The following is a 72,089-nucleotide window of genomic DNA, read 5'->3' on the forward strand; positions in this document are numbered from 1 at the left end:
GCATCTTAGTTAAAAACAAACTTAAGAAACATTTGCTCCAAGTCAATGTGGGGAAACATATATGTTTTCATGAATTTCAAATTAAACTTCAAAAATTTCTTGAGTTCCCTCAAGCAGCCACTTCCTTGCATTCAGTGATTCGTATTTTTCTATTACCAAATCTGAGTGAGGTTCTTGTAGCTCAGGAGTATTTCACACTCCATAACTTCTCTCTGAGCCAGACAATGCAGCTGTATAAAACACTTCCTCTTTGACTTTTGAAAAAACTTCTTCTAATCGAAGGAATTCTAGAGAAACTGACTGGGTTAAAATCTCACTTAGTAAATATGGTTCCATGTCAAACACTGAGGAACATATTTTTTGTTTTTGAGACAGAGTCTGATATGGTGGTTTAAATTTAAGCCCCCCGCCCAGGCTCATATGTTTGAATGTATGATCCCTAGTTGGTAGAACATTTGGTAAGAATTAGGAGGTGTGGCCTTCTTGGAGGAGGTACTTCATTGGGATTGAGCTCAAAGGTTTCGAAACCCCAAGCCATTTCCAGTTAGCTCTTTCTGTCTCCTGCTTGTGGATCAGGACAGAAGCTCTCAACTACTGCTCCAGCACTATGCCTTCCTGCCTGCCTGCCTGCTACCATGCTACCTGCCACGATTGCCATGGACTTACCCTCTGAACTGTAAGCCCCCATTAAACTGTTTTCTATAAGTTACCTGGTCATGGTGTGTCATCACAGTGATAGAAAAGTGACTAGTACAGAGTGTCGTGGTGAGAATGAAAATGGCCCCCACTGGTTCATAGGCAGTGGCACTAATAAGAGGTGTGGTCTTGTTGGAGGAAGTCTGTCACTAGGAATGGGCTTTAAGCTGTCAAGTACTTAAGCCAAGCCCAGGGACTCTCTCTTCCTGATGCCTGCAGATCTGGATGTAGAACTCTCAGCGCCTTCTCAAGCACCATGTCTGCCTGTGTGCCACCATGCTTCCTGCCATGCTAACAATGGACTAGAACTTTGAACTGTAAGTCAGTCTTAGTTAAATGATTTCCTTTATAAGAGTTGCCATGATCATGGTGTTTCTTCAAAGTAACAGAAACCTTAATTAAAACACAGGGTCGCTGTAGTCCTGGACGGCCCAGAATTTACTGTATAGACCCAGGTGGCCTAGAACTCACAGAGATCCACTAACCTCTGATTCTTGAGTTTTGCCTTTAAAGGCATGTACCACTATGCATGGCTATGAGGAACACTTTTTATTTTCTGTAATAATTTTATTTATTTATTTTAATTGTCTTTATTTTTTTAAATAAAACATAATTTTAACAGATATAGAGTTCAGAGTCCCTTACAATGCATCATTATATTTTGCACTAATGGCACACTTGTGTCCAGCTAGAAAGCCAGAACTGTCTGGTGTGTAGAGCAGAAGTCAAGAAGCTCATGCTAACATCCTTTTCAAGAATATTTTGCTCTTTAAAAACAAAACAAAGGCTATTTCTCAATAAATGTGAGAGCCAAAATAGGCAAGGCCACAGCAGAAGAAAGCATCCATCATGCCTTAGATAACGTCTAAAAATTCAATATGAAGCCTTAAAGACAGGACATGGGCCTAGGGTACAGTGTTTATGATAATCACACCTATTTATAAGGTTTTTGACAAAAGACAGCATAAAATAGATAAGACATCAAATGCAGTAGAAGATGCAAGAACCACATCATGCTACAAACAGTTTAACAGAGTTAATCTAGCTGAGATCGGGGGTGTCCTACAAAAGCTAAACTTGATGGTAAGGGAGTGTGTAGTCCTACAGGTACATAGAGGACAGTTTTACCTTTGACCATGAGCCAAATAAAACCCCAGTACTACATTCAATGTCACACCTTCATTTTCAATGAAGTGAATGGTGATTTATTCCATAGTAAAAGCTGTGATGATACTAAATTTGTATCAGTTTCAAATATGCAAATTGTACTAAAATGATGTCAGATACTTTTTTATACATGTAAAACTATACACCTATTTACTTGTATATTGCTAGGAATACATCTATAATTGTATCTTATGTATTGCTCTTGTAAGCTAGGTAAAAAGGAACATGCAACAAAATATATTTGCTTTTTATTTATCTGTGTAGCAATGTTTATCACTGTTCATTAATTTTGTATGTCTCTAAGTTATTGCATATCACTTTTTTATTTCAGCCTGCAATATTATATTTAGGATTTTAATTTTTAAATTTTAAAAATATATTTTATTATTTTTTTCAGGATTTCACATAATATATTCTAACGCTATTTATACCCTATCTACTACCCATGGAAATCCCCAAACCTGTTGGGGTTGTCAGGACTATATGTTACTCTCTACAAACTGATGACAAGACCCCCATGCTGAAGACAACACATAACTCATTAATCATGGAGAAGTTGAGCTGATGCCTACATAGAGCCTTCATCCCTGGGTTATAGGGATATAACCTAGGTTATATAGATATAGGCATCTTTGTTATAGAAAGGTACTTTGCAAAGTATCAAAAGAGAAACATAAACACCAAAACAGTTACAAACCCTTGATCTACAATGGTGTCCTACTTGCAAGATGTACTAAGGCAAAGGTAGTAAAACTTGTGGGAGTAACCAACCAATATCAGGTTTAACTCAAGGCCCACTTCAGGAGATGGAACCCATACTCGACATTGCTTTGATGACAAAGAACCTGAGACTAGATAACCCAGGGACCTAGGGTAAAGGAAAATACTATTGTTTTAAAAATTGTAGCAATAAAATTTTCCTAAAGACATTCTGCTGTACTCATAGATCAATGTCTTGCTCAGTCATCATCAAAAAATCATCCTCCTACAGCAGATAGAAACAAATACTGTGACCTACAGACAGACATGTAGAGAGTGAGAGATCTTGAAACACTCAGCCATAAATGAACCATCTGGATCACATTCCTCCACTTGGGGATTAAGGAACCCTGCTGAAGAGGTGGCAGAAAGAGTATAAGAGCCAGAAGGGATGGAGGACATCAAGAAAACAAGGCCCTCTAACTCAACATGATCAAAGCACATATGAATTCAGAATGACTGAGGCAGCATGCACAGGACCTGGCGGATCTTCACCAGGTCCTTTGGGTATATATTATGGCTTCCAGTTTAGAGTTTTTATGGAATTGCTGGGTATGCAAACAAGTGGGTATCTGTTTCTTGTGCCTTCTCTTGGGTTCTTTCCTTTGATTGGTTTGTATTGTCTAACTCTAACCTGTTAGTTTTTGCCTTATCTTATTATGTTTTATTTTATCACTATCCTTTAGAAGACTGGTTGTTTCCTAATGAGAGACAGAAAGGAAGTGGATCCAGATGAGAGGGGTGGAAGGAGGAATTAGGAGTAGAGGACAGGGAAACTGTGATCAAGATATATTGTGTGAGAAAAAAATTATTTTCAATAAAAGAAAAAATGGAGCAAAAGCAAGAGAATGCAGCATGGTGGATTTCTACAGGCTTTCAGCTACCTTTCTCCTAAGTTCTGTGCAGTACAAATGTTAGGTGCTCTTTAGCTACTCTAGACTAGTCACCTGGCATAATGATAATAATAGGCTCTCCTTACTGTGGGCCTCTGACTGAAGGCACAGGCTCTTCCTGGGACAGTGTTTTAACCTGCGCCCACTCACAGTTTTAGTTTATTATTCTTTGCATGATATGATGGGTGTTGTGAAACAAAAAAGAGCACAGGAAATTCACCAGTCTATCATTCCTACCTCAAAGGTTTCTTATCATTTCTAGCCCTCCTTTCTTCCTCTGAAGTCTTCTTGTTTGTTTGTTTGTTTGTTTGTTTTTAGTTTTGTTGTTGCTTTTGTTGTTGTTTGGGGAATAGTTCCAGTTTTTTCAGACAATGTATTTTGATCATGCTTTTACCCTCCCCCATTTCAGATTCTTTCCTTCTCCCTACCCACCCAACCTTATACTTCCCCTCTTTCCCTTTCAAACTAACTAACTAACTAAATAAATAAATATCCTATAACAACAAAAATCAAAGCAAACAAACACAACCAAATGAGACAAAAAACAAACAAATATGGAGTTCATTTTTTGTTGGCCAACTACTGTTGGGTATAAGACAATGGCGTGTGGTTCATATACTCAATGAGAACCCCACTGAATAAAAAAAAAAAAACAGGTTTTCCTTTTCCCAGCAGGTATCATTTCAAATAGCATCTCAGTTATGGGTAGGACCCCATCTCTACTTCCCTCTCTTCCCTCTCAGCATTGGGACCCTGTCTGGTTTAAACCTATGCAGGTCTTCTGCCTGGGGCCACAGTCTCTACGAGTTCACGTGAGTATCAGTCCTATTTTGTCAGAAAGACACTATTTGCTTGGAGTCAACCACCACTTCTGACTGTTAGAATCTTTCCACCTCCTCTTCCACACAGACTCTTGAGTATTTAGGAGAGGGGAATGATGAAGACAACACATTTAGGACTGAGTACTCCAAATATCTCACTCTCTGCTCATTGTCCAGTTGTGATTGTTTGTGTTAGTGCTCATCTACTGAAAGAAGAAGATTCTTTGATATGGTTGAGCATGGTAATGCACTCATCTATGGGTATATAAATGTGTCATTAGTAGTCATTTTATTGCTATGTCCCCTTGGACAGATTAGTAGTATTAGGTTTTCCCCTAGGCCAGTGACCTATCCCGTCTCAGGTTCTTGTCCACTTCAGCAGTGATGGACACAGGTTGGAGCTGAAATCCACTTTATAAAAAGTGTTTGATTTCTCTCATAGCATCTGTGCCGCCATTACTCCAATGCATCTCGCAGGGGTTATTGTGATAGAATTTGTAGCGTGTGGTAATGATGATTACCTTTCTTTTCTAGTACCATGCAGTGTACCTTCCAGCACTGTGAATACTAGTCAGTAGGGATGAAATTTCTAGTTGAACACTAACTCACCTTCTCTGTGTTTAGTGTCATGAGTAGTAAGGCAATAGGAATAAGTAGTAAGCAAAGGACCTTACTGTTAGGTTGTGGAGAGAAATCAATAGCCTTGGAAATAGGTTACACTCTCTGCTGGTAGGAGTGCAGACTAGTACAGCCATATGGAAACCAGTGTGGAGGTTCCTCAAAAAGCTAAAAATAGATCCGATACACCATTCTTGGGCTTATACCCCAAAGTATTTCATATCTTACTAAAGAGATACATGCTCATCCATGTTCATTTATTCTCTGGGAATAATAGCCAAAAACTGTAAACTGCCTAGATGTCCATGATGAATGGGTAATGAGAATGTGGGAAATTTATACAGTGAAATATTATTCAGTTGTAAAAAAAAAAAAGAAAAAAAAGAAAGAAAAGTGTAGGCAAGTGGATGGAACTAGAAGAAAAAATCATCCTGACTGAGAAAACTGAGACTCAAAAGGACAAATACTGCAGGTTTTCACTTGTGAATGGATGTTAGCTTTTAAGCTTTTGATATGCATGCTATAAAATGAATGATCACCTAGGTTACATATTTAGTAAGGGACTCAGAGAGAAGAGAGAATCTTGATGGAAAGGGGAAATAGAATACAGAGTTATGAAGAGATAAAGGTAAATTAGAATAGGCGGGGTGGGAGAGAAGGGTAAAGAAAGACTAGAGAGGGGCAACTAACACTAAAGCCATTTGAAAAACCACATGGAACCCTGCTACGGTGGAAGCTACCTAAAAATACACATATAGGAAAGAATCAAAATGGAGTCATCATGGGATGGGGAGAGAAAGTCCCAACTACATGTCGTATGTCACCAAGTAAAACCTCCAGTTCCAGGAAGGGGAAACATCTTGTTGAGTCATTGGCCAAAGAGTTCCCATGCCCCCCCCCACACACACACACACACACACACACACACACACACACACACACACACACACACCATTACAGGCTCTGAAGTTTCATTAAAATTTGGTTTTTCCTGTCCTCCAGGCTTGGAAACTTTACTAAACAGAAGGAATGGGAAGAGAGCTCTACAGCTTTCTGAACGCACAAAACACACTGGTTCTTTCCTTTTTCTAGCCATAGCTCAGTCAGCACTGTGCATCCTCCTGCTGTCAGCTTCACCAGAGAGTTGTTGAACTGGCCTCTACGTCCAGCATGGTGACACAGCCCTTAATTCCAGAGCCTCAGGGGCTGATCCAAGAGGATCCCAAATTTAAGCCAGCCTGAACTGACTGAGTTTTGTCTACATGCCAAGACCTTGTCTCCAAAATCCTCCATTACCACACCAACAAGAATAATAATAAACTTAATTGTAGTTAATCCATCTGGATTCTCTTACTGGAAGATATGGTTTTAGATCAGGACAATAACTGCTTGTTAGTTCACTATCCCATTAGACACTGCAGAGTGGTCCAAGAGGGTCTAATGGCAAACACAATGAATCTCTGCAAATCTCATAAAACTATCCTTACCCTTGTTCTCTTTTTCCTTATTGTTGTAGTTAAGTTTCTATTATTGTGAAGAGGCATCATGACCAAAGGAACTTAGAGAAGAAAGAGTTTATTTGGAGCTTACACTTCAGAGAGTGAGTCTAGGATCACCAAGGCAAGAGCAACGGCAACAGGTAGGCAGACATGTCAATGGAGCAGAGCTGGGAGCTTACATTTTTGATAAACAAGCATGAAGCAGAAAGAGAAAGCTAACTAGAATGGCATAAATCTCTTTAAACTTCAAAACCTGCCTCCGGTGACCTCCTTCAATAAGCACAAACCTCCTAACCCTTCCCAAATAATTCTACCAACTGGTAGCCAAGCATTCAAATATATAAGCCTATGGGAGATGCTCTCATTCAAACTGCCTCACTTACGGAACAACGTTCATGTATAACTAAGAGATTATGAAGAAAAGAAAACAAAAAAAGGAAGGGAGGAAGGAAGGGAGGGAGGGAGGGAAGGAGAGAGAGAGAGAGAGAGAGAGAGAGAGAGAGAGAGAGAGAGAGAGAGAGAGAGAGAACTAAAGAAAGAAAGAGAAATAAAAATGTAAAAAGAAGGAAAGGAAGAAAAGAAAAAAGGAAAGAGGAATTTTATGATTTTATGCTAGAAGAAAAAAAAAGTTATCAATTGGCATGGGATGTTCCTTGTCCCTTTGGGTGTGGAAGGGTGTGCAATTAATGCTCTTTTTTTCTTAATCAACTATTATAGCTCAGAAAAATAAAAATAGTCAGCTCTTTGTGAATCTCTTGTGCACTACATGTTTTATTGGATTTGTCAATAACATGACTACCCTACCTGTACCATTTCCCTGAGTTATGACATAAGGATGCAAACTAAAAGGTTAAGGTAGTATCTTAGAGTTACTATTACTGTGATGAACACTATGACCAAAAGCAATTAGGAAAGGAAAGGGTTTATTTGGCTTCCCCTTCAACACTGTAGTCCATCGTTGAAGGACGTCAGGACAAGAATTCAAACAGAGTAGGAACCAGGAGGCAGGAGCTGATGCAGAGATCATGAAGGGGTGTAGATGAATTTCTAAATGATCTTATTAAATAAAAAACACAGAGCCAAATATAGAGGTGAAAGACTTAGAGAGATCAGGGAAATAGGGAGAGGTACAGCTAACCTTACCTCACCAACTTAGCAGCTTCCATATGTGAGATCCTTCCTGTCTACCCATGCCTTAATATGCCTTGCTTTTCTGCCCTCTCATTGGCTATCTTAGCCCAGCTACCTTACTTCCTTGTTACTCTGTCTGTACAGACCTCCAGGCCTCTATGGTTGGTACTGGGATTAAAGGCGTGTGTCACCATGCTTGGCTCTGTTCCCTAGTATGATCTTGAACACACAGAAACACTTCCTACTAAGTGATCAGATTAAGGGTGTGTGTTGCCTGACTTTGTTTACTTAAAATGGCTGGCCTTTCCCCCTTGATCTCCAGGCAAGCTTTATTTATCAAAGCACAAATAAAATATCACCACATTTCAGCACAAATAAAATATCACCACAAAGGGGTGCTGCTTTCTGGTTTGTTCATCATGACTTTCTCAGCCTGTTTTCCCATAGAATCCAAAACTATGTGCCCAGGGATGTCAGCACCCATAATTGGACTGCCCCACCCAGTGAATCACTAATTAAGAGAGTGCCTTACAGCCAGAACTTATGGAGGCACTTTCTCTACTGCGGTTCCTTCCTTTCAGATAACTCTAGCTATTGTCAAGTTGACATAAAACCAGCCAGTACAGATAGTATGTCCCTCTGAGACAGTAGAAAACTCACTACTTCTATTGAAGCAGGAGAATCACCAAGATCAGAATTCTATTCAACTGTAAAGAAAATGAAATCATAAAATTTGCAGGTAAATGGACAGAAATCAAAACTATTGTACTGAGTGAGGTAACCCTGACCCAGAGAGAAAAACACTACGTGTTCTGTCGTATTTGTGGTTCCCAGCCTGAATCTTCAGATGGGAGTACACAGCCTGTGGTAACTACAGAAACTATGAAACTAAAAACATGCCATTGGTAGAAATGGAAGAAGGAGTCCTAGAAAGTGGACAGTAGGATACAGGTGCTACAAAGGGGAAAATTTGAAAGGCAAAGATAGTATTTAACTTGGGAGAGAGAAAGAATGAACTACAGAAGGTGCTAAGGATGTCTGAAAAAGCCATAGGAGAGCATGTAATTCAATCTTTATTTAAAAATACACGCTGTGTGTGTGCATGTGTACATAGTTGATAGATGGTAGATACACAGATTGATGATAGATGGATAGACAGAGAGAGAGAGAGAGAGAGAGAGAGAGAGAGAGAGAGAGAGAGAGAGAGAGAGAGAGAGAGGCAGATAGTAGATGATAGGTGATAGTTTGAATGAACGTGCTCCACTTGGAGGGATAATGCTCTTCCCAAGAAGCACAAACTATCTAACAAAGCCCTAGTGCTAAGCATCGGAAACTTTCCTTGAGATGTTGGTCAGAGAAGTCAAAGAGACTCTCAAAATAGCATGCTTTGTTGCCATTGTCACTGATTTCCTCCCAGAACCTGAAGGTAAGAGCCTATTGTTTAAGACAGGACACACTTGAGATTCAAGATTTGAGAGAATCAAGTTGGCCCCATCCTTGAAATCTCTTCTCTAAGAATTAGCTCTCACAATATCCAAAGGAGCTGTTCATGCTTCTGAAGGAGAAAAGTAATCAAGAGTCTTACTTATGTATACTGTGTATGAGCCACAAAAAAATGACTAGCTTTATACAATGTATATCTTGGTAGCTGCCAACATCTGTCTAGCTGGACTTAAAGCCCATTCAATAGAAAGAAATCCATGCCGGTATTGTAAATCTAGCTCATGTACCCATGGCCCATGAGGCCATGATCCCTAGAAGAGAGCATACTAATGTCACTTCCCTAAACCAGTATAATTTCTTACAAAATTCTAAATATTGATCATTATACACACAGATAAGCTCTCACCCCTCATCAAAGGAGCATCATTTTGCAGCAAACAAAAGAGACTATTACAGATGTCCAAAATTGGTGAAAGTGCAGACCACAACTGATCATGTAGTGTCCAACCTCGACTGATATGTCTACAATCAAACCCCTACACTCAAGGCTCAAGGAACATTGAGGAAGGAGAAGATGAAAGACTGAAAGAGCCAGAGGACCAGGACATCTGCTGTGAGACTGTGTCTTCTGTATATGACAGGGAAGCTGCACCCAAGAAATATCAAAAAAAATGTGATCAACTAAACAAGACCTGTAAAATGACAGTGCCAACTGACATGTCAGCATAGATATGGGAAATCTCATAAGGTCCCACTCCTGGATGAAGAGATGCAGACAATTAATGACTGCTGAGATGGGGAGAATCAGCTTTCTCCAGGAGTAAGACTTCTGATAGGTTATCCAATTCCAAGAGGTCACCCTAAACATATATACATAGGAGCAACACTAAATGGACTCAACAAGATTTGTGAGTGTGTGTGTGTGTGTGTGTGTGTGTGTGTGTGTGTGTGTGTGTGTGTGTGTAACAGTAATTAAAGAGGAGAACATGAGTTTGAGAAGGAGTAAGGAAAATATGAGGGGAGTTAGAAGGGAAGAGAGTGAAGTAGAAATTATGTAAGTATGATAAACCTTTATGAAATTCTCAAAAATGTTTAAATTAGAAATGATTACTCTTTGTAAAAGGTTAACATATGAAAGAAGGAAAACTGGATGACTTTCCTTACCTGGACTTCATCTAAGGAACTTTGATTTTGCAAAAATGCTCAGGCAAAATGCATGATAGAGTTGGGGACTCCAAGGGTCTTATAACCACAGTGTGGTCAGATGTTTTTGGGACTCTCTCCTCAGCTCATTAGCACACATCTATTCTTAAGAATGTTTTTCTTTCTTAATAAGCTATTTCTTTTTCAATTTTTAAGCATGTATTCCTGGTACAATCCTTTTCTGTGGGACACAAGAGTGAGGTACTGACTGCCCTCTACATACGGATCCATGGCTCAGCACTCCTGAGCATATTTCCTTGACATTCTAAGCTTTCTCACTGTTTCTCTGACCTCTGTGGTGAACTGAAAAGGCTAACATTTTCTCCATCTCCTCACCTCATGGCGGCTGCCATGATATTCTACTTTGCTATACTGTTGTTTTTCTCTCAAAATCTATTAAAATTGTCCTCAAGCTTTCTTTTCAGGCTGTTTTAAAATTGTCTTTCTAGTGAGACTAATCAGCCAAAAAGGGAAATTCAGTTCCCTAGTACAGTGTTAAAAAGACTGTTCTGGCCGGGCGGTGGTGGCGCACGCCTTTAATCCCAGCACTCGGGAGGCAGAGGCCGGCGGATCTCTGTGAGTTCGAGGCCAGCCTGGGCTACAGAGTGAGTTCCAGGAAAGGCGCAAAGCTACACTGAGAAACCCTGTCTCGAAAAACCAAAAAAAAAAAAAAAAAAAAAAGACTGTTCTGTCACCTCTGCCTCCTTGAAGCCTCCAGGAGCAGGTTTTCGTACTGGCTGCAAGTATCTATGGAGCATGGTGCTCCCACCACACAGATGTAGGAGGCCGTGTCCTCGAGCTGGGAGGCTGTGATGTGCAGAGTGCTGTGCTTAGCATCTGCATCCAGAGATGCTGAATATCTTCCATTTGACTTTTTGTTCACTGTGTAAGTCATGACTGCCAGGGACACAAGACCTCTGCCTGTGTCTTGTCGGTACCACCTTAAATTGTTCATGGGGCTCACAGTGTAATTGCATTGGAGGACACAGTTCTCTCCCTGCTGGACAGTCAGGGACTGGGGAGTCTGCTCCACTTGGGTCTTGCCAGCAACCCCTATTCAGAAAACAGTGTGAAATTCCAGAAATCAATCATCCACACTCAGTACTTGTAGTTCATTACCTTCTTTACTCTCTGCGTGAATCTCAGGTGATCTAGGAATAGCCTTATTTTCCTCCCTCCATCTATCCCAAGGTATTACATCTTTTCCCCAAATCCTAAGAAAATGTTTTTTGACTTCCTGTGCCCCCCTAAAGCCTCCTGTAACTTACACTGGAAATACAGCCATAAAACCACCCAGCAGGCACTCAGGTGCTTCTCCATGGTTGTTCTGCAGAAGTCTGCCCCCAAAGCTGTTATACCAGCGGTTTCTGATGAAATAGAAACAGTAACATAAAGGAAGGCTCAGGAAGTACAGCCAGCCAATCAGAGACCTGATACACACCTCAGCTCCTGGAGACAGGACCAATGCAAACACTGCCATCTTGAGGTGAGAGCTAGACTTGCTCAAGACCTTTGGGTAAACTTTTTGCAGTTCCTTTTCACTGTTGGCAATGTGATTTATGGTGTAAATTCTTACATATCCATGGAAACACAGTGGAGTGTCAGATTGTATTTCAGGGCCTCAGTTTAACTCTAGCTCTACATAGGACATTAGACAGGACAGATAATGTTTACTTTCTTCATCTGAAAGCAGATGCCTAATGATTTTTTAAGGTTTGAATAGAAATGATTCATGGCAGGGGCTAGTGGTAATGACTAGCCTGAACTTAGTCTGAACCTAAAATGTAAATTCCTTTAGAATGTGACATTTCCCCTGGTCTATTTGCTACTATGTTACCAGTTTAAAAAAAATGAGATTTGTCAAGAAACATGTACATTAAAATTCTGTTCAAAAAATAAATATTTAGCTGGGCGGTAGTGGTGCACACGTTTAATCCCAGCACTCGGGAGGCAGAGCCAGGCGAATCTCTGTGAGTTCAAGGCCAGCCTGGGCTACCAAGGGAGTTCTAGGAATGGCGCAAAGCTACACAGAGAAACCCTGTCTCAAAAAACCAAAATAAATAAGTAAATAAATAAATAATATTTTTATTGATTTTTTGACAATTTCAAGTCTGCATACAATGTACTTTTGAGTGAATGTTAAATTCTGCTCCCATAGTAACGGTAGGACTTTTAATCAGGCATTATTAGTTCAACAATCCTTTTCCAAACCTACTGTTGTGGTCATAGATGCTAAGGACTGGCGGTGCTCTGTGCTCCTGAATTACACACTGACAGAGGAAAAGTCGAGGATCCCGCACAGGTACTGACATGTGGTAAGTGTTGAAGGTCTTGAAAACTCCTTTCTTAATGCTTCTCATTTCTCAGTGAATTTGAAGCAATGAAAATGTGAAAGTTGATTAGATAAGTGAAGGTTTACTGTACATCTGAGATCTGATGCATAGAGATGGAGAAAGCAAAGGAATGGAAACATAGCTTGCCTGAGAAATCAAAAGGAAACCAGAATAGTCCATACATACAGGACAAAACATGTTCCTAGTAGAGAATGATGAGAGGTAAAGACAGTGTGATCACTGGTTTTGTGACAGTGTGGCCATCCAACAGTACCCAGCCCTAACACTAATCTAAATCTCACTGTGAAATAGGTGGATCTCATGGGATCATTTGAAGGGTTTAAGAGGAAAGTAATAGTCAGGTATACTGACTCTCGTCTATGTCAACACTTGGGAGGCAGAGGCAGGGGTTTCTCTGTGCATTTGAGGCCACCTTGGTCTACAAAGAGTTCCAGGAAAGTCAGAGCTACATAGAGAGACTCCATTTAAAAAAAGAAAGAAAGAAAGAAAGAAAGAAAGAAAGAAAGAAAGAAAGAAAGAAAGAAAGAAAGAAAGAAGTAAGGGAGGAAGGAAGGAACAAAAGAAGGAAGAAAGGAAGGAAGGGAAGAAAGAAAGAAATATAGATAGATAGATAGATAGATAGATAGATAGATAGATAGATAGATAGATAGACAGACAGACAGACAGACAGACAGACAGACAGGTAGGTAGGTAGGTAGGTAGGTAGGTAGGTAGGTAGGTAGAAAGGAAGGAAGAATGAGGTTCCCCTAAAATAGAAGAAATCCTGTCTGATTTACCCTGAAAGTGACCTGTCTCCTGCTCAATGAGTGTCCCTCCCTTCAGCTCTTCATGTTGCTGTTTGCACCTGAGTTCCGGCTCTTCCTCCTTCTCCTTAAGAATTCTGCAGGGCTTTGAAGGGAAGGATTGCAGCTTTCTGTCACCTTTCCTACCAGACTCTGTTAGGTCACATTTTGTAAATGTCTCTTTATCTAGCACATTTGATTATCTAAAGATAGACAAGGTTTAAAATGTGGCTCAGTGGCAGACTACTTGCTTGGACAAGGCTCTGGGTTAATCCCCAGCACTGCAGGACAATATCTTAAGATCTGGCCCCAGAGACCACTTCATTATTCTAATGGTTTGTGAAGTTATGTGGCCTGGCATGAGAACATTTATGAGATTTTCAACAACAGAGAAGTGTAAGGCCCCACAGCACAGGGTATGGTAAAGCCAGAGGGATTTCAGAGGCAGGTGCTCAGCAGCCAGACTGCCTGTTGCCTCTCAGTTTGTGTTCAGCTCCCCCTGCAGTTTCCACCACTGTGTCACTCAGAGCACAGTAGTACACAGCCGAGTCTGACTCTTGGACCGAGGCTTTCTGCAAGTGGAAGGAAGTGGATCCTTTATCATGTGTAGCTTCAAAACCTCTGCTGCTTCCCTTCACGCCAGCTGTAAGGACTTTCATGAGGAGCTGTAGACTTTCTCCAGGATATTGAACATACCAGAAAAGAGCCAGAGATGCTATGGTTGTGACTGAATACGTGCAATTTATTGTCAGGAACCTGCCTTCTGAGATGGTCACTTGGCCACCTGTTTGAGTCACAGAGTTTCCATGGGTCCTTCCTAGAGTGCAAGGAGAGGAGAGAGTGAGAATGAGTTCTGTGTCACCCCGAAGATAATGCTCTTAGATAACTTACAACTAAAGACTTTGCTGTTTACATCCCTTTACTTACCGAGTATGAAGAGTATCGCAGTCACGAAGCCTGGAGAAGAGTTCATCTTTAGTGTCATCTAGAAAATGGTCTTGATGCTTAGCATGAAGAAATGTAAACTCCGAGAAAGGATGAGGCTGCTCACATACAAATCACACAGGAAATGAACCTCTGTTAGGAAACTGCACCCCCTGGTGGACAGAAACTGAACTGAGGATGGATGTTACCCTGTGCCTCCTCCCTGATCTTAATAATAAGGCATATGTCAGTCTCTAGGCCCTTGGACATGTGAAAACAGATATCATCTTACCCATGTCAGATGGCCAAGATCAATAAAATTGATGACAGAACTTGTTGATGAGGATGTGGGAAAAGGGAAACACTTATTCATTATTGATGGTAGTGCAAACTTGTACAAGCATCATGGAAATCAGTGTAATGACTCCTTGGGAATCTGGGAACAGTTCTACATTATGATCCTCCTATAGTACTTTTGGGCATATACCCAAAGGACTTTACCACCTTACTTGCTCATCTATGTTCTTCACTGCCCTATTCACAGTAGACAGGAATTGGAAACATCCTAGATGTCAATCAGCTGATGAACAGATGATTGACAGTGTAGTACATTTACACAGTGGAATGTTAAAAAACTAAAATGATGAAATTTGAAGGTAATTGGATTGAGCTAGAACAAATAAACATGAGTGAGGTAACTTAAAACCCAAAGACAAATATTGCCTGTTTTCTCTCTTTTTTTTTTTTTTTTTTTTTTTTTTGGTTTTTCGAGACAGGGTTTCTCTGTGTAGCTTTGCGCCTTTCCTGGAACTCACTTGGTAGCCCAGGCTGGCCTCACAGAACCGCCTGGCTCTGCCTCTGCATGTTTTCTCTTATATGTGGACTTTTAAGCTTTTGATAGACGTGCTGCAATCCAAATAATCACAAAAGTTAGGCACCAGATAGGGGACTAAGGAGGGAGGAGAATGAAGAAGAAATAGAATATAGTGCAGGAGAATTAAATAGGGAGGGGATGGAAGACAAAGGTAAAGAAGGGAATGTGGGGAGGGACAACTAACACCAAGGCCATTTGAAAAGCCATATGAGAACCTCCTACTGTACAGGTGTCCTAAAATATACATACATATAAAAGGAATCTAATTAGACACTAAATAATAGGACAGACAATACCCCAACTAGGCATCTTACATCACCAAGGAAAACCTCCAGTGCCAGGAATAGGTTACATCTTGATGAGTCATTGGCCAAAGAGGCCCCATGGAAACCCCTGAACATTGCGGGCTATTGCAAAGGCTATTTGTTATTCTCCACAATCTAGTAGTAAGGCCCTGTTGATGAAGACAACACTTACATATGTTATCAAACATAGAGAAGCTGAGCTGGTGCCTAACTAGACACTTGTCCCCTACTGACTAACATTCATGTTACTGGATGGTACTTTCCACACTATCAGAGAAGAAAGGCAATCATCAATATCTCCCAGCTACAAACCTTGAGAACTGTAACAGTGACCTGCCGGCAAGCCATATTAGTGACATGGTGGCACAAAAGTTAAGGGAGTAATCAACCAATTTTTGATTGGACTTAAAGCCTTTCCATAAAATGTAACCCATTCCTGACACCACTAAAGTGGCTAAGAACCTGAAGTGAGGTAGGTCAGGGACTTAGGGGCTAACCTAATACTACTATACTGCTAAAGGAACATAGCAATGAAATGACTCCTAATAACATTCTGCTGTGCACATGGACAAGTGCGTTACTCAAGCATCATCAGAAAAGCTTTTTCTAGCAGTATATAGGATTTCGCATAGATGCCCACAGCTGGTCATTTTGCAAAAAGTGAGAGACAGTGGAGTACTTAGTCCTAAATGGAATTTTTTCACCCAAGTTCTCCCCTTCAAAGCCTCAGGGATCTATGTGGAAGAGGAGGCAAAAAGACTGTAAGATGCTGTGGGATGTTCTGTATGGCAAACGTGTTGCTCTGATTGGTTAGTAAATAAAACACTGATTGGCCAGTAGTCAGGCAGGAGGAAGTATAGGCGGGATAAGGAGCAGAATAAAGCTGGCAAGTGGAAGGCTGAGTCAGAGACACTGCCAGCCGCCAGGATGACAAAGAGCATGTGAAGATGCCGGTAAGCCATGAGCCACGTGGCAAGGTATAGATTTATAGAAATGGATTAATTTAAGATATAAGAACAGTTAGCAAGAAGCCTGCCATGGCAATACAGTTTGTAAGCAATATAAGTCTCTGTGTTTACTTGGTTGGATCTGATCGGCTGTGGGACTGGCGGGTGACAGAGATTTGTCCTGACTGTGGGCCAGGCAGGAAAACTCTAGCTAGCTACAGTAAGACCTATAGGTGATGAATGATTCCAATAGCACACAATAGTTTGTATTTTATTTTTTGTAGGGTATTTTTTTAGTTACTTGAGTTTTTTATTTTCATTTTTTTTTTTTTAGGAGAGAGAAAAGGAACACAAAGTTGAATGGGTTAGGAGATGGGGGAAGATCTGGGAGGAACTGGCAGAGGGGGAAATTATCAAATTATATTGTAGAAAAATATTAAATAAAAAAAGAATTTTCAAAAGCAAAAACACACCAAGCCCAAATCTACCAGACAACAAGAAATAACAAAAAAATCAGAGCAGGAATTAATGAAATAGAAACAAAGACAGCAGTACAATGAATTAATGAATCCAACAATTAGCTCTCTGTGACGATAAATGTAATTAACAGACCCCTGGCCCAGAAACAACCCAAATTAATGGAAACAGAAATGAACAGGGAAACATCACAACACACACCAAAGAAATTCAGAATATTATAAGGGAGTACTCTAAAACCCGTATTCCATTTAGTTAGAAAATATAAGGAGAATGGATAAATGTCTAGATTCATCCAAAGCACAAAACTTAACCCAAAAAGAAACCAAATATTTAAACATAACTGTAACAAATAAAGGGATCGGAGCAGGAATAAAATCCTTTCTGACTAAATAGGTCCAGCCCCAGATATATTAAAAAGTGAATCCTATATTTTTGGTTGTGAGCCTAGCCTTTAACAACTGAGCTATCCCTCTGCCTGGGATACAGAGTAAGTTCCAGGAAAGATCCAAAGTTACACAGAGAAACCCTGTCTTGAAAAACAAAACAAACAAACAAAAAAGTGAATCCTAGCAGACTTTCAAAAAAGATTAATAACTAATACTTTTTAAATTATTTTTAAAAATAGAAGCAGAAGGAGGACTTCCAAATTTCTATGAAGACAGTATCATTGTAATATGAAAACTATTTAAAGACACAACAGAAAAAGAAAACTGGCCAATATCTGGGAGAAACATAGATCCAAAAACCTTCACTCAAATACTTGCAAACCTCATGAAGGATTACATAAAAATGATCATACATAATGCACAGAGAGTTCAATATAGTAGTTTGTATATATTTATTATATACAATAATATATAGTTATTGTATATATTTATGTAGTCATTGTATATAGTTAATAATTGTAGCAAATGATATACATGTACTTAAAGACAAAAGTCACATGATCTCAGTACATGCAGAAAGGACCTTGGAAAAATCCAGCATGCTTTCATGACAAAAGTCCTAGAGCGAGTAGGACTAGAGGGAACGTACATTAATATTTAAATCCTATACGTGAAAACCCACAGCTAACATCATCCTGAACAGAGAAAAACCTCAAGTCAATCTCATTAAAATAAGAAATAAGAAAGGGTTGCCCACCATTCCCATTCCTTCCCAATGTAGAACTTGAAGCACTATCAAGAGACAAAAGGAGGCAATTAAAGGGCTACAAGCAGAAAAAGAAGAAATTAAAGTATTCCTGTTTGTAGAAGATAGGATACTATACATAGGAGATTGCAAATATTCTAGAAATAATTAACAATTCCAGTAAATGGCAATATACAAAATCAGTAGTTTTCTATACACCAACAGCATATGTGCCAAGAAAGAGAATATGGAAACACTCCCATTCACAGTGGCTACCAAATAGGTCTAATAATAAACCTAACCATGGAGGTGAAAGGTCCCTACTCTATAAACAAAACTTACATGAAGTAAGAGATTGAGGAAGACACTAGAATATGACAATACTTATCATGCTCAGGAATTGGTAGAAACAGTATTGTGAAAATGACCATTCCACCAAAAGCAATTCATAGATTCAGTGAAGTCACAATCAAACTTCCTATAACATTCATCACAGAAATACAAAAAACAGTTCTAAAATTTATATGAAACCACAAAAGGGTCAGGATAGCTAAAGCAATCTTCAGCAGAAAGAATAATGCTGGTGATGGAGGCTTACCACTCCAGATTTTATATTGCTAGAAGTTTCTGAATTTCAGGTTTTACATTGAGGTCCTTGATCCATTTTGAGTCACTTGTTTGTGAAGGTGATAGGTGTGGGTCCAATTTCATTCACAGTGATATAAATACAAGATGGTACCATTTCAAAAACAAATATATAGACCAGTGGATCAAAATAGAAGACTGAAACATGGGCACGTGTATCTATAACTGTCTGATAGTCAACAAAGATGCCAAAACACACATTGGAGAAAAGACAGCATCTTCACCAAGTGGTACTGAGAAACCTGGGCGTCCACATATACAAGAAGTAAATTAGACCTATGTCTATCACCCTAGGAAAAACAAACTCCAAGTGGATCAAAGATCTAAATGTGAAACATGAAACAATGAACCTGCTGGAAGAAAACACAGGCAATCCCAGAAGGTGAATGGTTAGGAAAGAACTTTCTACATGGGACCCATTTGCCCAGGAATTAATGTCAACAATTGATAAAAGTGACCTCATAAAAAAAAAAAAGCTTCTGTACAAGCTAAAAATAATCGAGAGAAGAACAAACACCCCATAGAAGGAGAAAGAATCTTTCCAACTATACATCTGATAGAGGAAACTATCAAAATATATAAACAACTTAAAACAAATACACAATTCAAAAATTGGCCATGCACCAAAATAGTTTCCAAAAGAAGAAATAAAAATGGCTAAGAACTGTCTGAAGGATTGTTCAACATCCTTGGCAGTTAGTGAAATACAGTTCAAATATTGTGTAAGTTTACTTATGCAGTTTCAGAATTTTAGGGTTTATATTAAGGTCTTTGATCCATTTTGAGTAAAATTTTTGTGAAAGTGAATAGTACAGGCCCAATTTTATTCTTCTACTATATTGAGATTTCATTCTTCCCCAGCCAGAATAGTCAAAGTCATGAAAATAACTGACATCAAATGTGTTTACAAGGATATGGGAAAGGAGAACACTCATTCACATTGGTAGGATTGGAAACTGATGCAGCCATTATGGACTTGGCATCCTACTCCACAGGTACTTGATCAGCCATGTCAATTGTCACTCTATTCACAATAGCTAAGAACTAGAAACAAAATAAATCTCCTTCAACAGATCAATGGATAATGAAAATATGGTGCTTGTATACATTGGAATTCTATTCAGCTGAAAAGAAAAATAAAATTGTGGAATTTGCAGTAAATGGATAGATCTAAAAAAAAAAATTATAGCGAGTAAAGTAACCATACCCAAAAAGACAAATCCATATATAGTTACTTATTTCTAGGTCTTGTCTCTGAATCTTGAGATGTGAATATATCATCCGGAGCAACTGCAGATACCAGGAGAGTAAAAAGAATTCATGAGGATCAGTTGAACAAGGAAAATAGTAGGATGCAGGAGCTATGAAGGAGAGATAGGCAAGGTGGGGTAATACTCTACCAGATAAAGGGGAAAAAGGAAGCATAGTTGAGGAGAGAGGAGGAGAGATAAACAACACTAAGAATGTTTGAAAAGTCATAGTGAATCATATTATTTTATGTTTACTTAAATTGCATATATAAGTACATGTGTATACGTACGCACATATGTTTTAAAGAAATTATGACATTTGGTGTAACAATGAATCCCACCAAAAGACATAACAAACAAACAAACTAGTGTCAGGCATATCTCTTCTTCAGTTGTTGAACAGGAGAGTCCATGAGCCCCATCACCCACACAACAATACAGTCTATTGCCATTGTCCAGATATTGAAGGGGAGACTTTTAGCTTGTGACAATATTGCATAAAACTAGCCCGCACAAGGCCCACTCAGTGGCTTTAAATTCATGCCTGATACTATAAGCCTAGCCCACTATACATGGCTAATGAAGCCAAAACTCTAGATGAGAAACACTAATGTCATTTCCCTAAAACGGTATAATTTCTAATTGTATTCCAAATACGTAACCTTATACCCACAGATAAGTGTAGCTCCCACCCCTTGTGGTGGCTGGAATGAGAATGGCCCCCATAGGCTCATATGTTTGAATGGTTTATCTCCAGTTGATAGAACTGTTTGGGAAGGATTAGAAGGTGTGCCTTGTTGTAAGAGGGCTGTCACTAAGAGTGGACTTTCAGGTTTCAATCCCATACTACTGTTGCATTCTCTCTCCCTCCCTACTTCCTCTCCACCTCCACCTCATGGCTGTTGTCTCAACATATAAGCTCCCTTCCACTGCTCTAACACCTTGCCTACCTGCTTGCTGTGATACTTCCTGTCATGGATGATCATGGACTCATCTTTGAAACTCTAAGCAAGCCCACAATTAAATTATTTCTTTCTCTAAGTTACCTTGGTCATGGTGGCTCTTCACAGCTATACAAAAGTAACATATGTGTGTATGTACACACACACACACACACACACACACACACACACACACACACACACACACACATTTCCAAAAATTTTGTTAGGCATTTTAAATAAAGATAATATAGTAAACTCTTAACCAACAAACAACAAAGTCTCTCTCTTTGTCCCTATCTCTCTTTGTGTCTCGGTCTCTCTCTGTCTCTCATCACTTTGAGCCTAACTTTCTCATTTATGCTCTAAATATCTGTATGTTAGTTTCCATGGCAAATAAACAATATGACAAGTGCTTTACTACAAGACACAGGATGTGGATGGGGATCCAGCCCCCCTAGCAAGTTTGAGAACAGGCTTCAGGTGCCTGGGAACCAGTGTGTGCTTGCTGCACAGAAGTAGGTGGCAGAGTCTCCAGGCTGTGTGGCTGTGATGTGCAGGGAGAAGTGTTTGGTTTTCTTATCTAATAAAATGGTAAGTCTTTGGTTTTGCTTTCTGTCCACATTTTCAAGAATGTCTATAACAAGGTGAGGGCTCTTCCCAGCTTCTTGCTTGTACCAAGGGAAGTATGAGAAAGCACTGTCTGTGTAAGTGCAGTTGATGATGGCGTTGTCTCCCTCTCCAATACTCAGAGTGGAGGGCTGCTGCTCCACCTGCTCTCCACGGCTCTCCCCTGCACAGAAAGAAAACCAGAAAGGAGGAGGGCAGTCAGGCAGTGCTCTGCTGGATTATCGTTATCCACAATAACTAGAGGAAACTGTATAAAATGGATTTCCCCTGGATACCTAAAAATATACACCAAGTATTTTCCCTTGACCCCAAATCTTCAACTCACAGTCTATCCACAGGCACAAGAATAGGAGCAAAATGTGAATGGATGTCTTCATAGTTCTCCCTTCCTGGGATCAGTGTAGAATTGCAATCTCTTGCCAAGCCAGCTTTTTGTATTTCGAGATTGTCCCCTTTTCTCTGACAGTTAGAGTAGCTTCTTGTGTTATCTACCCAGCCAATAAGAAAACAAATACTTCAGTTCTCACCTCTTCCATCAGAATGCAATGCAAAGACCTTTCCACTTTTCACCAGCTGCAGTCTACTGCCATCTTGTGGCCACATCTCTAACTACTGAGTGCTTTGAATGAATGTTTTCAAGTGACTTTAGACCTTAGACAGAGTTAATATGTAGAGATTTGGGAGTGGTTCTTTATATACTACTGAGTCATTATTAGTAAGCTAGAGAGAGGCACATGTTCTTGGTGCTATTCAAATGTCACTATGATTCATGAACTATGTTCATGACCCCAAATCATAAAGTCACAGTCCATCCACAGCCACAAGAATATGAATAAAGTGTTAATGGATATCTCCAATGTTCTTCCTGCTGGAGATCAATGTAAACTTGTAATCTCTTATTTGCAGTCCCTTATGAACAGAGGGAATAAAAATTTAAATTTTCAGTCAATTCTCATAATTTTTCTGCACAATGGAGGGTTAAGTAGGAAAGGGGATGAGAGGGCATGGCAGAGGGGAAGGATGCATGGAGGAATGACTAACACTAAGGACTTTTGAAAACTCTGTGTGTGTGTGTGTGTGTGTGTGTGTGTGTGTGTGTGTGTGTGTGTGTGTAAATGAAGTTATTCTACACAGAAAATACTTCTCCCAGAATCCATAGATTGCCAAATAAAAATCCCAGTATAGGTACAGGATACATCTCCTAGAGTTATAGGTCAGTGACAGTCATAGACACCCACAGAACAACGTAACCTATTTGCCATTGCACTTGGTCACCCACCAGAACTTGATAACAAGACCACATTACTGAAGACACCACATACTTTGGTCACAGGACTTAGAGCAATCAAGCCAGTACTATCAGGAAGCTTCCTCCTTACTGACTCCATTTTATAGTATCAGAATGTACAACTCACGCTACTAGGGAAAAAAGGCCACAACAGTCTTAACCAGCTATGAACCCTGAGAGATGCAATAATTATGGGCATAGCAAACAATGTGTATGGGCATGAGTGGTATAGAGGTTATGGAAGTGGTGAACTAATTTCTGATTGGATTTCAGGTCTGTTACACAGGAGAAAAGTGCATGCCTGATGTTATAATTCTGGCCAAGAACCTATGCCTGTGGAGTTTATAAGCCCCAAGGGAAAATCTACTACTATTATTTTTGCTAAATTGACATTGTATCAAACTTCCCCCTATTTTCACCATATCCATAGATTAGAGTAGCAGTCAATCCTAATTAGAGAAGTGTTTTTGTGCAGCAGAGAGTCGTTTGTATTAACCACCATTAATATAATATTAGAATTAGAACTGGTCAATGTGCTAAGATTAAGTGTCTATGAAACACACAGCTATAACTACACTTCCCCAGAAGGCTCAGGAAGCATTACTAAGGTTTGTATAGGGTGGTTGTAAGAGCCATAGGTCAGGGATGAAATAGTGTCTTCAGGATATGACAGAACTATTATACTTAGAAGGCCATAGTGGTGTGGTTGCCAGGAACAAGACCTGAATGTGATTAAACCAGTCAATATTGCAACATCAATGGGGGAGCTGCTCACAAGCCCCCAACCCTAGCTGAAGAGCTATTAGTGGTTGATAGCTTCTATGGGAGAGTCAGTTTTTTTCAGTGGTATGATATATGGCAAGGTGACAACGCTTTTGTGGGTGCCCCCACTCCCATTTTTGTGTGGGAAGCACAAATTGAACTTAATGAGTAACTAAAAAAACCTACGTGAAGTTGAGAGGAGGTGTGAAGGGAGGACTAGGGAAGAGCTTTTTGGTTTTGTTTGTTTGTTTATTGGTTGGTTGGTTGGTTGGGTGGTTGGTTGGTTGGTTAGTTGGCTTTTCAAGACAAGGTTTTTCTGTGTAGCCCTGGCTGTCCTGGAACTCACTCTGTAGACCAGAGTGGCCTGGAAATCAGAGAGATCTATTTGCCTCTGCCTACTGAATGCTGGGATTATAGGCATGTGCTACCATCGTGATCTTGATGCCCCTTGCTCAAAGAATCCCTCTTCTCTCTCTGTGACTAGGCTCCTAGAACTCAGCCTGGTGCTTGGCTGTGGATCTCTGCATCTGCTTCCATCAGTTACTGGATAAAGGCTCTATGATGACAGTGTATTCACTAATCTGATTACTGGGGTAAGCCAGCTCAGGTGCCCTCTCCACTATTGCTTGTAGTCTAACCTGGGGTCATCCTTGTGGATTCTTGGGAACTTCTCTAGCACCAGGTTTCTCTCTCTCCCCATGATGTCTCCCTCTATCAAGATATCTCTTTCATTGCTCTCCCACTCTGTCCCTGTTACAGCTTGACCATCCCATTCCCTTAAGTTTTAATCCCCCTTACCCTAACCTCTATTGCCCCCCTCACTCCCAGTTTACTCAGGAGATCTCATCTATTTCCTCTTCCCAAGGCGATCCATTAATCCCTTGTAGGGTCCTCCTTGTTAGCTAGCTTCTCTGGCACTGTGGGTTGTAATCTGGTTATCCTTTGCTTCACATCTAGTATCCATTTATGAGTGAGTACATGATGGGGAAACCTACAGAGACAACCAAAGCAAGCTAGTGGGAACTCATGAACTTTAGACCAACAGCTGTGGAGCCTCCATGGGACTGGACTAGGCCCTCTGCATAAGTAAGACAGTTGTGCAGCTTGGTCTGTGTAAGGGGCCCCTGACAGTAGGATCAGGATCTATCCGTGGTGCATGAGCTGTTTTTTTGGAGCCCACGACCTATGGTGGGAGACCTTGCACAGCCTTGATACAGGGGGAGGGCTTTAGACCTGCCTCAACTGAATGTACCAGGTTTTGCTGACTCCCCATGGGAGGCCTTACCTTTTCAGAGGAGGGAATGGGAAGTGGGTTTGGGGGGAATTCTGGGAGGGAGAAGTGGGAGGAGGGAAGAGAGGGGGGATTTGTGGTTGATATTTAAAATGAATAAAAATTTTCTTAATAAATAAAAAAAAAGGCTTGTGCCACTACCACCTGGCTCAGGTTGGATATATTTAAAGAGACTGAACTTTTAAAATGTTTCTGTGTCAAAGACTGTGGAACTTTTAAAGTTTTACTCTCATTTATATTTTTATATTAACATGAGATCTTGAAGAAAAAATAAAGTATACAGTTTAATAGTGATGCATTTGTGTGTCAAGATGGAAAGAAGTAAACTTTACTGGTTAGTTTTTGTGGATTTGACACAAGCTAGTGTCATCTGGGAAGAGGGAATCTAAGCTGAGGATTTGCTTCTATCAGATTGGCCTGTGGGTGTGGATATGGGACATTTTTTTAAAATAATGATTGATCTGGAAGGGCCCAAGGAATTATGAGTGATACCACTCATGGACAGGTGATCCTGGGTTGTATAATAAAGCAAGCTGAGCGAACCATAAAAAGCCAGCTAATCTGTAGCACTTCTTCATGTCCTCTGTTCAGTCCCCCACCTCCAGACTCCTGTGGTGAGTTCCTGCCTCATTTCCTTTCATGAGGAGGGGTAAGTTGTAAATTGAAATACACCCTTTCCTCCCCAGGTTGTCTTTGGTCCTGGAGTTTGTCACAACAACATGAAACAAATGAGAACAGTATTGTCCCTGCTCCCCCTGTGTGCAGGGGCCACAGCACTCTCCCTCATCGACTACCCCACCACACCACCATCGCAAAGTCTCAAAGGCTCAATAACTGGTGGTGAAGGAGAAATGCAAATTACTCAACTAAAATAGCTCCTGAGAAGTTGAGGTCTGAGAAAAGAGGATAAAAAGGCTAAAATGAAGTAGAATTAATGTTCTGACAGGAAGAGAATTAGGAAATGGGAAAATAAACAAAAATAAAATATTGATAAAAATTTATGATTTAGCAACAAAAAGGTATAAAACTAAAATTAAGAGAATTCCATATATTCATCTACTAATCACAGAGGAAGACATGTTTACATTGAACAAATGCTTTTAATTTTTAACACTGGTCTATTTAGCTACATGGTTTGAATCATGATTTTTGATGAGTTATTTGTGGCTGCATGTTTCTCATTCCTCTAGAAAGGCATTAGGAGAAGGTGGGGAAGCCTCATCATCTGGGGTGCATATGATTGCTCTGTCACCAGAAATCCTAAGGACACTGGGTCATGGAGGAGTCTACATTCTTCATGTATTTAGTATATATTTAATGTTGAGTCTGGTAAACCCTAAATTGTACTCTCTCCAAAATGTTTATGTTGGAGCTAAAACCTAAGAACCTCAAAATGTGACTGTATTCAAAGACAGGGCCTTTAAAATAATAATCAAGGCAAAATAAGGCCAGCTCTAATTAAATGATACTGATGTTCATATAGAAAGTATAGATGAACATCCTCAGAGAAAAAGTATGTGACAATTTGGGGATAAAGGGTCATCTACAAGTGAAGATCAGTAGAAACTAATCCTGTGAACTTCCTGATCTTGGACTAATAGCCTGTAGAACTGTGAAGAAATTAATTTCTGTGGCTGAAGCCTGACAGTCGGTGACAGTTTTCTGTGATAGCCATAGAAAACTACATGTTTTAATATCATATTATATGAGACCAATTACAAAATCAATTTGGCATCATGACCATACATAGAGAAATCTTTAACATTTTCACAATTTATTCCTTAAGCCCATATTGATGCATTTGTTTCCTTGTCTTTGTGCTGTGTCCTCAGGTCTAATTATCCTCATGATCTTACTCAGATTTTGGGAATCTAGGCTGGATGGCTCAGCAGTTAAAAACACCGACTGTTTTTCCAGAGGACCCAGGTTCAGTTCCCAGTATGCACTTGGCATCTCACAACCATCTGTAACTATAGTTCTGGTCATTTTGATGCTCTCTGCTGGCCTCCACAGAAGACACGTTGTACACACTGTGTACAGACATATGTGAATGCAAAACACCCATACACACCCATACACATAAAATAAAAACAAAGATAGAGTACATATTGTTTGTATTAGTTACTTTTCTATTGCTGTGATAAAATGTCACCACCAAGGCAACTTTTAAAAGAGTTTATTTGGGGTTTAGAGCTTCAGAGGGTTAGAGCCCATGATGGTGGAGCAGAGGTGGCAGGCAGCAGGTGGATGAAGCAGCAGCTGAGAGCTTAGATGTTTCTCCACAAGCAGGGGGCAGGAAGAGGGCACACCAGGATTGGCACTAGCAGTATTAAAGCTAAGAAGTTCTGCCAGGTGTTGTAGCACACGCCTTTAATCCCAACACTAGGGAGGCAGAGGCAGGGGGATCTCTTTGAGTTTGAGAACAGCCTGGTCAACATAATAAGTTCCAGGACAGCCAAGACTACATAGAGGAATCCTCTTTCCAAAAAGCAAACAAACAAACAATAAAATTATAGAGAAAATTATAGTTTTTCAGATAAAATAATGACAATATGGTGAAAGCCCTCTGTAAGTCAACACTGAAGCAAGTTCTGCCAAAGCTACAATTTGGTCCTCTTTGCACACTGTCTTCTAGATTACAACTTGGCACACAATAGGCACAAATAACTGCATTGAACAGATGTGTTTAACCTAAATTGATAGTTTTGTGGTAGCAATATTGGGTTTTACTATGTGTTTCCTAGTTCAACAAATATTTTGTAACACAAAAAATAAATGACAATTAATAGAAAGATAATGATTAAAGAAAAATCCATTTTTTCAAATGGAAAATTTTGTACTTAACGTTAAAAATGTGTGTCTATGTATAAACAAATTTATTTAGAACTATGTAACTATAAAGTCAGGTACAGGGAAACATGCCTAAAACTCCAGCATGTGCAAGACCAGACAAGATAAATGCCTTCCAAGTCTGAGTCCAAGCTTTGTAGAAATGCAGGAAACCCAACACAGTACTTGAAGCATCTAGGACCAGACAGATATTTGGGCTCAAATGAGACAGTAGGATCAGAGCTGTGAGAAGGGACAGACTTTAGATCAAATTAGAAAGTTGAGCCACTGGATTTTCTTTTGTTATTTTTTTATGCTACTTTCATTCAATATGCTTTTTAATCATTCTATTATTTTATATTTTGAACAGGTCTTCTGAAGTATTCGTTATGTGCTGAATCATTGCAAATGTATATTTCAATAATTGGTATGTTGTTTATATAGCTGCATGACCATCATCACTAACCATCACACCCATCTCCCAGACATCTGGACTCCCTAACTCTAGATAGATAGAAAAAAACTGATGTGTTGTAGACTTGTCTATACTGAACAACGCATGCAAAAATGAGTCCCCAAAATCGTGTGGTATTGTGTGACTGGCATCTGAATCAGTCAGGGCTCTCCAGAGAACCAGGACCTCTATGCCCAGCTTGTCTTTCAATTGATTCCACATCCAACCAAGTTGACAACCAAGAAGAACCATCATAGCACTGTCACTTGTTGTTGGGTTTTAGGGGATATTATGTTTTATTATGTATCAGTACGTTGTCATTTTTATTACTCTATAATACCCCATTGAACATATATAATGTCTTTGCATTCATCTAGTGACAGGCATTGCATTCTACTTTTGGGCTATAATTCTGGCTAATTATCACCATGAACATTTTGGTGTAGCTTTATGTGTGGATATATTTTCAATTCTCTTCAGAATACAAATGGGAGTAGAGATACTAATTCCTATTTACTACAGCATTTTGCATTCCTACCTACAATTCATGAGGTTTCTGTGTCTAGGGCAACAATCACCGTTTCACACATATTTTATATTATCTATCTTATTGAGTGAAATTACATTATCCTAAAGACTGATCTTGCTTGCTATCTTTTCTTGTGCTTTTTGCCATGTAGCCCAGACTTGCTTGAAATTCATAATCCTTCTGCCTCACTAATCTGAGCGCTGGAATTGGAAACATGTGCCACCATGAATGGGTTTATACAGGGTCATGCATTCAATCACTTGTCCACTTTGAGTTTCACATCATGCTATCATAGAGTTCAAGAGGGTACAAATTAGAAAGGAAGAAGTCAAAGTGTCATTATTTGCAGATGATATGATAATATACATAAGCGATCAAAAATGTTCTACCAGAGAATTCCTACAGTAGATAAACACCTTCAGTGATGTGGCTGGATACAAGTTTAACTGAAAATAGTCAGTAGCCCTATACAAATGACAGTAGCCTCTATACAAATGGCAAAATGACTGAGAAAGAAATCATAGAAACAACACCATCACAATCTGTGACAAACAATATAAAATACTTTACTGTAGCCCTAACCAAGTAAGTGAAATACATATGACAAAAACTTCAAGTTTTAAAGAAAGAAATTGAAGAAGATATCAGAAAAGGGAAAGATTTCCCATGCTTATGGATCAATATAATAAACATAGTAAAATGGCTATCCTATCAAAAGCACTCTACAGATTCAACTCAATCCCCATCAAAATTTCAATACCATTCTTTATAGACCTTGAAAGGAAAATACTTAATTACATACGGAAAAACAAAAACCTCTGGATAGCTTAAACAATCCTAAACAACAAAGAACTTCAGAAGGGATCACCATCCCTGATTTCAAGCTGTACTACAGGGTTATAGGAATAAAAAAAACCTGCAGGGTATTGGTATAAAACATAAAAACAGATATGTAAATCAATGGAACTGAAACAAAGACCCGGATATAAATCCACATGACCATGTACACCTGTTATTTTTTATAAAGAAAGCAGAAATACTCAATGGAAAAAAATAAATCATCTTCAAGAAATGGTGCTGGTCTATAGAAGAATGCAAATAAATGCATACTTATCATCCTGAACAAAACTCAAGTCTGAGTGCATCAAAGCCCTCAACATAAAACCAGACAACCTGAACATGATAGAAGAGAAAGTAGGAAATAGCCTTGAATGTGTCAGCACTGGAAACAGATTCCTAAACAGAAACCTGATAGAACTGGCACTAAGATTGACAATTAATAAATGACACCTCATGAAACTGAAAATCTTCTGTGAGACAAAGGACACCATTAATAGGACAAAACAGAAGTCTACAGAATGGGGAAATATTTTCACCAACTTCACATTTGATAAAGGATTAATAACCAAAATATATAAAGAACTCAAGAAACTACACATCAACAAACCAAACATTCCAATTAAAACATCGGTGCAGATCTAAACAGAGAATTCTCATTAGAGGAATCTGAAATGGCTGAAAAACACTTAAAGAAATGTTCAACATCCTTGGGCATCAGGGAAAAGCAAATCAAAACTACTATGACATTCCATCTTACCCTGTCAGAATGGCTAAGATAAAGAACACAAATGGCAGCTTATGCTGATGAGGATGTGGAGCAAGGGGAACACTTCTCCATTGTTGGTGGAGTGCAAACTTTTGAAGCCACTGTGAAAATCAATATGGTGGTTTCTTAGAAAATTGGGAATCAATCTACCTCAAGATCCAGCCATACCACTCTTGGGCATATACCCAAAAGATGCCCCATCCTATCAGAAGGACACTTGCTCAGGTCAGCTATGTTTATTGCAGCTGTATTCATGAGAGCCAGAAAATGGAAGCAATCTTGATGTCCTTCAACTGAAGAATGGATAAAAAATGTGGTATATTTTCACAATGGAGTGTTACTCAGCTGTTAGAATAAAAATAACATCATGAAATTTGCAGGCAAATGGATGAAACTAGAAAAAAAAAACATCCAAAGAGAGGCAACACAGACCCAGAAAGATAAACATGATATGTACTCACATACAAGTGAATATTAGCTGTTAAGTAAAGGATAATCATTCTACAATCCACAGACCCAGAGAGGCTAAGTAATGAGGGTGGGGGCCTGCTTAAGAGGGATGTAAGGATTTCCATAAGGAGGGGAAATAGAATAGATTTTGTGGGTGGACTGGGGGCAGGTAGGGTTGGGAACAGGTAGAATCAGGTGAAGGAGGGAAAGAGAGAGAGAGAGAGAGAGAGAGAGAGAGAGAGAGAGAGAGAGAGAGAGAGAGAGAGAGAACCAGTAGAGGCAACTAGAATTGGTGGGCATTTAGAGAGCAATATGAAAACCTAGTGCAGGGGAAACTTCCTGAAACCTACGAGGGTGATCCTAGTGAGGACTCCTGTAATGGAGGATATGGGGACTGAACTGGTCTCATTGTTACCAGGCTGGTCTCTCAGTGATGGGACTGGGACACCAACCCAGCCACAAAACCTTCCACCCACAACCAGTCCAACCTGCAAGATGCTCTAGGGCAATGGTGGCTCAGAGTTTGTGGGAGTGGCCAACCAATGACTTTTCTAACTTGAGGCCCACACCACAGGGAAGAGACCATGACCATCACTGCCTAGATGGCCAAGATCCAGATGCTGGATAGCTCAGAGACCTGTGGTAGAACCAAACATGACTGACCTCCCCTCCCCAAAAAAAGTCAATTAAATGATTGATTCCTAATGGTATTCTGCTACACTCATAGGAACAGTGCCTAGCCCGGTTGTCATCAGAGAGGTTTCCTCCTGCTGCTGATGGGAGCAGATACTGAGACCCACAGCCAAACATTAGATGGAGCTCGGGGAACCTTGCAGAAAATGGGGAGGAAGGATTGAAGGTGTCAGAGTGGTTGAAGACACCATGAGAACACAGCCCACAGAATCAACTACTCAGGTCTCATAGGGGCTCACAGAGACTGAAGCAGCACCCATGGAACCTACATGGTCTGTGCTAGGTCTTCTGCATATATGCTGTGATTGTTTAGCTAGGGATTGTGTTGGACTCCTAACAATTAGAGTTGGGGTGTCTCTGACCATTTGCCTACTCATGGGTCCCTTTTCCTTCTACTGGGTTGCCTCATTCAGCCTTGATATGAGGATTTATGCTGAGTGTTATTGTATCTTATGACATGTTCAGTTGATAATCACTGGGAGGCCTGCTCTCTTCTGAAGGGAAACTGAGGAGCAGTGGATCTGAGGGAGAGTGGGGGTACTGGGAACAGGGGATGAAGGTGAGGCTGTGGTGTGCAAGTGTTATGTGAGAGAATACATTTTTAAATAATAATAATAATAATAATGATAGTGATGTAATTATACATTCTGTTTGACACCACCTCAGCAAATACATAGTTTGCAAACATTTCCTTCAACTATGGGATTCTCTGTTCACTTTATCAATGGTGTACTTTAAAGCATAAACATGTTAGTGCTAAGACTATAGCTCAGTAGAGCACCTGCCTTGTATTCAGGATGCCTGCCTTTAATTTCTAGCACTAAAAAGAGTAAAAAATAATTGTTTTTCACTTCAGTGGAGACAATCTATTTTATCTTCACTTTGTTTCTTGCCCCTTTGATGTCACAACTAAGGAAAATTTGTCCGATTCATGTTGTTAAAATTTACCAATATGTTCATGTAAACGTGTTTCACTTGGCCTGGGGAAATGGCTCAGTGGTTCAGAGCATTGCTGTTCTTGCAGAGAACCCAAGTTTGGTTCCCAGCTGTGAACTGCCAGCAACTTCAGCTCTAGTGCATTTGATGTCCTCTTCTGGCCTCTGCAAACACCTGCACTCACATGCATGTTCACTCATACACACACACACACACACACACACACACACACACACACACACACACAAACACACACACACAAACACACACACACACACACAATCCAAATTGTATACATTTTTGAAAAATGCTTCATGCTTCATAACTTGGTTGTTACATTTTGAGTCTGGGATCCCTTTGGTCTTTTGTAATACACGACAGAAAGAAGGAATATTTTCTCCCATTAACAGGTAAATATCCATCCATTTGTCCCTAGTTTTCTTCAAGGACTATGAGTCTCTTTGAAATAGTTGTCCACCCTGTCTAATTCATAGTCCACCACAATCCAAGTTTCTTTCTCCAACAATGTCACCCCAGCTTCCCTGGTGCTTAACTCAGTTTTTTTCATGTGACCTGTTAACAGAATTGAGAACATTCATCTCTTCATCTTTATTCACTTTTTCCCCAGGACCAAAGCACCCAAGTGCTGTGGATGTCTTTCTGTATGCTTTAAATATGTGTTGCTCTGATTAGTTGATAAATAAAGCTGTTTGGCCTATAGGAAGGCAGCTTAGAGGCAGGTGGGAAATCCAAACAGATAGACAGGAAAAGAAAGGAGAGGGAAAAGGGACTCTGCTAGCCATGGCCAGGCTAAGCAAGGTGTAAACATATAGGTAAACCACGTGGCAAAGTATAGATTTATAGAAATGGGTTAATTTAAGATGTAAGAACTAGCTAGTGGGAAACATGCCATGGCCATAGTTTAAAAATAATATAAGCCTCTGAGTGTTTATTTGGGTCTCAGTGGTTGCAGGACCAGGAAGGACAGAGGAATTTTATAAGTGACTGTAGGACCTTGGTGCTGGGCAAGCTCAGAAAAACTTTCAACTGTACCCAAGACTCAGCATCTTTTTCCTCCATGCATATCACAGCCACTGACCTATTACATTGAAAGAAGAAAACACTAGAAACATAAGGAAGAGGCTGCAGAATGTGAAATATTTTTGGCCAAAAGAATGAAAGAAGCCAAATAAAAATGTCAGGAATGTATTTCCACTGAGAGTTTCTACTTCTAATTCTGTCAAATGTAAGGATCTTTAGGAATAACAAGGAAAATATCACACCTAGAGAGGAAAGATAATAAAACCATCTCTTACTGCAATTTATCAGGAAGATACGGAGCATGTGCAGCCTTATAAGCTATGATAATTCCATTAATGACATGAGTTGGATTCGGTAGGATAAGAATTATAGGCGATGACAAAAACATAGACAGTTTTGTTCAGCAAGAGATTTTGTATTTAAGAAAGCACGTATTCAGACTAGTATGGTGGGTCATGCCTATAACTCCAGCCCTCTGGAGGTGCAGGCAGGAAGAACAGGAGTTCAAAGCCAACCTCAGCTTTATAAGGAAGGAGTTCAAAGCCAGCCTGGGCTACTGGAAATCCCATCTCACAAAACAAAAAGAAAATCACCATGGTGTGTGACTGCTTTCACTCTTTCTGATCAAGCCTAAATTAAGGCATGCTCACTTCCTGTTCTCCTAATGTGTTCTTAGTGTTAATTTGCATGGTTTACACTGCAGCAGTGCCTGGGTGTGTGGTGAGTGTCAACAATAGCAGATCTGCACCTGGTCCCTAAATGAGTGATCTCAGAAGCACTCAGCATCAGTCCTCTGCTTCTCAAAGTTTGTGCTCAGCTCCCCCTGCAGTTTCCACCACTGTGTCACCCAGAACACAGTAGTACACAGCCGAGTCTGACTCTTGGACCGAGGCTTTCTGCAAGTGGAAGGAGGTGGATCCTTCATCATATGTAGCTTCAAAACCTCGGCTGCTTCCCTTCTCGTTGGCCTTTGAGACTCTGAAGAGGAGTTGTGGACCTTCCCCGGGATACTGCACATACCAGAACAGGACTGGGTACTGTTTGGTTTCATAGGAACAGTTCACAGTCAGAGAAGTCCCTTCAGAGAGTGTGACTTGACCTTCCATCTGTGTCACTGAGTCTCCATTGCTTTCTCCTAAAAAGCGAAATAAATAATAACAATTATTGTGGGCCACCTTGGTGGGGATCTGTATTCTGCCTTATAGGAAAAATTGTCCTTAGAATTTTCATCAATATCATAGAACAAGACAGAAGCTCCACATGTCATTCCACTTACCAAACATTAAGAAGAGTACAATCGCTAGTCCAGGGGAAGAGTTCATTTTCTGAGCCACTGGAGTGCGTGAACCTTAATTTCTTAAGTTAGGAAAGGTTCAGGTTATAGTGAAAGGATGAATGTGAGCCAAGAGTTAAACAGGAAATGCCTGTGTGCTTGGTAGACGCACCATCCTCCCTCCAACCCCCATTTTAGGCAATTTGCTAAGCTCAGAAGATTGTTGACCTACATTCTCAAAAGTCAGTGATGGAGTGCTACTCTGGGCTCTTTTATCTTACCTGACACCTGTTAGCTATTGGATGGTGCTTCTATAATCTGAAGAATAGTTCTGATAGGCTTACTTGCACCTTGTACGTTGTCTTACCTGGGAATGCCATTCCATGCCATTTTCTAAGTTTCTTATGTAGCCAGTTTTGGCCATGTGGTAATGCACTGGAAAAAAAACCACACAAGTGAGGAATGCCAACACATGTTTAATCACTACCAGATGACTTTGGAGAAAAGAGACACACCTTTTCAATTTTATTACCCTACCCTTGTACAGATGTCATAAACCTAAAAGATAGCTAACAGATACTTCTTAAATTAATAAATGAATGCTGTCTGTATAAAGGTATGTCACTATTTGAAATAGCCATTTGTTTCACATTTGAAACATTTATCATAAGAAACTCAACTTAAAGTTTTTCAAAGAAAAATGACAATTTTATATTACATACACATTATTGAAAATTTTTAAATATTATAGGTGTTATTCAGTGATAGAGCACATAGTCTACTATGCATTAGGTTTTGGGAGTCAGTCTCCAACACCTGAAAAATAATAATAATAAACCCTGTGATGGTTTGAATGAGAATGGTTCCTATAGGCTCGTATGTTTGAATACTTGGTTCCCAGAATGTAAAACCACGATAGTTGGGAGGTATGGTCTTGCTTGTGGTTGCAAAAGACTCAAGCCATTCCCATTGTCATTTTCCCTGCCTCGTGGTTGTGTCTCAAGATGTTTGCTCTCAGCAATTGCTCTAGTACCATGCACCCCCCCCCCATGCTCGCCACCATTATGGGCATGGACTTTAACCCTCTGAAACTGTAAGCCCCAAATAAACTCTTTCTTCTGTAAGTTGCCTAGGCCATAGTGTCTCTTCACAGCAATATAAAATTAACTAAGATAGACCCATATAACTCACATTATTAGAGAAATACAGAAATTGAGGAACTTGAATACCTATGGAATTTAGTATAATCCCCCTGCCCCTGCTATGTGATAGGCCTATGTTCACAGAGCAGATTCTGCATTACATGTAGCATCAAATCCATTGTTGTTTCGATACTATATATTTCACAGATTTTTTCAACTATTTTTTCTCTATATCTTTTCCTGTCAATATTATTTGCATAACCAATAGAGTTTCATAAAGTTACAGTCACACAGGATCATATCCTCCCTTAAATCATAGTCACATAGAACCATATCCTCCCAGAGTGAGTATTTTTCTAAGGAGACTGAAGATTGAGCTAAATCTCACTCTGGGAATAGGTACAAATGGCATGTCTGTGGATGAGCAGTACACTCTTAACAATGGAGCCATTCTCCAGCCCCCACAGCTTTTGAAGTGCGTATTCACTATGGAATGACAGTGATTGATAAATACTGTAAGACTCTGAAGAGGATCCAAGTTCAGTTCCCAATACCTATGCCAAGTGGCTCACAACCCCCTTTAATGACAAAGTCAGAAAAATATGATGTCTCTAGTCCCTGAAGGGATCTGCAGTCATTAATAGACACACACGCACACACACACACACACACACACACACACACACACACACGCATGCACGCACACATGCACACACACACATGCACACACACGCATATGCACATGCACACATACTCAAACTCACACACACAATTAAAAATAGTAATATTTTTAAAGTTGTGAATCCTGTCATAAAGTTCCGTTTTCATACATGACTTCTGTCACTAAAGGTCTTCTTTTCCTAGTAACAGCAGCCCCCTTACTGCTTGAAGCAAGATCTACAACCTCTCCATGTGCTGACATAGTCAGAATGCTTCTTAACTGAACATCTCTGCACGAAGTAGGCAAATAAAGACTCTGCATACATCACAGGAGGCTAAGGCTTTCTTTTGGTTCATAGTGGCTCTTGATTTTCTGAATTTCTCCACTGTCAACTAGAAAACTCTGTGTGTCTGAGTACAAAGCAAAATGGCACAATATTTAGGAGGTAGAGAGGAGGAACCAGCCATTGTCTTCCGAAGATCATCATTGGACAGGGATGGTGAAAGACACTGGGTACTGTGTGGTTTCACCTAGCTCTTGTTTTTCTCTATTCCCATCTAAAAACAAACAACTCCACAGTATGTAAACAACCATCACTGCAATACCCCTCAGAAACTAAAGATACCATGTAACCGATCACAAAAAACAGAAACCAGAATCATGAAATTCATCACAACTCACAGTAACTGTGATGCTGCAATCTTTAAGGATTTGTTATTATCACATTTGTCTCCAATAAAGGATTCTTGCTTTCATCAAGCCATAAATAATTTAATCCTAAGACTCTGTGTATTTGCCTCCTAGGAACACCTTTATGTTAAGTCTTTTCACTGAGTTATTCCAGTATCCAACCTTGAAAGGGGCATTTGAGTGCAAATAGTTTAATTAGGAAATATAGGCAACAATGAGGAGGGGTGCTAGGGGACCATAAAGGGAATGAGGACAGAGTGGCTCTTTTACACTGTTGACAGGAATGAAAATTAATAAGAGTATCTTTAGGAGCAATGTGACAACCATAAGTAGTTTTTATTTATTCATTTATATGTATTGTGTGCACACATAACAGGGCATGTAGGGATCAGAAGGCAATTTGTGGTAGTCGCTTCCCTCTGTCCACCATGTGGATTCCAGAGATTAAAGTCTGGTCGTCAGTGTTAGTGACAAACAGATTTACCCACTTAGCCATCTTGATGGACCTTACCAGGAAATTTTTAAAAGTGCAAATTCTATAGCAAATAAACCTCTGTGTGTAACTCTGTGCTCTGCACATATAAATGGAGAAATAGCTAAAATTATATTCCTTGTAGGGTCTTTATAATGAAAGCATGGAAATGCCTCCTTGAAGAGAGGGTTAAAAAATCTTTTCTCCTTCATGAAAAAATTATGTTAACTTTAACTTTCTCTTAGAAACTCAGTAAAGATAAAGGTCAATGGCATCATTCCAAACGTTGCTATAGTAGTATGATTCTTATTCATAAGGTGTATCTGGACTGTGAAATAATCGTGGACACTTAAAAATCAGATCTCAGTGACCGTATTGGTTCCTGTTTGTGACATGCTCCTTCTAAGTCCGGGTGGCCTGTTGGTATTGGCCCTTCTTGACTGAACACTTGACTTGGGAGGAGATGTCGCAAAGGCTGACAAAGGAAGACTGAGCTGTGCAGAAGGCTGAAGCACCACCTTGGAAGCATGACTGGTGGTGACCTATTGACCTTCGTGAACCCGACTTCTGACTGAGACTTCCATTATTTCTGCTGGCACTTCTCCGCTCAAATGCCCGTCAAAAGGGACATATTGCATATTCCTGAATTAAGATGGTGTATAGCAGTTAAACACATTGAAATAGATTATCACAAATATTCCATGTCTCCAAATTATTTTAGTAAAAACATCAAACTCCACAATCGTGCACACAATGTTTTATTTTTGACATACGTTTTAAAAACACAGAGCTACCCTACATTAACATATACATAAATATTAGAAATGCAAATTTGATAAACAAAGCTCATAATCTTTGTTTTCAGGGAACTAAAGGGAATAACATTGAGGAGAAAGGCAAGAACAATGACAATTTTATTTGTAAATATTTTACATTTTAATTGAAATTTTACATTTGAATATAACTATATTAGAGGAATATACTTAAAGGCTGTTGTAATTTGTTCAAATAGCAAATACAACTGTCTAAAGCTTTGGGTTTTTTCACTTTCTCACTTGTGCATTTATGTAACACTTGTTACACTTACAGAAGAAGAAATAATACTGCATTGCTCACCCATGATTGTGGGCCTCAGTTGTACAAACAGCATTCCTGTGAGGTTCCAACTGTTCTTGCTCCACCCGGTATCAGTGAGTTCCAGAAAGGAAATGCATTGCTGAGCTGACAGCTTAGTTCCCAAGATAGTCTGTCTCAGATGAGCAGACAATGTGGGAATAAGAGACTGCAGACTTGTCTGTAGCCCCTTGCAACTGCACAAGATTCCTTACCCCAATCCCCTCTATAAACTCCAAATATTCCCCCCTTCCTTGAAGACCCGCATTTCCCTTGAGAGATTGTCTGTCCTTCACTGTTTGAAATAGTTTCATCTTTTGAGGTCAGACTCTGGTCCCTTTCCTTCCTTCTGTGTCTTTACTCTGTGCTCCAAAATCTAACGAAGATCCATGGGCTGGAGTAAGGATGGCATCCTAGTTCCCTTTTTGGTTGCCATGACAAAACAGCCTGACAGTGTTCACTTAGAAGGAACCTAACAATTTCAGGTCACAGTCCACCATAGCATGGGAGTCACAGCAGCAGAAGCTAGAGTCAACTTGTCGCATCACATCCGCAATCAGGAACAAAGAGCATAGAATGTTTCCTTCGATGCCCCGCTCTACTCACTCTCTCCACTTCACTCAGTGTGCAGGGCCAAACTCTGGAAACAGTGCTGGCCATGTTCAGGCTGTGTCTTCCCACAGTGATTATAGTAATCTGCCACAGAACTGCTCACAAGCCAACCTAACCCATATGAGTCCTTATTGAGGTTCTCTTCACGGTGATTCTGCACTGAGTCAAGTTGACTAAGCTAAGCATCACAAGTGGAGAGTGTATCTGAGGCTCTTGAGGCATTGAGTGCTGCTGTGGGATGTTCTGTATGTCAAGTGTGTTGCGGATTGGTCAATAAATAAATCACTGATTGGCCAGTGGCCAGGCAGGAAGTATAGGCGGGACAAGGAGGAGAATAAAGCTGGGAAGTGGAAGGCTGAGTCAGAGAGACACTGCCAGCCGCTATGATGACAAACAGCATATGAAGATGCCGGTAAGCCACGAGCCACGTGCCAAGGTATAGATTTATAGAAATAGATTAATTTAAGCTGTAAGAACAGTTAGCAAGAAGCCTGCCATGGCCATACAGTTTGTAAGCAATATAAGTCTCTGTGTTTACTTGGTTGGGTCTGAGCAGCTGTGGGACTGGCGGATTTCAGAGATTTGTCCTGACTGTGGGCCAGGCAGGAAAACTCCAGCTACAGAGTGCAAGCTGTACACTTCCTTAACACTGCCCTTCAGTCTGAAGTAGAAAGAAGTCAACACTTCTCCCTCTAGTGCACACTACACAGGCGTCCACTGCAGTCATTGTTTATGTGGAACTGAGCTGTATCCTCAAGTCTCCTGGAGATAATCAGTCATTAGAAAACTTCAGGATGTCTACAAAACAACATTTAAGGAAGCAACCATGTCTCAAGCATCATTTTATGCTTTTGACCCTGCTATGTCACCTTTCGGGGGATCGGTGACCAGATGTCTATACACCTCAGATAGGTCACCAATGATAGACCAAGGTAATGATTCCAGAGAAGTCGGACATAGAGAACTGTTAAGTTTATTTGAGTTACTTACAGGAGCATGGATGACTAAAGTCAACCAGCTACAGTCCTCCCAGCATCTCACAGGTTTGTGTTCAGCTCCCCCTGCAGCCCCAGACACTGTGCACTCACAGCACAGAAGTACACAGCAGAATCGCTCAGGTGCACAGAGGTCTTCTTCAGGTGAAAGGAAGATTTACTCTTCTGAAACTCAGCCTCAAAGCCATTCACTCCATGAACCACAGGATCTCCTGAAATGTACCTGAGGAGAAACTGGAGGCCTTGGCCACGATGCTGCATGTACCAGAAGAGGTAAGTAGCTCCACCATAGGAATAGTTGCATCTGAGCTCCACCGAGTCTCCTTCAAAGACAGTAACATGGGCATCAGACTGGGTAACTGACTGTGTTTGGACATCTCCTGCAAAATCAATGATAAATCAGTAAATGTGATGCAGACTTCATGGAGAAAATATTCTTAATAAAATTCAAGTGAGAAAAACAGTGAATCGTGTGTATCTACAAACAATAAGGATATTTTACTCACCCAGGAAAAAATGTATCCCCAGGAATAAGATAAGGACTAGAAACATGGCTGAGCACTGGAAACACTTCTGGTGTCTTTCTGGAAAAGCTTGGCACATGCAGGAAAGCAGCTGCAGTTTCCACTTCTTGAAGACAAATGGCACAAAGTTGTCTAGACACCTTCCTTGTTTAGATAAAATTCTTTAAAAAAAAAAAAAAAAGAAAAGAAAAGAAAAAGAAAAAAGGAAACAAAACCAAAAACAAACAAAAATCCTGCAGAAGTGATCCCGGTCCTGGGAACTTCCTGGCCTCTGTCTCTACTTACCAGATATTCTAAGAACTCAGCAAGATGCAGGGAGGGAGGGAGTTTTAACTGGGGATCAATTGCTAAAATGGAGGCAGCTAGTCTGTGCAATGTCGCCCTCTGGAGGCCAGTGCAGGATAAAGACTCTGAAGCAAATCCATGTCTTCTTTCTGTCTACAGCACACCTCGTGTTTATAAGCTAATTTATGCTGTGTTGAATCTTAACCTAATGAAAAATAGGCCATGCAAAATGGAAGGGTAATTTTATTTCAAAAATGATCATATGTTAAAACTATTAAATTTGGAAACCTTTACCACTTGAGTATAAAAGCGTAAGCTGCAAGCAGCCCTGCTGCCTGAAACAGTCCAAACCCAGAGACTGAATCTTTAATGTGTGTTGTTGATTCCTGGAAGTCCGAGAAAATTCCGCCTTACCGGCATTTCCTCATTAGCATTTTTGTAGAGAGCCAGAACGAAGGAAATCAATTGGAAGTTCAGCCTTATCCTTCTGGCCAGATACTCTTGGGTCTGAGACATCCTTCCCATCTTCCTCTCCCACTCTCTCCCTCCCTCTCTCCCATTTCTTCCTCTCCTCTCTACCCTGACTCCACCCCTTGTTTAACTCAGAACAAAGAAATCATTAGCAGTGTGTTTGCCTACAGATTCCTTCTTACAGAAGACGTCCACACATGCTCTTACAATCCAGATGCAGTGCCCTCTCACTGTGCTCCTAGGACAACCTTTACATATGCAGACATATTCAAATCAGATGTCCTTGGCTGACCTTTATAAGCCTTTGCTGGCAGTGAGCATCCAATCAAGGGAAGTTCTGGTAGGATATAAAGATAGTGACTTTGGTGAAAAGAAAAAAAAAAGGGGGGGGGGGAACACATAAAATGATAGTCTAAAATGTGAACCTTTGTCTTAAAAAATGAAGCAAGCTTATCTATTTTAAGGAGAATTGTGAAGATTTGGTGACTTTAGATAAGCAGTAATGATAATGCAATGTGGAGAAAAGACAGTAAAACCCCAACATCATTCCATCTGGATAGTCCTGGAATGACAGAGCATCAAAGAAACAATAGACTGGAGCATCTGCAGATGAAAGTAGGCTGACGAATGAAGGTACTTACAACACACCACACACACACACACACACACACACACACACACACACACACACACACACACACACCTTGAAAGGTTTAAGATTTATGAAAAAAGTAAAAGAAAATTTACATGAAACATGGACTCCTTAGTGAGAACAGCAATGATGCACAGCCCAGAGAAACAGAAACCATGGGAACGGGTTGAACTAGACACATTAGTATGCGGCAGCTTTACGTGGGTGGATGTTGGATAGTCTATTACGAGCAGTGTTGATTATGGCCAATAGCCATGCCATTCTTCTGAAAGTTTCTTACTTGCTACATTGCAGTGTTGCATTGGAACACTGGGAGGTACTTAAATAGAATAAACACTAAAATAAAGAGAATAATTGTCGGGCAGTGGTGGCACATCCCTGTAATCCCAGCAATTGGGAGGCAGAGGCTGGAGGATCTCTGTGAGTTCGAAGCCAGCCTGGCCTACAGAGCTAGTCCAGGACAGGCTCCAAAGCTACAGAGAAACCCTGTCTCGAAAAACCAAAAACCTTACACCCCAGCCTTCCAAGTATCTAGGATTGCATGCACCTGTCCTATTTGAGTGATTTTTAACAAGGGCATGTAAAAGTATGTTTAATGGTGGTAGGAAAATAGCTTTGAAATTCTACTGAATTTTCATTAAGAATAGACTTTGTTGTTGGCTTCCCTTGGTTCCAGTGAGAAGGCAGGCTCAGGTGCAGCCAACAATCCTGACCAATTTCTGGCTTGGAGTGATTAAACAAAGGGTAAACCTTGTCAGGGTAAAGAATATAGATGGATTAATTATTGCTTTTCTCCACTGGTATCATGAAAAATACTTTCCAATATCATGAACACTAGTCAATGGTGAAGTCACCCACTCATCTTCTCCGTGTTCAATGAGATATGTCAGTGTTGTCTTCAGGCAATAGTGAAGTCACCCACTCATCTTCTCCGTGTTCAATGAGATATGTCAGTGTTGTCTTCAGGCAATAGTGCCCTGTCATCAGTTTGTGGATAGCAACCAACAGCTTTGGCAACAGCCTGAGCTGTTTTAAGGGTTTGAGTAGATGTAACCCATTCCTGGAACTGGAAGTTCCACTCAATGGTGAAAGATATCTAGTTAGGCATTGTCTCCTCCATTATTTGGTGACTCCATTTAGATTTCTTTCATATATGTATATAAGGTAGAAGCTTCTACCATACTAGGTTTCCCTACAACCCCTCAAATGGCCTTTGGTTCTAACCCTCCCACTCTAGTCTCTCCCCCTGTCTCTCCATAACTGTATATTCCATTTGCCCATCCTGGGGGATTTTCCATTTTTGAGTTGCACCAGTAAGTTTTTTTTTCTTTTTTTTCTTTTTTTTTTTGGTTTTTCGAGACAGGGTTTCTCTGTGTAGCCTTGCGCCTTTCCTGGATCTCACTCTGTAGACCAGTCTGGCCTTGAACTCACAAAGATCCACCTGCCTCTGCCTCCCAAGTGCTGGGATTAAAGGCGTGCGCCACCACCGCCCGGCTTTGCACCAATAAGTTTTTTATTTGTGTCCTTTCCGTTTCTTAATATAGGGACTTAGAGCTTCATATTCCCTCTTAGGATTGCTATCAGTGTGTTTCAGAGGTTTGATCATGTTGTATTTTCATTTAGTTCCAGAGAATATTTTATTTCTTTCTTGATTTCTTTGACCTAATTCACTAATGAGGAGTTTAATCCCCATGGGTTTGTGTATTTACTAGGGATCTATTTGCTGTTAATTTTATGTTTTATTGCGTTGTGTTCAGATAGAAAACATGAAGTTCAGTGTTTTTTACTTTGTTAAGATTGGTTTGTTCTATTTCCCTTTCCAAGGAGATCCATGCATCCCTGCCTTGAGCCCTTCCTGTTACTTAGTCTCTCTGGGTCTTTGGATTGCAGCATGGTTATCCTTTACTTTACAGCGAATATCCACTTCTAAGTGAATACATACCATATTTGTCTTTCTGGGTCTGGGTCACATCACTTGGGATGATATTATTCTAGTTCCATCCATTTGCCTACATTTCATGTGTTTGGGTTTTTTGTTTGTTTGTTTGTTTTATTTGTTTTTAATGGCTAAGTAATGCTCCATTGTGTAAATGTGTCATATTTTCTTTATTCATTTTTCTGTTGAGGGACATCTAGATTGTTTCCAGTTTCCAGATAATATGAATAAAGCCACTATGGCTGAGGGAGTATGGGAATAGGAACAGGAAGGGTCAGGTAGAGGTGGGATGGAGGGAAGGAGTACAGGGAGGAGAGATGCCTGGAAATGAAGGGCATTTGGGAGGGAATGTGGAAACCTATTGGAGTTAAAAACTTCCAGGATTCTATGAGGATGACCCTAGTAAGGATGATACTCCTAGTAATGGAGGATAGATTACGAGCCTGATCCAGTCATTTGCTATAATCAGGCAACTTCCAGTAGTGGGAATGGGACACCAACCCAGCCACAAAACCTCCAACGTATCCAGGCCTGCAAGATGTGCTGGGGCAATGGAGGAACAGAACTGGTGAGAGCAGCCAACCAACGACTGGTCTAAACTGAGGTGATGCCATGAGAGGGAGTCCAGGCCCAACACTACCTGGATAACCAGGAACTGGAGGCTGAATAGCCCAGAGACCTAGAATAAATAGTTTAAACTAATCAATAAAATGGTTCCTAATGATATTCTTCTATACTCATAGATCAGTGCCTAGCTTAATTGTCATCAAAGAGTCTTCCTCCAGCAGCTGATGGGACCAGATACAGAGACTCACAGGCACACACTAGGCAGACAGAGAGCCCAAATTGGAGATTCCCCATCCTGTGCTGGTCTCGGAGTTCGGGGAATGCCACAGAAGATGGGGAGGAAGAATTCTAGGAACCAGAAGGGTAGAGGCCAGCAGGAGAACATGGCCCACAGAATCAACTATGCAGCGCTCATAGGGATTCACAGAGACTGAAGCGGTAATCACGGAGCATGCATGAGTCTCTGCTAGGTCCTCTGTATATGTTGTAGTTGTTAGCTTGGTGTTTTGGGGGGCTCCTAACAGTGGGAATGTGGGTGTCTCTGATTCTTTCCCCTACTCTTGGGACCCTTTTCCTCTTACTGAATGAGTCATGCAGTAAATTTTTTTGTCTAAATATCGTTACTTTTACATGTTCATTGCAAAGAGTCATTGGTTTGGTTTGAGGCTCCTGGTCTCTGCTATACTATCTACACTGTGCCCTCACTGGGACTCTCCCTGGACATCCTATTACTGCCCAGACATGGAGATCCTGTAAGCCTGGATCTGCAGGACTGCCTCCCACCACCTGTGCTCCAGCAGATCACAGATGGGATGGATGTTGGGGTGGGACAAATCATAACCCTGGTTCTGAGCCTGGGTAATTACAGGGTTGGTTAGCTAGCCAGCTCTCTCCCGTCCTCACCCTTAGGGTGTCCTCTCCAGCAATTCCCTTGCTAGTTTACCCTTTGCAGTGCTGAGCAAAGGACAGGACCAGTTCTCCTGCTTTCATGCCCTCAGGGTCAATACTCCCACATATGGACTGTCAGGGCCAGCTCTACTACGTTGCCTGGGTGAGGTTCAGGGGCCAATCTCCTGAGTGCTGCCTCTGGTGAGGGGCAGGGACAGCTCTCCCACTCTTATTACCTCAGGGCCAGCTCTCCCACCTGTCACAAGTGGTTAGCGGCAGGGGAGAGGGGGGAGGAATCTCTCCCCTGCCCACACCACCATACGGCAGATGAGGGGCGGGGCCAGATCTCCCACTCGCATGTTCTTGCAGCTGGTTCACCTGCACCCCTGTTAATAGGGTCAACTCTGCTGTGCTGTCCAGCATGTTCAGGGTCCACTTTCCTGAGTGCTGCAACTGGTAAGGGGAAGAGTCTGCCCCCTTGCCCACCACAGGTAGCAGGGTTGAGGGAGGGCATCTTTCCCTCACTTATGCCATCACGTGGCATTCAAGAGGGGCACTACCTGATCTCCCATTCTAATGACCTCAGAGTCAGCTCACCCATACCCCTGTACAGGATCAGCTCTATTGTGCTGTCCAGATGAAGTGTAAGACCCTCTCTCCTGAGATCTTCAGCCGTGAGGGGCAGGATCAGTTCTCCCTAGTGTAACAGCCAGTGGGGTGGGGGGGGCGGTGCAGAGTCAACTCTGTACAGACCTATCCTCTCAGCCTTTGGTGATAATCAGAGGTCATAGACATCAAAAGAGACCATGGCTGCAACAGAGCCACGAACCCAGACATGGGGCCCCAGCAGCAACCCAGGCCCAGACGTCACCATGGCAAACAGTCCTCACCTCTCTTGCCTCTTCAGATGTGCCTCTGTCCACAGGACATGAACCATTCTGTCTCTCTCTCTCATCCCATACATTTGCTCACTATTACAGTGCCTGTCTGCCTTCATTTTCTCCTCAGAGCTGGGGCAGACTGCCCCAAGCTTGCAAGTGGGTCTCCTTGTCCCATTCAGTCCTTCATGGCACTAGGCAGGACCATGCTTCCTCATCACAAAGAGATCAAAACAGTGCCCAACTGCCCTGCACTGCTCCTGGTTGGTGTGGAGGTGTTGCAGAGTCCTCTCCCGGACCTGGAGCTAGAAATGTTAGGCTGCATTTGGTTGAGTCTCGCCCTCCCCAGCAGAATTATTGCTCAGGATTTCATTCTTTATGCCTAAGTACTAGCCTTCTGTGTATATACAATATTTTCTTCCTGTGTTCATGTGCTAAGTGGACGACTGACACAATTAATGAATTGCAGCATGCTGGTTGAGTGAAGGAAGCCAAACATGGGAGGGTTTACACTGTGGCTTTATGTTATTCCAATCTCCTGAGAAATCTCAAGAGAAAATGATAGAACTCTAAATTGTTGTCCCTCAAGTGAAGGGTGGGGAGCTGTTAAAGGAGCCCACGGAAAGCTGGAGCAGAGGAAATTTTCAATGCATGACACAACTGTATTACGTGGATATAAACAAGCATACATTTGCATTGAGCTCTGTGCCTATCTTTTCTGTACTTGTGTTCTAATGTATTTAAAATTAAGAGAAGGAAAGAAAAAAACAGACTTTAAAATCATGAGATAAGTAACAGAACCATTACCATCCTGATAATAAAAAGTTACTCCTCCTCGGGGAGGCATGGATAAAGTGTGCAGCCCGGGGCCAACAGCACAGCACGGCCTTGTCTTATAAACAATTTTTAATAAAAAATAAGTTTTCAAGGAAGAAAGGAAAGTGCCAAAATATGAAGAAAAATGTGCTCTGAAAGCATCCCCTGGCATTATTAAATTAATGGACACTGATCTTACCATGGCCATTTCTTGAACTGATGTTGGCAAAGGCAAGAGTTGACCTAAGAAAATAAAGGTACTAACTACACAGAATTCTTTCTAATAATTTGAAGATGACACAGAGATGAAACTCATGGCCATCTTGGTCTAAAAAAGGACTATGTTAGAAAACATACAGGTTTCCCTTATAACCATGTGGCTAGATTATTATGAACAACAAAGAATAATGTTTCAGAAAAGTGTGTGTCCCTGTGCAGTCTCCTTCATGACACCCAATACTAGAATCCTGCTGCTCCCTGTCCCAGCTGTACCTTTGAGATTCATGTAAGGGAAGCTCTGTAGGCCTATGTCCATGAACAGGCAATGGTCTGGGTCAGATAATGAGATTGACAGGCATCTCTGTCCTCTGGCTACATCACAGGTTTATTGTCCATGATGCTGCTTGGAAGAAGATCCTGAATATGGAGTAATTACTGGTTTGCAGAGACAAATAACAGGGAGACTTCTGCCCTTGTTCGAAAGCCCAGGGCTTGGGTGCAGATGCCTGAGAGGGCACAGATGTCTTCAAGCTTAGAAGTAGTGCTGTGTATAGAGCGTTCCTTCTTTGACATTGTGGTTTTAAGTCTTTCTGTTTTCATCCATAGCAAAATATATAACAGGATATAAACTGAAAGGAATCCAGCATGGCCGTTCCCCAAGATCTTGCCTAAACCAGTGTAATTCTGTATAACTACAGTGGAGGTCAGTACCATATCCTTCCTGGAATGTCAGGGTGTCAGGACTGTGATTCCTATATCTTTTCCTCACAAGACTTATGAGGAAAAGAAAGTTAAAAAATCACAAATGTGAGCCGGGCGGTGGTGGCGCACGCCTTTAATCCCAGCACTCGGGAGGCAGAGCCAGGCGGATCTCTGTGAGTTCGAGGCCAGCCTGGTCTCCAAAGCGAGTTCCAGGAAAGGCACAAAGCTACACAGAGAAACCCTGTCTCGAAAAACCAAAAAAAAAAAAAAATCACAAATGTGAGGGAATTCTCTTACATTGCCAATAGACTCTTACTGTGCAATAACATAAGCATCATTCCACCCACTATCAGGGTCGAGGAAACAGCTCTGAGGGTTTGTGTCAGGGCTGCAGGTGCCTGCTGCACACTGTGCATCTGTAGCACAGAAGTAAATAGCAGTGTCTGTAGCCTGGGCAGCAGTGATGGACAGGGAACTGCTCTGGGTGGAGGTGTCGAGGGTCGCTCTTAGTCTTCCACTGCGTTTCTCTCTCTCGTTTGAACGTATTAAGATTAGCAGGGCAGGGCCTCTGCCTGAGTCCTGTCTGTACCACTGTAGAGCAGCTATGGATGTTTTGTAACTGAAGTTCATGGTGACATTTTCACCCTCCTGGATGCTCAAGGCCCAAGCATTCTCTTCTCCTATTTGGCTGTTCACCACTACGTAGAAACACAGGCCAGAGAACAGGAGTCAGTGGTGACATTTTCAAACTGCATTTCCAGATTAATAAGAAGGCTTCATCTCACATGGATGTGGACAATCAACTTTGCTGTCCCTGTTACCCTCACCAGAAACCCAAACTCACTAGTCAGTTGCAGCCATAGTGTCACCAACCACACTCCCAGGAGTCTGTCCATTGTTCCCTTTGAAGAGCAGATCACAAGAGATGCAGCTCCAGCTTGATCACAGGTTGACTGGTTTCTGAGCATCTGCCTTGAAGAGTCTCAGAAATAAGTTCAGACACCTCCCTCCCCACCCCCTCCTTTGTCTCTCCCCAACCATCTCACCTCCACCCTCCTCTCCCCCATCTCTCTGATTTCAAACCAAGGAAGTGTGAGGAAGGGGAGACATCTGGTGGTGGCCCCATCATCTTGCTAGAGAGCATGGCCTGCAATGGTGAGGAGTCTGCACAGCTGAAGCTACAAGGCTGTTCTAGTCTCTGTGCTTATTAAACTATCATTAGATTTCTTCAGCAGCATAGGGAGACAGAAGGAAAAAAAAGAGAGAGACTAGAGCCTGATCTCTACAGGGAAGGACAGACACTGCCCTGTAGGAAAGGGGGGGTGTGTGTGGAGAAAGGATGACAGTGACTCTGTAAGGGTGGGGGAGGGCAGTGTTTGCATTCATGAGAGGCTAGAGCAGCTCTGAGGTCTCTTTCCCTGTGCTTCCTAAGATGCAGCCAAGGGGTCCCATGGCTGTTCCAGGTGCAAGGGCCACTGTCCACCATGCAGCTGCAGGATAATAGGGTAACTCCAATTCCACATTCTTTTCTTCTCTGGTTATTTCTATTACTTTTGTTGTTCATCCTTTGCTCATCTTGGTATCTTATTGGTTTACTAAGATAATGGTTTATTGTTGAGTAATTTGTCTATTATTTCCAGAGTTCTCTCTATGGTTCTGGCTTTCTTACCTGTGTGCAATATTCCTTTAGAATCTCCTGCAATGCCGATTTGGATATCACAGATTGTTTCTGCTTTACTTAGGATAGATCTTTATAGCCTTTAACTTTGAAGGATGGTGTTCTAGATACAGTCATCTTGGTTGATAGTTGTTGTTTCCTTTCAGGACATGAACCTGTCATTATGATCTTTTGGCCTTTAGTGTTTCTTGCCTATGTGAGAAACTCAGTCCTTCTCTCTTGTGACCAACAGTTTATTTTCTTTTTTCTATAAACTTGGAATTTTGACAATCAAGGAATGAAGAAAGCTTCTGATCTATACTTTAATTTTAGTTTCCTGTTTCCCTGGATTAACATGACCCTTAGCATCTTGAGAGCTACTGTGAAGATAAACCAGAGACTTTAAACCACAACTAAAGCAAGAACATGGGCAGAACTATGCACAGGATGAATAGTAATTGATAGATTGATAACACTTCCTCCTAAGAATAGAGCCATGGAATCATTGTGGCAGTTCCTCAGGAAGATGGGATCCATCTTCCTAGGATCCAGCTGTACCTCTCTTGGGCATATACCCAAAGAATGTTCCATCCTACTAGAGAGACATTGCTCAACCATGTTCATTGTTGCTCTGTTCATAATGGTCAGATTTTGGAGGCAATCCAGAAGAATGGAGAAAGGAAATGTGGTACATATATATACAATGGAGTAACTATACTTGTCTGTGAGTAAAAGAATAAGATTTAGAATGTAGTAAAGACATTATGCTCATCTAGCAAAGTGGTGGTAGTAAATTATTCTCTAAGGTCCATGGCCCCAGGAAGCATGCTAGGTTTCCACTACCAGGTGTGATTTCCCTCATAAGTGGACCTTAAGTCCAATAGACAGCAACCTGTGAGTGCTATTTATTGTACCCTTATGGATGTTTTGCCAAACTGGTAATTGTCACGGTTCATGGGTGTGACAGCTGAGTATTTCAGTTTATTATTTCATCCTTTGTCCCTTGGCAGTTTGCATAGTAGTTTCTGAAACCATGGAAGACAGACCACATGAAAGAGCTTTTCAGGTAAGATCCAGGTGGAATCATCCAAGTCATGTGTCCTAAGTGTGGGGTGTCTTCAGCAAAAGGGGCCTCAGCCCTGAGAGGCAATCAAGGGCTACATCAATAATCTATATTGTTTTGGGAGTCACTTATAATAACTACCCTGATCAATCATTCAAAAGGAGGTTCTTCATGCCTGGTATTGTTGTTTTTGTTAGTCTATGGTCTTGTGGGGAGCACTGTCAGCCCAAGTGGCTTAACTTCCTTTAAGATAAAGATATATTTACATACAAAGGAATATATACCTTATTCTTTTATTAAGACTTATATATTATCATATTAAGACAGGTTATCTTATTACTATATATCTTATTAAGATAATATACATTCCTTTAAAACATATGTATCTCAAAATATATGTATGTATTATAAATATATAACACATGTGCAATATAAAAATTATAAAATATCTGCATGTATATAATTTTGGGTAAAATACATATAATATAGTTACTTGAGCCATTATCAAACAACACCAGTGTTCAGCATTTCTAGTTCTTTATTGAATTAAGTTTTCATATCCTGAATAGTCTACATTATTTTATTAAGCCATTTATTTCTGTTTTCTTGGATCAATCAGGATTTCCTTTCTGTCTACTAGTAGCTTTGTAGGGAGTTTTTTTTTGGGGGGGGGGTGGAATTTACAAATTCTTTTACCATCTTCATAGTTTTTTTTATTCAAGTTATCCAGTTTCATCTAACTATTAGTAATATTCAGAAAGTGGAAACAACCTAGATGTCTCTCAAAGCATAGATATAAAAAATGTGATACATTTACATACTGAAGTGCTACTCAGCTGTTAAAAAAAATAAGGACCATTCTTGGGCTGTGCTTTTAAAGTGAGCTTTCAACTCCCAATGGGTGAAGTAGTAAAAAGATTCTAATAAAGCAGAGAGAAATCTTTAGTTTTGGAAGTAGGAGGTGCTGAATGGCTTCTTCTGAGTCAGAGGAGAGACCCTGAAAAGGAAATATCAGTTTCTGTTCAGTTCAGGGACAACTAGTTAGCAAGGAGGCAGAGGCTGTGACCCATGACATCAGCAGGCCCTTTGCTGGACATTCTATTGTATCCTGGAGAGCTCTTGGAATCCCCAGTGATGTCACTAGTGTTGTAGCAACACCACGTAAGCTTAGGACATTCATTCAGTACCTATAAGGTTCACCTATAGGCATGTTGTAAAGACTGAGGTGTCTACTTGGGAGAGAGAACGGACAGCGTGGAAAGACCAAAGTGAGAAAGAAGGAAGCTGGCCCTAGGTCTCACTGGAAAACATGGAGAAATAAATGGTCCTGGGGAAGACACAGTGAGTACAGGGAAGGGACTAGGGAGCTTTCTGGATATGATGCCCTTGAGCTTTCCAGGCCTAGGGCTCAGGAACTGGGGGCACCTGGGAAGCAATAGGCCTATCATGCTTCTCTGGGTTCCTAAAGGGCTGACCTACATCATGGATTAGTGATGTTTAGTTTGACAGTCATAAATTGACAAGGCTGTAGCCTTTATGCTGGGGACCCTCTGCTTTCACTCTGAGTGGGAAAGGAAACACAGTGGAATTAATGAGATTTCAATGCCATCACTGCACTTTGCCCCCACTGGAGTCCTTTAGGTTGTGTGCCAGTAATAATAGGAAAGGAGAGTGCCCGGCAAAGTCTGAGGTTGTCATGCTTTAAATCACAGCCACTGGCAGGGCTGAGGCACCAAGTGACTTCCAGCGATGCCTAAGGTTTCTGACTTCCCAGCTGTGAGTGGCATACAGGTCTCTAGTTCAGCTTGAGAGCTATTAGATCCAGTAGACCTGGGTAGAGACTGCTCTTCCTGCCAGTTCTTGGTGTCCTGGGCAGTTCTGCCATCTTGCAGCTTCCAGTCTTGAGTAGACTTGATGACCATAGATGTGGGATTATTTTGACAGGCTGAGGATTGGGGTGACAGATTTGAGGCTCCAAGAGAATATTTTCTCCAATTACCTCAACATAGGATGACTAAGTTGTGTGCTCCCCTAGGAATTTTCAGCCCTTAAGGGATGAATAATAGTATTGTGTGTCTCAGTTGAAACACCTGGTATGCAAAATCTAAACTCAACTGTTCATTCAGCATGATGTCCTCTTCATTGTTTTCTGCTCATTTATGATTTATGTGGTCTTTGTGTGATGTATGCATGTGTGTATGTAGATGTGTACATTGGTGTGTGTGCGCAGGCCAGATACTGACATCTGGTCTTGTCCTCTGTCACTCTTTACCTTATTCCCTTTAGGCCAGGTCTCCCAGGGAACCTGAAATTTTCTGTTTTGGTTAATTTGGCTGGACAGCACTGGATCTCCTGTGTTCTCCAAAGTGGATCTTCTGTCTTGTCTTGTATCTTCTAATTGTTACGAGTTTCAATAGCTCAGAAAGAGGAAGGATGTAGTAGCTCTCTTTATTTTACACTTATTTATTGTTTTGGAATTAATGTGTTTTGTAATAAATAACAAAAATCAAACCATAAAGCTATTTTAAAAATGAAAAGCAGATTTTTTTTCCTCTCACTGCACAGAGCTAAGACCACAGAAAATATCTTGTTTGTCTCATTGGCTTCACAACACAGAATCCCACAGTGCATCTCCTTGCTAACAATGTGTTGCTAACCATAGCACATGCATGACTGTGTCTTAGAACAGATTCCCTCTCATAGTTGTGCAGAGTGCTGAGTTCCTGAAAAGCACTGCAGGTGATGTCACTGGCCTCCTTCTGACTGACATGTGGCTGAATTCATATTATATGCACTGTAATTGTTGAAAACTTCCTGGGTGTTGACCATGGGTCACTTTCTTTCACTTGAGCTGCCAAGGTCTTCTGTGGAGAAAAGGTAGGTTGAGTGAAGAGACTGATGGATCAACTTAGAACCTGTGGGAACAGTGAGTCTTGAGATGGGTAAAGTTCATGGAAGCATAAGTAAGTGCAGGCTAGGGTAGCAGAACCCGGCTGAGTCTAAGAGCCTTGTAGACAGCAGGGAGGACCCACTACCTCCCCCTGCATCAGAAGAGGTTCAGAAAGGCAACAGTCTTGTCCCTGGATATTCTGGGTGAAAAAATGTGTGTGTGTGTGTGTGTATGTGTGTGTGTGTGTGTGTGTGTGTGTGTGTGTGTGTGTGTGTGTCTGTGTGTGTGTGTCTGTGTTGTGTAGTGTATTTCTGTTCATCCCTCCGTGTGAGTATGTGTATGTATGTGTGTGTATGTGTGTGTGTGTGTACTTCCACGTGTGTTTGTGTGTGTCTACTGCCAGTTGTTTGTACAATAGTGTCCCTTTGTGTGTGTGTATATATCCCCATGTATGGCTGACTGTGGTTGTTTTGTTCATGTTTCCTGTATGTGTAGGGGTAAGTGCTTGTATGAGTATTTGTGAGTATGGGTGCTTATATGTGAAAATATGTGATTGTGTGCACTGATGTGTTCACTTTGGTATGTGTGTATATTTCTGCATATTTGTATGTTCATTTACACAGGAAACATCTTTAGTGATGATGGTGTCCAGCTGTATTGAGAAAGTACTGTGCTCGCTCACTTGCATCCATTAAATGTATGCTGCTGCCTATCTTTATGCATGTCCACCTAGCTCTCTAGAACAAAAAGACACAAAACCTACTGTAATTCAGTGGTTTTGAGGTATTTGTACAGGGGAAAATATTTATCTGTAAGAAAGAAAAGACTTTGGAGCAAACCAAAGAATGTGGTACAGGAAGGTTAGAAGGAGGCCACTGTGGCAAATCAAGGTGTCTGAGAGGCAGGATAGGCTGACTGAGGGTTTGTGTCCCTTCTATGCTCTGGGTGAATGGTGACTGCACATTCAATGGTCAGGTGGCTGACTGTGTCTTCTCTGTACCCTGTTTTGTCCTGATCCACAGTGCCTGCTATCATTTTCTTTCCACCTTGGCCTAATCTTGGCTCACTTAAACTTGGCCTTGGAGCTTGGACTGGATTTTATTCATTGAGAGATTCTGACTTGCAGTGTGAGTCTAGCTGCATTTAAGTCCAGCAGAAGTCCCATAGCCATGCTGTGGTGTGAGAATGGGGCTCTCAATGCACCCCACTTAGGCTAATGATAGTTGAGAGCACTCACCATGTGCTCTACCTGTAGCAATCAGTAACTGCTATTATTCAAAGTTGTTCACTCTGAGTTACAATTAGCCTCATGGAGGGCTGGGGAAGTGAGGACCCTCAGAGACTTATGGTAGTGTAAAAAGATGTAGCGCAGTGAGAAGCCACACACAATTCCTCAGAAAGTTAAACTGCAGTCACCAGGTGACCCAGTGATTCCAGAACCTGAAGTAGGTGTCCACAGAGAAGCTAGAGGATATCAGAGTTGTAGCATCATTCCTCAGAGTAACCTCAGAGTAGAAACTGTCTAGATGTTCATCATTAGATGAGTGAAAAAAGTACTGTGTGGTTGAGTCTTTCCATGGAATATTGTTCAGCATGAAATAATATATGCAATCATTTGGCCATATGTGGTGATATATTATGCTCCCCAATATATTGTGCATACTAATAAACTTATCTGGGGTCAGAGGACAGAACAGCCACTAGATAGACATAGAGGCCAGAAAATGGTAGCACACACACCTTTAGTCCTGTCACTTGGGAGGCAGAGATCCATCTGGATCTCTGTGAGTTAAAAGCCACACTGGAAACAGCCAGGCATGGTGACTCACACCTTTAATCCCAGGAAGTGATGGCAGAAAGCAGAAAGGTATAAAAGGCGTGAAAACCAGGAACTAAGGCTGGTTAAGCTTTTAGGCTTTTGAGCAACAGTTCAGTTGAGATCAGGCTTCCAGTCTGAGGAAACAGGATCAGCTGAGGAATTGGCAAGGTGAGGTGGTTGTGGCTTGTTCTGCTTCTCTGATCTTCCAGCATTCACCCCAATACCTTGCTCCAGGTTTATTTTCATTAATAAGACCTTTTAAGATTCGTGCTACAGCCATAACTTAGTCAGACCTTTGTTATTCAAACACATTCCTGAGACAGCCACCTTACAGGGAGGAATTGTTGATTTTTGAGTCCTGGTTGTGGAGATTTTCTGGTTTCCTTATCTCATTGCTTTGGGTCCTAAGTGATGCAGCCTGTGGTAAAGGGAGCTCCTTTTGGAGAAAGTTGCTCACCTTGGGGGCAACTGGTAAGCAGTGTACGAGACTAGTGGGCTGGTCCACCACCATGGCGTGCTCCTGTGCTGGGGAACATCCCTATACTGCACAGCCTGGGGAACTTCCTAAGTAGGGCTGGCTAATGGGCCAGGACCCCAGAGGTCCACCTGTGTGTGCATTAAGTTTACAGGCTAGAACTCCAATGACTGAGCTGCCTATCTCTTATGCACAATGTGTTGTTCTCTCATCAAACAAAAGTTAACCTTCTTCTCAATAGTATCACTGGTGATTGCTCATGTACAGCATTAACTGATAAACTGAATATGTTACTGCATTACAATGTGCTTGTGTATGCGCATACATGTAGTTGTGTGTGTTTATGAGTTTATGTGTGTGCATCTGAGTGAGCAACACAGCATGGAAACATAATCTTCTAATGAACAGGAGCAAGAAAGCCTGGATGGAAGACTAAAAGACCCACTGGAGCAGAAGGAGCTAGTCACCCAGCACAGGGACTTGGCAGAAAAGCTGCCACATCACTGCATTGTCTCTGAGATGAGGTAGGAGGAGGAGTTAGCTGAGAGGAGCAGTTAGAACCATGTCGTTCACCTGTACCTGGATCTCTGTCCTTTTCAAGATTCTTCCCATCTGAATGACTCTCAGTCATAGCCAGGGAAAGAACGCCTCAGGGTATTGTGCTGGCCCAGTTAACAAGAACTTCTCCAGGAAACACTATGTTTGATCCTTAGTGTTTCTGGGGAGTGTGTATCCCTTATTCACTTCTGAGCTCTTTGATATCTACTCAGTAGTTTGTCCCCATTGTCTCCCCACAAATCGCCTATAGTATTCCTAAACCTAGCAGGAGGAGGGTTAGTTGTGGAGGACAGTGTGTTCTCCTGCCACTTTATTTTCCTTCCAGAACATCACCTTTACAGAGAAGTTCCTACCTTTGGGCAGATCTGCATGCAGCACACTCCTGCTCGTTACAGGCCCTCTGCAGTGTGCATCGTTTTCCTGTGGAAAGATTTTTCTGGTTATAAGAAGTTTTAAGGGTTGAGAAGTTGGACTCAGACAGGTTTCTGTGCTATAGGAATAATTAGAACCTTCAATGATTTTATTTTATAGGCTCCCCTAGAAGGTCTACATTCAGTTTCCCAGGTTGCTCACATTCACCTGGTGTCTATTCAAGGCTATGCATATCTGTCCTCAACTGTCACTCAGACATTGCTACACTGTTATTTTTTTTTCCAAAATAATGTATCTGGAGAAATGAGCTGTATTTTCTTGTCTAGTATAGTGTAGTTCTCAATTCATATTCTAGCAGATTTTAAAAGCTGAGAAAAAAAATCCAGGCCCAGGTGTACTCTGACCTTTCTCCCTTGGGGAATGCAGGGAATGACTTCAGCTGAAGGATCAGGCTGGATTTTCCAGCTGTGTAGAGCTGGTTCAGGCTCAAAGGCTGACATAGCAGATCCCCACCAGGCCTGTTTCCTACCTGTCCCCCTCCTCTAGGTCAGAAAATCTCCAGTCTCAGTTGGAACAGGCCACAACCCAGGATGAAATCCTCCCGCAGACAGCTGCTGCAGCAGGAGCACAAAGTATCACAGCAAAGTGAGCCACACTGCATTCCATCTCCAGCAACCATGGCATTGGTGGCAGGACTGAGGCTCTAGACCTTGGCTTCCAGTGTGAATAGGCCCTGATTTTTTCTAGTCTGTGCCCCAGCCAGGCTGCTTCTAAGTCTGATGGCCTTTCCTCCTCACATAGCAGATCGTGAGAGAACTGAGGAGTTCAAAGAAGCCACAGACACCTTGGACCCATGGCATTCTCCACCCTCGGATCAAGGCCTCCTCCTCAGAATGAACTCACCAGTGAGGCAAATACCAGCTGACCTCCAGGTGATCCAGCCCCAATCAGGTCCTTGGGTCTGTTGACTCAGTACTCCTGAAGAAAAGAAAGCATCAAAAATGAGCTTGAGATACAGAAAACCTGAAACAAGAATTACTGAGAATCCTGACATTCAACCTGTGAGGGTACAACAACATGGAGGGTAGAGATGTTGATGAGCAAGACTATATCTGACAGTTTAATGTTGACAGTTTTGGCAAGCTGACTGAGTCCTTAGCCCTCCCTATATGGTGGGAAATCTGTCACGGAAGACTGTGTTGATGTCAAGATGTTCCAGACAGACCATACTCAAAAGCATCGTACTTCATTCTCTAGTTCAGTGTTAAAGCTGACCCCATGTCATTCAAAGTATTGCTGAAGACAACGCACTACAGAGATTGTAACTGTTCCTTATTCCTAGTCTTGATCATTTTTTCCTCCATATGTAAAATGAGTGGGTATTCTTCAGTTTCACAGCCTGGACTGAAGTGACTGGTCCTAGAAAGGATGTATAGATGACATATGAGTCATTTTTTGATGTTCTTGGGCACTCAGATGCTGCCCACAGATTTGTTGGGTCTCTAGTAAGCACACAACTGTATGTTAGCTAAAAGAATCAAATAGTGGCCAAGACATTGATAGTTTATCAAAAGCTTCCCCACAGGACCACAAAGAATGCTCTCCAAACATGTCTCATTCTTAGTTTTGGTGAGGGCTTGACCCGCAAAGCCCCAAGGAGGCCTGGCTGTACAAGCTTTGAAAAGGCTTTTTATACTAGGTTACTGCCTTCCTCCCATGTTTCCAAGGCCAGCCACAGGATATAGGTCTGTGCTGCTAAATCTGCAGCAAGAGAATGCTTCTTAGCTTATTTATTTTTGTTTGTTTGGTTTTTGGTTGCATTTTGTTTGCTTTGGTTTTTGTTTGTTTGTTTTCTTGGTTACGGTTTGAGGTTTTGCAATTTATTTGTTCTTTCTTTTGTTCTTATTGTTTTGGTGTTTTGCTAAGGCTATCCACTGTTTATATTGACTCCTATATTTATGCTTCTGTTGATTAAAATGGCTGTATTTTTATTAATAAAAAGTGATTTACAATTCTTCTCTCTTAGACCGAATTTCTTTGGTCAGGTGTGGTGTCTCACTCCAGCAGCCCTAGAACCTCCTGTCAGACCAGAAGTCTTATGTACCCTCCTTGGGCTACATAGTGAGTTCCCAGCCAACCAGGGCTACACAGGGCTTTGGATATGGATGGTGTTGCCAAGTACATGGATATCCATTGCATGATGGAAAAATATCCATACTGTATTTTTGTGGTATTATATTTAGCTCTCCCTAAAACATAGCATTCTGTATACGCATTTCATGAAATAATCATGTGCACCAAATTAATGAGAAACACAGCAGTATTGCTCTAAAGCCACTCAGGAAATGAAAACATTTACTAAGTGAGTGTGAAGGAAATCCATGGCCTGCTTGCCACTTGGGGCGGTGATGATGTCCCTACCTAGGCTGCTGCCAAGGTCCATGTTTTGTCCATGGCCCTGACAGAGCTATGGGGGTCTGTCTTGATATACATGACTCCACTTACTAGTGAGGGCCTTGCAGCTACATGCAGTCTGGACCACCATCTGTGACTCTGTTGGTGTTAAAGGGATATGTGTGTCTTAGAAGCCTGTGCTGCTACCTAGGACCATAATGACGTCTGGGCAGGGACTCTTGCTGAGGGTCATGTCTGGGTCCATGACCCTGCTGCAGGGAGGGTCTACATTTATGTCTCAGGCTCCTGTTGCCATCAAGACAGTGCACATGCCTGGAATCTAGGCCACCACCCAGGGACATGATTCTACTAGGTCAATGCCAATCTGAGGGACCTGCAGTGCCAACCAGGGCCATGACACATCCAGGCCTGGGCTGCAGCCTAGGACTATGTCTGGGTCCATGTTACAAACACAGCCAGGATATGTACTCATGTCCATGACCTGTGTTGCCATCAAGGGTCACACAGAAGAAGGTAGGGGTCTGGGCCACCACCTAGGACCAAGTTAGTGTCCAAGGGCTGTGCTTCTGCTGGGGCTATATAGATCTGAGTGGCGAGTGCTGTCACCAAGGTCCCTGGTGTCCTTTAGGTCTAGGTTGCTGTCAAAGGCCATGTCTGGATCAGTTACCCTGCCACAGCCTCAGTCTATGTTGATGTCAGTGGCTCCTATTACCACGGAAACAGTATAGGTTAAAACAGAGTTAACCTTACCATTCACAGGCTGCAGCACTATGGAGAACTGGACCCACCCCTTACCAACTGCAGCACTGAGGGAGTAGGTCCTGCATCAGAACTGAGCAGCACAGTAGAGCTGACTCTGTTAGTGATACAGGTGAGCTAGCCTTAAGGATGTGAGAGCAGAAGAGCTGAGTTCACCTCCTTCTTCTACGTTATGTTGGCAAGAGTGAGAGAAATATGCCCTCCCCCCCTGAGCACATACTACCTGCAGCTGGTGGGGGAGTTGGCCTCTGGGGCATAACAATAGAAGATCTGGTTCAGCCTCTCACCAACTGCAGCAATTGGGATTGTCAGCCCGGTACCTCACTTGGGCAAAACAGTAGAGCTGGCCCTTGTGGTCCGGGTGTGGGTAAATTAGAAGCAAGGGTATGAGAGCAGGAAAATTGGCCTCTCTCCATTCTGCCTGCCGTACTGGATGAACTAACTGGGGCAGTACTGGAGAGCTTGCCTGGGTGCTGAGATAAAGAAAGGTAGTTTGCTAACCAAACAGCTACCACCCAGGCCCAGAAACAGGGCTATGGGTTAACATCCTCTTCATCTATGAACTGCTGGAGCATGTAAAGGGCCCAGATCTGCAGATCCAAAGCTACAGGATCTCCATGATACAAGCATCAATAGGATATCCAGGAAGTGTATAAGTGAAGGTCTGTTATCTATAGTGCAGAAAGTCAGAGACGTGGAGTCTTACAAGTAAAGATGTACAGACTAAAGGGTATACTCTGTGACTCACTGGGCCACACTACAGCATCCTGGTCAAGGTATTTGTTTGTTTTTAATTTTGTGAAATGAGTATTCTACTGAAAGCAAACCAAAGATTCAATAATATCACTATCAAAATCCCAATACTACAACTTACAGGGATATAAAAGCATTAATAACATGTGGAATCACAAAATTCCCAGAACAATCAAAGCTAATCCTAAGTAAAACTAGTAAGGCAGGAGATTTCACAATTTCTTATATCAAGTTATAGGACAATATATTGGGAGCAAAATAACATTTTACTCTAATGAAAGAGACACATAGACCAATGGAATTGTACTTGAGGACTCATAAAGCAATATAACTACAGCACATGCAATGGTGAAAAGACACCTTCAGTAAATGGTGCTGGGGAAAAAAAGACATTTCTATGTTGTAGCATAAAACTATTCCTTTGCGAACATGAGCAAAATTAATTAAAAATTAATATAACAGCTCAATGCAAGACATTAAACACTAATACTGTTAGAGAAGGAAAAGAAGACCACTTTAGAATATACCAGAAATTTTTATTGTGATTTTATCACATTGACATGCTGCTTTTTGGTAGAATAGCCATTTTTTATAAGGTTAATTCATATGAACCATGAACAAAATTTCAAGACTATTTTTCACAGACCTGGAAAGAGAAACAAGCTAAAAATGTATATGGAGGTAAAAAAGAGCAAAGAAGGCCAAAGCACACCTAAATAACAAGAAAACTGAGGGAGGTATCACCATTATGGATTTCAGAATATACTACAAACCCATAATTAAAACAGCATGATAATGACATAAAAGTAGACACAGTCTCAGTGGAGATCCCAGGATTAATGGAGTCATGGTGAGAAGCAGGAGAGGCCATTAATGAAAGTGCAGCATCAATAGCAGTGGAGACTCAAACATATTGAAGATGCTAGGACTGTGGGACAGTCACCAGTAGAGTGGAATGAACTTAAGCCTACAAGAAAACCTATATGTACAAATCTATTGAAGTGGAGATGTCCAAGCCTGTTGGAGCCAAGAAAATTGTGAGTGAGTTCCGAACATCAGACAATGAACTATTTATTGGATTGGATTTTAACTTTGATCTGATTGTAACTGTTACCTGGTTCTTCCCTCTTGGAGTTAAAAAAAGGAGGTTTTTTAAAAAATATGTTTCAATTGTATGAGAATCCATAATTGAGAGAATTTTGATATTTTAAGGGACTTTTAACTTTTTTTAAGTCTGAATATTTTTTAAAGAGAATGGAAATTTTAAAGTATTGAGATGTCTTATATTGTGATATTAACATGAGATCCTAGGAATGAACAAGATAGGAAAGTTTATAGTTCAATAGTGACATGTTTATATGTCAAATTGACAAGTGTCCAACTATGATATTTATATTTGGCAACTTGACACAACTACAGTCACTTGGGAAGAAGAAACCTCAACTCAGTAATCTTCTTAGTCATACTGGCATGTAGGCATATCTGTGGATCATTTTCATGATTAGTAATTTATGTGAGCCAGCTCAGTCCACTGTAGGTAGTGCCTCCCTTGGACAGGTAGTCATGGGTTAGATAAGAAAGCAAGCTGAGTGGGCCAGTGAATCAAGGCAATACGTAGAATTTTTTCATGATCTCTGCTTTAATCCCAACCTTTAGATTCATCTTGGGTTCGTTCCTATCTTGGATTCTCTCAGTGACGGATTATAAGTGGCAAGATGGCATAAATCTTTTCATCCCTAATTTGGTCTTTGATGTAGTATTTTATCAAAGCAACAGGGACACAAACTAGGACAGTGTTCATATTTATACACATAGACCTTTGATGAAGTCAACCTTGGTAAGAGAAGCCTCTTTCTGTAGCAGACAGTATTCAATGCAGAAATACTTGTCTGGTCAAAGAATTGAGAATAAGAAACTATGAGTTTAACCCTAAATAGAACATCTTTATCAACACCCCTTAAACCCTATCAAGACTCAGGAAGCATTAAAAAGAAGAGGTGGAAAGAATATAAGAGCCAGAAGACAAGAAGGTCTGCTGCGGAATTCTATGTTCTGGACATGAATGGCTGCCATACCTATGAACTCATAGCATATGTGGTTATTTACATGAAACTTACTTTCTTGAGACAAAGCCAGCCAAATTTCTGACATAGATGGAGATGTGCTCTGTAGGCCCCACTCTGTGAAGAGGACTATTGTTAATTGATAGCTGGTAGATGAGGACAAATAACTCTTCTTTAAGGTGCAGACATTTTTAAGTTTCCCATGCTTCAATGGATGGCCCACACCCGTACACATACAACATTTATTTTATTGGACTTGGTGTCTTAGTTTCCTTGCTGTTGCTTTGGCTAATATCTTGACAAAAAGTAATTTGAGAGAGGAAAAGCTTCATTTTGACTTATTGCGGCGGACTGGGTCTCAGTAGGAACACCAGACCGAAGGAGAACAGGTCGAAGGTACTCAGGATAAGTGAGATTCGGCGAAGGACAGACAGACACAGACACGAGAGTATGCTGTGAAACTGCTGCAATTTTACTCAGATCAAGCAGTGATTTTATACATTCATTTGAGGAAACATGGCAATCGGCCAGTGGGGCGATAGACGTAGAATTAACAATGTGGTCACACAATTTTCTCAGAATGACTAACAGATCTCATGAGTACAGGTGTTATTTTTTCTTTTGTGGTTCCTCATCCAGATAGAGAACATTACGGCCCTAGCTGAAGTTTTCCTTCTTCATAATTATTAGACCTTTGTTTTGTATCAAAATTAAACCCTTCCCACCATCGTTCTAACCATGGTTTCATTTGTGTGAAAATATTTAACCTTTGCTTGCAGGTGAGAAGGCACCAGGGGGGTTGGGACCTAGCTATTCTTTCCATGAACTGTAACTTATGCCATTCTGTTTTCATACTATTATGATTCACCCATTGGTTCCCATGTTTATCATAAGCTCCCGTAAAGCGCAATGGCTCCAAATAATTATTATATCTAGGATTAAAGTTAGGGGGTTGCCACCACCGACCCTTGATGAGAAACTCTATTTGTCCCTGGATAATTCTTGTAGGACTGGTTAGTTCCTGTAACTGCTTCCTTGCAGTTGCTGTTGGCTGCGCGTATGGATTGCTTATGAGTTTCTGGACTTTTACTTTCATTCTCTCCTCGCTAAAATCCTTGTCCCTCTGAGTCATAAGTTCTTTTTGCTCTAAATCATTCATAAATTCCCCCAAACTTCTAGGACCCTCTTTAACTGTTTGCCTAAAAGCTTGAATTATAGGTGGGGATATTGAGGCCACTTTTGAGGAATCATTATTCTCTTTATGGGGCACATCAGGAACATTGAGAGCTAACTCCCTGAAATCAATACACAAGGAAACAGCAATAGTCACAGCTGAAAAGAGAAAAAAGGCAGAGTGCCAGCCAGCCTCTGCAAGCAGATTTGCGTGGTTCCGTGTAGCCTGGCACCATGATTCGGGCAGATTGATAAGGGGTTACCGGGGGCATAGACCCGAGGGCCGCGAGCCCTCCTTTCCCACGCAACCACCTCATCCAAGGCATTTGTCACGTGGGCGACACCATCGTGGGCGTGGCAACTTATGGTGCCAGATCACAGTCCATCATTGAGGGAATCAGTGCATAAACTTGATATCAGGCCTGCTTTCCATTCTATACAGCAATACATCCAGCAAGGGAATGTACATTACCACAAAAGAGATACAGCAAGGACAAAGGAGAATATGGCTTACTATCTGGCTTACAGATAAACTTATACTCATCAGCTTTCTTATACAATTTAGGACCACCTGCCTAGGATGTTCTGTCCCATAGTGGGCTGGACCTCCCTATACCTATTAACAGTCATGACAATCTCCAAAGACAAATCTGTGTACATCTCCTTCCCCCACAGTTCAGAAATTCACAAAGGGTCAAAATACAAAAAGTGATGATATGTTACCAAATACAACTTATACATCTGCAATGCAACCCCTACTCCTAAGAATGAGGAGAATCACAGAAGAGGTGGCAGAAAGACTGTAAGAGCCAGAGGACAAAATGCCTGTGTCTACAGTTTCCCATAAGCATTCCAAAGAAAATGGCCCCATGAATCTAAAAAATAGGGGTTTTCTGAGCAAAACCAACATCATGAGAACACCAGTTGGGATGGCAACATGGATGGGGAGAGTCCACATGGTTCTATTCCTAGATGAAGACCTACAAATTGTCAAAGCTGCTGGCAGAAGTAGAATAGTTTAATAGTTTCCCCCAGAGACAAGCCCTCGCAGAGGTTTACCAATGGTACTTTTTCACACCTGAACAAATGTAACTATGGACAAAACAAATGGACTCAGTAGGCTGCATATACCTCAGATGATCCAATTTCTCTTTATGTAAATAACTTTGTTTACTTTTTTGGCACAGGCTACTAAGCATTAGCAACCATCACTTCATTTATCCATCATAAAGAACTTTGCAGTAGGCATTACCAACTATTACATTAGGAATGAAGAAATCAAGCATGAAAATTATAAAACAGCCTTCCAAATTCCCCTCAACTAATAAGTAGCAAGTCCAGAACTTCAAACCAAATCTTTGTCTCTGGAATGTCACTATGCTGTTCAAGGAGGGAATTTTCAAGAACTTTGGCATGTCCAGTAAGCCCTAAACAGGAAAACACATGGAAATCACACAGCACAGTAGCTCCTGTACCTCAGACACTTGCTGGGTCTGCTTACCGTGTCCTCCATTAAAGACCAGCAGGCATTCAGTGAGGTTGCAGTGTCTGCCCACGAGACAAAGCCCATGGGGAGTCTTCTGAGATCTACTTGGCAGCGCATCCTATGCACAGCTTTCCCAGCTTCTCCCAGGTGTCTGTGCTCCATCACATGTCTTGGTGCCCATCAGAAAACCTCGTATTACCTTGGAAGGCGGGGAAGGAGAGTGGAAGATGACAAGAGCTCACTGTGCCATGTTTCCTACAGTGGCTTCCTTTCCATCACTGACTTGTTCTTACCTCCCAGGACATTTCCAAAATACAAAAAGTGGCAGCATATAAACACAATTTTCACTTAGTAAAGAAAAACACCATACCTTGGGCAACAAGGCTGAGCCTAATATCTTAAGCACTTTCCTGCTCTCCAACCCAGAGCACCCAGGAATTACATTTGGCACTTCTACATGAATCACAGTCACATAAGACAGCAGTGGATCAAACACCACAACCTTCTTTCTGAATCCTCCTGCCATGATTATCACAAGGTTGTAACTTCAGTTCAGAAAAGATAACTGCTGCCACCACTCCGTGTTCTCACAATTTAACTCACAAGCACTAGAGGGCAGCCAGGAGCTCAGCTCGAATATCAAAATTCTTTAGATCTCTGGTGGCAGAGGTTCAGTAAAAACTACTTCCTTTTGATTTTCAAAAAGACACATATTGCATGTTTTTCTCATATACAGGCCCTAGATATCAATGTTTACACATACATAGATATGTGGAGGAATGCCACTGGTCATAGAATTTGAAAAGGACATGAAAAAGAAGAAAAGAGAGCCTAGCAGAGGGCAGAAAAAAAAGAAAAGCAGCAGAAATTTATACAGTAACAGAATAAACATGACATGAAACCAGAAGGGGCTTCAAAGGGAGAGTGAAGGAGCCAGTATGAGGGGACAAGGGATGTGGATGTAGCAGTGATGCTGATGGTCATCTAGGGTTTTACAGAGTACATTCCCAGGAACAGACAAAGGATTGGGTGTCATAGAAAGACAGAAGATGAGCCTCAGAGGAGGAGGAAGTCAAACTTTATCCTTTAGGAATGGGGGATATTCTAAGTCTGAGAGTTCATTAAACCGATTCTGAGCTGAGTCTTTGGTAGCTCTCTGGGTCCTCCTGTTTCCTCTATTGGTCCTGTTCAGATAGCAACACTCTTACCTTCCAACCACATCCTTTCAGGTGTCTTCGAGGAACCAGAAACTTCCATCTCAGGGAGTTGTTATTCTTTCCCATTCACAAATATGACTCTAACTCTTCTAGAAGTGCATTACATTTGGTACTACATTTTAAGACTGATAAAATGAGTTACATTATAAATAAAAATTTTGAAAATAAGTATTTCCCTATTCCACATTTGGAGATATTCAAGGAGGAAAAAGGAAAGTCTTCACAGGCTGTTGCATTTGAGTCAAGACTTAAAGGAAGTGCAGAATATCACCATGCTGGGAGTTGATGAGACAACACTATGGGCAGGCAAGGCAAAGGCTCAGAGTAGAGAATTTAAATTTTACATGTATTAAGAAGATTTCATTGTTTGCATTTAGTGAGTTCTCTAAGTGTCTGTTGCTTCACCTTGCATTCCTTGGAGGGATTCTCCTGCCAAAGTAAGTGTCATAACCTTGCAGAATCCCTTAGAAGTGAAGTTTCTTTGCTAGGTTTTTAGTTTGGGAAAACTTACTAAAGTCATGGTGAGCCATTGAGGTCTCAGATTATTACTGATTAGGGACCCATGTGAGATTTTATGTCACTTAATGTTTATTTTGTTGAACTGGAGCTCCAACACTCCTTGCACCCACATGCCCAGTGCTTACCCTCTATGGCTATGTAGTGGCTTTCTTCACCTCTTTGACTTGCTTTGGTCTGAAGTCCACTTTTTCAGATGAGACTTGCTGTACCACATCCACAGATTTCACTTACTTGGCCTGCTGATCCCTGGCTGTCAGTTTTTGTTGTTCTTGCTTATGAGAGGTGTTTGATGAAGATACAAATAGCATTTTACTTGATCCAGCCAGTTAACCTGTGGCTTTTAATTGGTGAGTTGAAGCCATTTATATTTTTTATATTAGTTACAATGAGTAATATATTAACATCATTCAAATCCAGTCCCTGAACTTTATGTAGTTGAACATGCGTGCCATGATTGTCATGAGTCACCTGTGGTCATGCTGCAGTGGTGGCACACCACAGTTGCTAGTGGTTTCTGGGATTAATGTCAAAGCAGCTCTGGTGTCTACTCTTCTGTACAGTCAGTGAGAAAATTCCAATATGTGTCCATTTCTTAATTCTACCCTCCCCCCAACATATAAAAGACAGACCCAATTGGTACCTATACACAATCACTATACAGTAATGCTTGTTAAAAGGTCTATATGGAACTTGAATCAGTAAATATTTCTACTTTCTATATTACAATGGCTTATGCATATAACCTCCTCCTGTTGATGTATCTCCACATCTTCAAAGATTTAAAGTGGATTAACCAGACCATAATACCTTAATTTAATAGTAATCATGTCCTTTTAACTTGATTATTGATAATAACTTGCTGTTGTCATGATTTTGTTGGATGATGATTTGGTTGTGTGGCTGATTGCTGTTCTTTCCTTCCCATTTCATATTAGGGGTTTGTTGGTTGGCTGTGTTGGACATGATTGACTTCTTCCTGTCTCTCCTCTTTTATCACTTCCTCTCATGAATCGTTTTGTTTTGTGCTTTTGCTGAATTTTTTATTTCTCTATTGAAATGAAGAGATCACTTGCCACATACAGCAATCTTGGTTGATAGCTATTTACTTTCAGACCTTAAAGCATATCATGGCATATATTCTCGATTTTAGAGTGATCTAGTCTTTTCTGATGTTTTTGATCTGAATGTGGATTGATGTTTTCCACTTGTAATTCTTTTGAGGCCTTTGTTTCTTTTTTATTTAGAGACAAATTTTTGCTGTGTGGCCCTGGCTGTCCTGAAACTAACTCAGTACACCAGAGGAGCCAAAATTCAGGGATTCCCATGTCTCTGCCTCAAGAGTGTAGGAATTAAAGGCAAGCACTACCATAGTTTTGGGAGTTTTTTATTGTTATGGTTTTTTGTTTGTTTGTTTGTTTGTTTGTTTGTTTGTATGGTTGGTTGCTTGGTTTTTTTAAGACAGGGTTTCTCTGTGTAGCCCTGGCTGTCCTGGAACTCAATCTGTAGACCAGGCTGGCCTCGAACTCAGAGATCCACCTGGTCCTGCATCATGAATGCTGATATTAAACACTTGCACAGCCTGGTTTTCCTTATACTTTTGATCATTTCCTTACTTGACCAGGAGCAGCTTTTCTCTGGTCATATCTGTTTAGGAAAATGCTCTTTAGTTTGGATCTCTATTTCTTTCACTCAGTTTGTTGGATCTTCTGTTTTCCTTTGATTGAATGAACTGTCTATGTTTTCAAACTTTTTCTCAGTTCCTTCTTGTGCCTCAGGGATATTTGGGAGTGGCTCTTGGATGTGTCCCACATTTCTTAGAAGGTTTGGATATGTTCATTTCTTTTTTTTTTTATTTTTATTTTGCAGTACAATTCAGTTCTACATATCAGTCACGGATTCCCTTGTTCTCCCCCTTCTGGCCCCCCTCACCTTCCCCCCAGTCCATCCCCCATTCCCACCTCCTCCAGGGCAAAGCCTCCCCTGCGGACTGAGATCAACCTGGTAGACTCAGTCCAGGCAAGTCCAGTCCCCTCTTCCCAGGCTGAGCCAAGCGACCCTGCATAGGCCCCAGGTTTCACACAGCCAACTCAATCAATGAGCACACGACCCGGTCACTCTGCTTGGGTGCCTCCCAAACAGATCAAGCCAATCAACTGTCTCACCCATTCAGAGGGCCTGATCCAGTTGGGGAGCCCTCAGCCATTGGTTCATAGTTCATGTGTTTCCATTCATTTGACTATTTGTCCCTGTGCTTTATCCAACCTTGGTCTCAACAATTCTCGCTCATGTAAACCCTCCTCATTCTCGCTAATTGGACTTCCAGAGCTCTACCCAGGGCCTAGCCATGGATCTCTGCATCCAGATCCCTCAGTAGTTGGATGGGGTTTCTAGCACGAAAATTAGGGTGTTTGGCCATCCCATCACCAGAGTAGGTCAGTTCGGGCTGTCTCTCGACCATTGCCAGCAGTCTGTTGTGGAGGTATCTTTGTGGGTTTCTGTGGGCCTCTCTAGCACTTTGCTTCTTCCTATTCTCATGTGGTCTTCATTTACCATGGTCTCCTATTCCTAGTTCTCCCTCTCTGTTGTTGATCTAGCTGGGATCTCCTGCTCCCCCAAGCTCTCTTTCCCTCGACCCTCACCCTTCATTACCCCCACTCATGTCCAGGCTGTTCATGTAGATCTCTTCCATTTCTCCATCATTGGGCAATCCCCGTGTCTTTCTTGGGGTCCTGTTTTCCAGGTAGCCTCCCTGGTGATGTGAGTAGCAGTCCAGTCATCCTTGTTCCACATCTAGTATCCTCCTATGAGTGAGTGCATACCATGTTTGTCTTTCTGAGTCTGGGATACCTCACTCAGGATGATTTTTTCTAGATCCATCCATTTGTCTGCAAACCTCATGATGTCATTGTTTTTCTCTGCTGAGTAGTATTCCATTGTGTATATGTACCACATTTTGCTTAGCCATTCTTCAGTTGAAGGGCATCTAGGTTGTTTCCATGTTCTGGCTATTACAAACAATGCTGATATGAACATAGCTGAACAAGTGCTCTTGTGGTTTGATTGAGCATTCCTTGGGTATAGGCCCAAGAGTGGTGGATATGTTCATTTCTATATAGTTTATGATTGTATTGCTGTCTCAACCTTGTCTTTCATCTCTGAAACTCATGCTTCTGCCTGGACTTGTCTGTCAATGGTGCTTTCTGATGTTTTTTGTTTGATTGATTGATTCCTCCTTTTCTAATAATTTTGCTTGATTCATTTTCAGAGTCTCAATTTTCTTGCTGAAGCTTTCCTCCATTTTTTAAAATTTTTTCAAGTTCCTGATTATTTTGTTCACTTTGACAACTTCCTTATCTACTCCCTGAGTTTGAGTCTCTTACATTGTTCTTATGCTTACTTGACTCCCATAGATGGTCACTCATATTCTTTTAAAGAGAACACTAAGTCTTTATCTTGTATTTTAGCTGTCTCATTCTCTTTGGTGTCCACTACTGAGGAGTTGTGAGTTTAGGTGGATGTCATAGTGGGTGGTTTTCTCATATATTTTGTGCTTATTCATTGTCCTCTGTCATCTGATGGATGTGTCTTCTAACTTTCTTCCTCTGTTTTATCCTCTATCTCATGTGATTTCTCCTGGTGATTTGTCTTTACTTAGATTTATGTTATCTACTGCTATTTAGCAGGAAATGTGCCTGAACTACCAGACATAATGACTCAGCAGAAGTCCCAGTACTGAATTACAGTGGAAAACACCAGGGCACTTTTCCAAATCCCCAATAGAGTTCAAAGACAGTGTTTGTGTGAAAATGTACTTCTTTTGAGTTAATGTGTAAGTCATAAAGAGAATAAGGAAAGGAAAAGGAGGAAAGAAGGACTAAAATCAAAATGAGAAACGAAGCATGTGAGACACATTTTAGGACAATAGAGAAATTGTTGTAAGACTTGAGCCCTAAAAGCTTTGACAGCAAGATTAAATTATAAGACAGCAACCTAACAAAATATAAACTTACAAATACAAATAAATACAATCTTCTGAAAATGGCATGGACATTGCATTTGTGAAATCACAAAAGCAATGTCTACAAGCATAAGATTGTACCTTTAAGCATTCTACCATTGTCAGATGTTCAACCCTATCTGAAGAGCTACATTCTGTTGATGCTTGCTTCAGGGAGGGCAAGTCATATTCCACAGTGGTGTAATGCTGATAAGCAGTTGTCTTTCTCCAGGAACTCCCTGCCCAGGTCCATGGTCATGGAAGAAATCCTACTTGAAGGTAGTGGGCCACAGGAAAAGAATATAAATATAAGACAAAAAATGACACTTGTGAGAAAGAAGAAGGAGTTTGTGGGGAGAGGGAGGGGAGTCAGAGAGGGTATTAGGGGAATACAATCAAAGCACATTGTGTGTGTGTGTGTGTGTGTGTGTGTGTGTGTGTGTGTGTGTAAAACTGTGCAAAAATAATAGATTAAAACACCCAACATCATAAAATAAAAGGCATCATGCACACAATCATTGTTTCATCCTCTTCAGGATGAGGTGGTTTCTCCTTCTGCTTAGAATGACTTTGTATCAGTATCAGTCTCCACGGATAGCATAGGC

The 72,089-nt window shown here is 41.2% G+C and overlaps 4 gene segments (V, D, J or C); all 4 read right to left on the minus strand.

Annotated features, from left to right (window-relative positions):
- Window positions 1-10,921: 10,921 nt before the first annotated feature.
- Window positions 10,922-14,339, minus strand: LOC128106757 (T cell receptor alpha variable 10-like). The segment is given in 2 exon segments: window positions 10,922-11,283; window positions 14,294-14,339. Coding segments are annotated over 2 exon segments (408 nt in total).
- A 7,003-nt stretch (window positions 14,340-21,342) lies between these two features.
- Window positions 21,343-22,096, minus strand: LOC128106773 (T cell receptor alpha variable 13-1-like). The segment is given in 2 exon segments: window positions 21,343-21,656; window positions 22,021-22,096. Coding segments are annotated over 2 exon segments (390 nt in total).
- Window positions 22,097-31,048: 8,952 nt separating this feature from the next.
- Window positions 31,049-34,694, minus strand: LOC128106789 (T cell receptor alpha variable 9-1-like). The segment is given in 4 exon segments: window positions 31,049-31,121; window positions 31,366-31,380; window positions 34,174-34,507; window positions 34,649-34,694. Coding segments are annotated over 4 exon segments (468 nt in total).
- Window positions 34,695-40,368: 5,674 nt separating this feature from the next.
- LOC128107965 (T cell receptor alpha variable 8-3-like) lies at window positions 40,369-40,954 on the minus strand. The segment is given in 2 exon segments: window positions 40,369-40,710; window positions 40,837-40,954. Coding segments are annotated over 2 exon segments (435 nt in total).
- Between the last annotated feature and the right edge of the window lie 31,135 nt (window positions 40,955-72,089).

The sequence above is a fragment of the Peromyscus californicus genome, unplaced genomic scaffold, assembly GCF_007827085.1.
Source record: "Peromyscus californicus insignis strain IS unplaced genomic scaffold, ASM782708v3 Scaffold_12__1_contigs__length_115047231, whole genome shotgun sequence".
Taxonomy (NCBI): Eukaryota; Metazoa; Chordata; class Mammalia; order Rodentia; family Cricetidae; genus Peromyscus; species Peromyscus californicus.